This window comes from Nansenia antarctica (genome assembly GCF_963989245.1).
Source record: "Nansenia antarctica genome assembly, chromosome: 6".
Classification (NCBI taxonomy): domain Eukaryota; kingdom Metazoa; phylum Chordata; class Actinopteri; order Argentiniformes; family Microstomatidae; genus Nansenia; species Nansenia antarctica.
This window is the reverse complement of record NC_137676.1, coordinates 29,744,507-29,816,595: the sequence shown is the minus strand read 5'-3', so window position 1 is coordinate 29,816,595 and position 72,089 is coordinate 29,744,507. Positions and strand designations below refer to the sequence as shown.

The 72,089-nt window shown below is 44.6% G+C and overlaps 1 protein-coding gene across 1 annotated transcript; it reads right to left on the bottom strand.

Annotated features, from left to right (window-relative positions):
- Positions 1–17,732: 17,732 nt before the first annotated feature.
- Positions 17,733–67,541, bottom strand: sema3gb (sema domain, immunoglobulin domain (Ig), short basic domain, secreted, (semaphorin) 3Gb; the record flags this gene model as incomplete). Its single annotated transcript, XM_080534339.1, has 17 exons — positions 67,421–67,541; positions 37,731–37,891; positions 35,432–35,494; positions 35,160–35,279; positions 32,468–32,561; positions 32,128–32,247; positions 31,226–31,371; positions 30,356–30,470; positions 29,592–29,661; positions 29,283–29,427; positions 25,621–25,843; positions 25,109–25,197; positions 22,155–22,196; positions 21,085–21,242; positions 20,344–20,411; positions 18,695–18,822; positions 17,733–18,158 (listed from the first exon to the last, which is right to left on the bottom strand). Exons 1-17 carry the CDS (start codon positions 67,518–67,520, stop codon positions 17,733–17,735), a joined length of 2,268 nt encoding a protein of 755 aa, XP_080390465.1. The 5' UTR covers positions 67,521–67,541.
- Between the last annotated feature and the right edge of the window lie 4,548 nt (positions 67,542–72,089).

Sequence of the window (72,089 nt, the reverse complement as noted above, 5' to 3'; positions counted from 1 at the left end):
CCTATCCTCTGATCCCTACTGCCCTCAGGAGCCTTGTGGTGGAGCTGGCTACAAAGCCTCTGCAGCCCACCTCCACTGGCCACACCTTCACGTTCCAGCCCCGCCCCTCTGCTTCGACTGCTAAGTTGGCATACCGCAGCCTCTTCCGTTCGAATGCCTCATCGATGGCCTCCTCCCATGGGACCGTCAGTTCTACGATGAAGACACGCCGGCAGGACTTGGACCAGAGGACTAGGTCTGGGCGCAGGTTGGTCGCTGCAATTTCGGGTGGGAAGGTGAGCCTCTGGCTGAGGTCTACCCGCATTTCCCAATCCCGGGCTGCGTTCAGTGGGCCTGAGTCTGGAGGTGATGGCTTGGTCCCGCTGTTTCTCCCCTTCCCGGATGAAGATTGTTTTCCGTGGAAAGGTAGTCTGGGCATTTAGAGGCATGGCGTTGGTGGTTACCCTCTTGTGCTCAAGTTCGGCAGCCAAGCACTTTAGCACTTGGTTGTGGCGCCAGGTGTATCTTCCTTGAGTTAGACTGGTCTTGCAACCCACCAAGATGTGTTTGAGGCTTGCTGGGGCTGCACACTGGAGACAGGCTGGGTCCTCTCCATACCAGAGATGTAGGTTGGTAGGAGAGGGCAGGACATCATATGTGGCTCTGATGATGAAACTTAGCCTATTAGACTCCATGCTCCACAGCTCGTTCCATGTGATTTTCCTCCTCTCCACGCTCTCCCACTTCATCCAGCGGCCTTGCTGGGCTTGGGAGACCGCCTTGGCGCACCTGGCTGCTTCCTCCTGGTGGCGCACCTCCTCAACCACCATCTTCCGCCGTTCGGTTGGAGTAGCCTTTTGCCATGTGGGTGTTGTTGTTTCCAAACCAAGGCCCCCTCTGCCATGTTGGACATGCCCCACTATATCCCGGTGTCTGAGGGCGGTCTTTGCCACCGCAACTGCTGCAGATGGCTTCCATTTCCTCCCCGTTGCTAGGATCGGAGCAGCACCTCTGACGAATGGATCCCGGGATTCTGTGAGAGTCATTTCCAGCCTTGATTTGGCACATTTGTACTCCTCCACCAGGCTTGAGATTGGTAGGGAGAGGGCTCCGTTGCCATACAGGCCTATGCTGCTAAGGCCTCTCGGCAGTCCAAGCCACTTCCTCACTTGTGCATTCACCAGTCTCTCCAGCCGGTTGGCATGGGATAGTGTGACCTCGTAGATGGAAATTGGCCACATGAGACGGGGCAGCAGCCCAAACTGAAAGCACCACAGCTTCAGCTTCCCAGGGAGAGCAGTGTTGTTGATCTGCTTGAGGCCACTGATTGTATCCTGCCTGAGTTGTTCCACCTGCTTCGAGTCTTTGAGTTCTGCGCTATACCAGCGGCCAAGGCTTTTGATAGGCTTCTCCAGAACTGTTGGTATTGGCTCGTTGTTGACGTGGAACCTCTCATTGGCGAGCTTGCCTTTGACAATGGAGATACTGCGGGACTTGCTGGGTTTAATCTCCATTCGTGCCCATTTGATGTTTCCCTGGAGTTTATCCAGCAGGCGTTTGGTGCATGCGTTTGTTGTTGTTATTGTCGTCATGTCATCCATGTACGCCCTGATTGGAGGAAGACGCAGCCCGCTCTTCAACCGTTCCCCTCCAACGACCCATCGGGATGCTCGAATAATGAGCTCCATTGCCATGGTAAACGCCAGTGGAGAGATGGTGCAGCCCGCCATTATGCCTATCTCGAGGTGCTGCCATGTAGTTGTACTGGCTTGTGCTGTAACACAAAACTGGAGGTCCTGGAAGTAGGCTTTGACCAGCCTTGTGATGCCCTCTGGGACTTGGAAGAAGTTGAACGCTGTCCACAAAATCTCATGAGGCACTGACCCGAAGGCATTGGCAAGATCTAAGAAAACCACATGCAGGTCTTTTTTCTCCTTCTTGGCCGTTTGTACCTGGTGCCAGATAACATTTGTGTGTTCCAGGCATCCTGAGAATACACTTATCCCTGCCTTCTGCACTGAGGTGTCGACAAAGTTGTTCTTCTGCAAGAATACTGAGAGCCTCTGGGCCACAACACTGAAGAAAATCTTTCCTTCCACATTCAGTAGACTGATCTGGCGGAACTGGTCGATGGTTGAGGAATTCTTCTCTTTGGGAATCAGGATCCCTCCTGCCCTTCGCCATGCCTTTGGTATGATTCCCTTTTCCCATGCCACTTTCATTAGCTTCCAGAGGTATTTCAAGACGCCTGGACTGTTCTTATAGCCTGTATGGAACGCCGTTGGGCCCAGGGGCTGAGGCTGTTCTTGCCCGTTTTACTGTGCTCTCAACTTCGCTCCATGTAGGGAGCCTTGTTTCCATCTGGTGCTCAGGTGGTTGGATTGGTGGCATGTCATCCGGAATGCTGGCTGGCACATGCCTCTGGTTGTCGGAGTAGGTCTTCCTCAGGTGCTCCTCTAGTTCCCTTATGGGTATTTTGAGGGTACCCGTTTTCTCCTTGACAAAGAGGTCTTTGACGAACTTGTAGGGATCTCTGTAGAAGGCAGTCCTCGTTCGCTCTTTCTTCTTGTGTTGCTTTCTCAAGCATTCTGCTCTTCGCAGTGTTGCAAGACGCTGCTTGATGTCGGCCTGTAGTGCCTCAAGTCCTTTCCTTTCCACTTCTGTGGCCTTCTTCCACTGTTTTCTCAGGCACCTTCTTTCTTTCACAAGTCTTTCAATCTCTTGTTGTCTCCTGGACTTGAGATGGGCTGATGGTTCCTTCTGTGTCCCATGGTTCTTACTTTTCACCCCAAATCTCTCTGCTCCATAGCTGTAAATGATCTCTCCAATCTTGTCCAGCTTTCTTTCCACGCCCCCTTTCAGACCTTCTAGAAGATGGACAAGGTCTGTGTCAGTGTTTTCCCACTCCTTTTTCTGGCAGGCTTTAGGCCACAAGATTTGAGGCTTCCGTCCATTCATCTTCCTCTCTACTGCTGTCTGTGGCTGGATAGGCTCTGGACTCATGTCCGTTGATGGATCTGTGCTTGGTTGAGCTTCGTCTGGGGTTCTGATACCCTGTGGACTGTGGTGAATATCCTGCCACTGGGCTTCACTCGACTGATTTGCCCTACCTCTGAGGAAGTAGTGGTCAATGCGAGGCACCTCGCTAAGCTCTCTTAGGCACTTTTTCCTGCCCTGGTGGATCTTGAGACCCTTCTCTGATGTTATCTTTTTCCAGCCACAGATGCAGCTTTGTAGCTTGTGTCCTGCCAGTAGATTAAAGTGTGTAAAATGTGTGTAAAATGTGTTTGCACAAAATAAAACACTACTCACAAGAATCAGAGTTAACAGTTAACTAACTATAATTCTTCTTGTCCTTTTCTAATTTCTTATCAATACTCATTTATTGTTTCTATTAACACACAAAACAAATTGAAGCCTCCTGGTCTTATTGAAATAACTAGCCTAATGCACTTCTATCAAACTCTGGGATTATCTAAAATCACTGCATTATACCTATCAAACGCTGGGATTATTGTTGGCAGTAGCTCTTCCCAAAACTGCGCCAGAAGTCGATTGAAGACCCCGTTGACTGCTGCCTGGTCTGACATCAAGCACTTGATGCTCGACACAAGTGATGCCACGATTACTGACTTCTCCTCCTCAGCTGATGTGATTGCTGCTGCTAGACTGTCTATGCTCTCCTTGAAAGCGGTCAGATAGGTCTCAGCATCTCCTCCTACTACCTGCCTCAGCCCTAATGTCAGGTGTTTCCCTGACTTCAGTGACACCTAAAACATACACCGTAACCGCTTTTAAACCTCAATCATGTTTGCCTTAAAGCAAATTCACAATAACAATAAATACATTTTGTATACTTAAATATATTATATATTTTATGTAAATCCAGAATTGCAATCAATGTATAAATTAGTATAATAATTTACTGCCTGATTTAATTGGAAACAAGTACATGTTGTTTACACACACACACACACACACACACACACACACACACACACACACACACACACACACACACACACACACTTTAGAGGATTATGGTTATTGTTAGAGGGCTCAATGGCAGTACATACCTGCATGCCTTGGTAATGGCTGTGATTAAATGTGGTGGCATCCTGGTGTAGTGTTGTGCCTGCACCACTCTCCGGATCAAAGTCCTTCAGCATTTCCTCAGCAACCTTACCAATGGACACAATTGATTTTATTATGAATTTGCCATAAACATAATTGTGTTTAAATGGGCAAAACATTTTCAAGAAGTTGAGCAATAGAACAATATCATGTTCAGATATATTTTTACCTGCTTACTCGCCACTATTCTGGCCTCCATCATAATACGACTGCTGAGAAGTGTCTTGCTGGGAAGCCTCTGTGGTACCTTGCCCGTCAGGGGAGGACCTTTGGCAGCTTTCGGATGCTCACATTCCCCTCTGTCAGTAGTGTCATGCAGACCTCCCGGATTTCATTTGTGTATCTGCCATTTTCAAATGTGGCAACCTCCTCCCTCTCAGTGCAGTCTATCACAGACTGAAGCTCTCGCTCTCTCCTTTCCAGCTGCTTTACCTCAGCTTCCAGGTGTTGAATGGAGGCCTCTGCCATATCTTCAGCCTCATCCCTCTCCCGCCTGGCTGTCGCCACATTCCCTCTCATCACACTCAGCCTCTTCTGAAGGGCCACCTTCTCCTGCTTCCACTTGTCCTTGAGGCTCAACTTCTCAGTGAGCACCTGTATTACTCCCTCTTTCTCCTCAAGATCCTCCTCGGATAGCTTAATGGTAGTTTTTAGCCGTTTAATTGTTTTGTCTTTCATGTCCAATGCTCTTTTTCTTGGTAAAGTTGCTTTTACTCTAATTAATTGTTGTAGGCAGAGGTCATACTGTTTGGTCAGATTAGAGTTCTCAAGTTCAAATTGTTCCAATTGTAATTTCAATGATTTTCTGTCCAATGTGGCATCTATGCTGGCTTGCTGATACTGTAATATACTGGTCTGGAATTTGGTCTGACTATCAGCTGCGTTTTCCTCCATGGCTGTGAGCTGTGTTTGTATTTGAGAGACCTGCTCTTCTGATGACTGAAGCTTTCTGCTTAGGGGTAAAAATCAAATATGTAACTTATCAAAACAAAGAACCGAAATTAGGCTAGTCAGTACTGTGTGTTACATGGATTACATTTTATGTGGACATAAAACAACATATACACTTATCTAGCGATCTACCTATATATTCCAGTTGATTATTTACTATTTACTATTAACCCTTCGAAACCGGAGGGACCATTCACACAAATAGCGTCTAGCGGGCTAGAGTTACTCTAAGAGTAGGCTCTCGAAATTACAACCGGAGCGGAGTAGACTATATTTCTAATCAAAAGCCGCTGGATACAAGACAAACATGTAGCTATATGTATATATTTTTAGATAGAAAACAAGTTGAATTGAACAGAAAACCTACCGCGAAGACGATCAGATGTCAATAATGATGAAGATCTTTCAAGTGTCTCCTTAAATTTACCACAGGAAAACATCCTCCAATGAGTGGAGACTTGCGGGACCAATAGGAAGTCAAGATGCCTTAGATACAGGTGACACGTCCATTAAAAGGATTACTATTGGTCAGAGCCGCGGAAATGGCAAGAAAGAGAGCTTGTAAATAGCCGAAAATCACTGGAGATAGGGATTAGAACGGCGCCGCTGAACGTGCTAGTGAGTAGCAACGGTAACATTGAAATTACATTCTTAAAACAATAAGTACATCGAAAACAAGTACACAGAGCTAAAACTATAATGCATATGGACATGTATGTTGACACATGTAAGACAATATCTTCCAAAAATGTATTTTTAATGGTGATTGTAATAAATCACGGAGGACTCAACTCAAGGGTTCGTTAACTTTATATATTCAATACTCCCGGCTCACAGTCACATGGCATACAGACACAGCATCACTTATATACCCTCTACTGTCGTAACTCAAGCATATCTGTTTACGTCGGTGTCGTGCATAGATTACGTATTGTAGTCACGTCAATACTATGACATCTCCCCCTTTTCGTTTCTTTCCTTGAAGTAAACAACAGATGAACATTCTGTAAAACAATGTTATTCTATAGCAATCAATAAACGATAATACACAATAATATCAATCAACATTTGGATTAACAAATAATTATCAAATGAACGGTTCACATTCTGGAACTCTTTTGACATTCAGTATTGTGGTTTTACCACCAGGAACTCTTTTCCCTTCACTTCCCCCCCCCCAAAAAAAAAAAGAAAGTCATGAGAGGACTTGTTAACTCACAAGTCCAGTCTGACAACCGGTCTGGAGATCCGCCCAGACCTGGTCTGTGACAGTCCTTCGGCACCAGCAGGTATGCTGATACTGGCGTTACCTGGCTCCTGACTGGTGTCCTCACGAACAGGTGAGGTAGGTGCTGTGTCCCCAGCTGGCTGTGGAGCAGGAACTGCCTGGAGGTGGCGTCGGTTGCGGCGGTGTGACACCCCCTGCTGTGTCTTGATGAGATAAGAGCATGGCGTGACACTCTCGCTGGTCACGACTGCAGGAGCTGTCCAGGTTTTCTGGTGGTCCAGTTTGGTGAGGACCTTACCACCAGGCTGTAGTGGAGGTAGGGGTCTCGCCCCATGTCGTCGGTTGTAGTAGAAGGCTTGCTTCCTCTTTTCAGCCTCGTCCTTCTGCTTGATCTGCTGTTTGTCAGGCCATGAGGGTTGCAGGTTCCCCTCGATAGTCGGTAGAGTCGTCCGGATCTTCCGGCCCATTAGAAGTTCAGCTGGGCTGGCCCCCGTTGTACTGCAGGGCGTCGACCTGTAGCACATGAGTGCGATGAGAGGGTCTTTCTGTTTCAGGATTCGCTTAGCAACCTCGACCGCCCTTTCTGCATGACCGTTCCCCTGTGCGTTGTGTGGGCTCGAAGTAATGTGTTCGAAGTCGAGCTTACGTGCCAGGTTTCGAAACTCAGCGCTCGAGAATTGAGGTCCATTGTCGCTGACAACCACATCTGGGATGCCGTAGCGGGCGCATGTTCCTTTGAGCTTCAAAGCAACTTGAGTACTGGTTGTCGTCGTCATGTGCAGTATCTCAATATACCTTGAGTAGTAGTCTGAGATGACTAGGTAGTTCTGCTTGTTGTGCTCACAGAGGTCTAGAGCTATACGCTGCCATGGTCTGTCGGGGAGCGGAGTAGATATCAACGGCTCCTTCTGCTGTGCTCTTCTCAACTCACAACAGGACTGTCACGAATAGACAATGTTCTTGAGCTGTGTGGAAATGCCGGGCCACCAGACCGAGGCGTTCGCCCTGTCCCTACACTTTGAGAGTCCTTGATGTCCATCGTGGATTCTATCGAGGATGTCTGCTCTCATTGTCGCTGGTATCACTATGCGGCTTCCTCTGACGACGAGCCTGTCGTACTCTGAAAGTTCATCTCGTGTAGCGAAGTACTCACGTATGTCACTTGGTACTTGGTATGCGTGCTCAGGCCATCCTGACCTGATGTACCTGATCACCGTTTGCAGCCTCTCGTCGGCCGCAGTAGCTGCTCGTATGCTGTCCATCTTTCGTGGGCTAGCTGGCACACTGTCCATGACAGCTGCAATGTAACACTCCACCTCAGAGTGTGTGTCTCTCCCGTTCTCAGCGTGGCTCAGAGGGCTCCTTGACAGTGTGTCTGCCACTACAAGGGTCTTCCTAGGCGCATAACTAGCTACTGGCTTAAAGCGCATGAGCCGCATGAGAAGTCTCTGGCACCTTAGTGGGACGTTGTCCAAGTCCTTACTGTTCATTAGTGGGACCAGGGGCTTGTGGTCGGTCACTAGATCGAAGGTCTCGAGGCCGTAGAGGTATTTCTCAAACCTCTCACAGGCCCAGACACTCGCCAGACATTCTTTCTCGATCTGAGCGTATCTGGTTTCCGCATCCGTCAGCCTCCTGGAACAGTATGCGACTGGCTTCCAATCCTTTCCATGGAGCTGCAGCAGCACGCCGCCGAGCCCGTAGCTGCTTGCATCAGCTGAGACTGCAGTGGGTCGGTTGGCGTCGTAGAATACCAATACTGGTGATGTCATCAGGAGCTCTTTCACCTTCTCAAAGGCTGTGTGTTGTGCTGGGCCCCAGGTCCAGGCTGTCTTTGACTTGAGCAGCTCGTACAGTGGCTGGCCCACTGTGGACAGGTTCGGCACATATTTACCGAGATAGTTTACCATGCCAAGGACACGTTTGAGCTCATGCACGTTCTCTGGTGCTGCGAGCTCCCGGATGGCTTGCACTTTTGCTGGATCAGGCCGCACACCTGTGGCGTCGACCACCTGTCCCAGAAAGCTGAGCTGTGTCTGCCTTAGCTTACACTTCTCCTTGTTGAGCTTGAGCCCAGAAGATTCGACTCTCTCCAGGACCTTCTGGAGATGGAGATCATGTTCTTCCAAGTCCTTTCCGTACACGACTATATCGTCCATATAGACTGCGACGCCTAGCAGGCCTTGGAGTGTCTCAGTCATCTTCCTTTGGAATATCTCCGGGGCGCTCGTTATTCCGAACGGCAGGCACCGGAAACAGTACCTTGCGAATGGAGTGATGAATGTGGTGAGCCGGCTACTCTCGCTGTGCAGAGGTATCTGGAAAAACCCCGAGGCTGCATCCAGGCTGGAGAACACCGTTGCTCCACTCAGCTCGGCTATGATCTCTTCTGGTGTAGGTAGGATGAATCTCTCTCTCTTGACCTGTTCGTTCAGTTTCTTGAGATCAACACATATACGCACCTTTCCATTCTTCTTGAGCACAGGCACCATAGGGGCACACCAGTCAGTTGGCTCGGTCACCTCCTCTATGATACCGTTCTACGACTTCACCCCCGTCCACCCCAGCAACTCCATCGTAAAGTTTGCAGACGACACCACTGTGGTGGGATGCATCTCGGGGGGGGGGGCGAGGCGGCGTACAGGGATGAGGTAGAGCAACTGAGCACGCTGTGCAAGGTTAACAACCTGCTGCTGAACAAGTCAAAGACCCAGGAAATCATCGTAGACTTCAGGAGGAAAAAGTCAGAGATCCAGCCCCTGCTCATCGACGGAGAGAGCGTGGAGAGAGTCTCAACCCTCCGATTCCTGGGGATGCACATGCGGGATGACCTGACCTGGAAAAACAACACAAAAGCCACCATCAAGAAGGCACAACAGCGGCTATACATCCTGAGAGTCCTCAGGAAGGAACACAGCAAGCAGGAGATACTGGTGACCTTCTACCGCGGCGCAGTGGAGAGCATCCTCACCTACGGCTTCTGCGACTGGTTCTCCAGCTGCACAACCGCGGAGAGAAATGCGCTACAGAGAGTCGTGAGAACAGCACAGAAGATCACCGGCGCCCCCCTCCCCTCTCTGGAAGAGCTGTACAACACACGCTGTCTCAGGAAGGCCTCCAAGATCTCCAGGGACCCAACCCACCCTGGGTACGAACACTTTACCCGGCTGCCCTCGAAAAGGCGGTTCAGGACCTTGGCCGCAAGGACAAACAGACTGAAGGACAGCTTCTACCACAGGGCCGTCCAGGCCCTGAACACAGCAAAGACCTAGGTTCTGGGCCCTGGACAGTCTGGACGGATTGTATGGCAGCTGCTGGACTGAAAAAATCAGGTGTAGTGCTGAGGCACAAATATGTACATTTCAAGCCTGCAAACTGCGACACTTTAAATAAATGTGCAATAACACTATTGCGCAATATGACAACCCTAGTCGTCTATCTGTACAGTATAGTATAGTGGATAGTGTACATAGCCTTTATTTATGTAAACCAGCTCCTTCCCTTCTTGTGATTTTTTTAAAAGTGTTTTTTTTTTTCTTTCCTAACACCAGGGGAGCCACCCCTCCTAAATTTCGTTGTTTGGTACCTGTACTGTAGCAATGACAATAAAGACCATTCATTCATTCATTCATTCATTCTCCTCCATGCGGCGTAGCTCCTCTCTGACCTTGGGCCTCAGCGGTATTGGGACCCTGCGCGCTGTGTGCACCGCATATGGAGTGGCGTTGTCCTTGAGCTGTATCTTCACAGGCTCCGTCTTGAGTGTGCCATGCTCACCGAAGGCACTATGGACCTCCTCGATGCGTTTCACAAGGCCCATCTCTGCTGCTGTGGACCTGCTGAGTAAGTTGTTGACAGACTGTCCTCTGATGACGAACACTGGGAACGAGTATGACTTGCTCTTGTATGTAGTGCTAGCTTGGAATTGTCCTTGACAGTCTAATTGACCCCCTGGGCTGGTGAGTGATACACTGGTCTGTTTCAGTTCCCTCTCTGGAATAAGCATGTTAAAAGTCTCTTCACACATAACACTGGCATCAGCTCCTGTATCAATTTTAAACTTCACTGATGTTGCACCAATGAGAAGCTGCACATTCCACTGCTCAACACTCGTTTTTGCATTCACTGATCCCATGTAGTGTTCTTCCTGCTCATCTGTCTCATCCTTTACTTCACTCACCGCTTTGGTTTTGCACTGGCTCTGCCAGTGTCCTGTCCTGTTGCATTTATTGCATGTCGTATTTCGAGCTGGGCACCTCTCTGGGTCAATGTGCTCCGTTTTCCGACACCGGCCGCACTTCCCTCCACGCTCCGCGGCTCTTCCTCCTCTCTGGTAATTTCGCCGCCATTTTTGATTTTTATTTCGCGCTCCCCGCACTTCTTGTACGGCTGCGGTGGCTACATTAGCCTCCTCCTGTGCATTGACTTGCATGTTAACGGTCTCCGACTGCCGAACAGACTGTATGGTTAGCGCCAAAGTGAGACCTGACATGAGCTGCAATTTACGAGACTGCTCCTTATCCACAATCCCCACTACGATCCGGTCCCGAATGTTCTCATCCCTTACTTGGCCGAACTCACAGTGTTCTGATAGGTCATAAAGAGCTCTGATAAATGTCTCTGCCTGCTCACCACGCCGCTGCACTCTCTGGTAAAAGACGGCGCGCTCGTGGATAATGTTCCGTCTTGGGAAAAAGTACTCATCAAATTTGTTCATCACAACGTTGTAACTATTCGCATGACTTGCTTCGGTAAACGTGAACGATTTGAAGATATTATCCGCTTCACTCCCCATTGCATATATCAAGGAACATACTTGTATTTCTCCCGTCTTCTTGTTGAGCCCGGTAGCTACTCGAAATCTCTCAAAGCGCCTTTTCCAGTCGGTCCACTCCGTCGGTTTATCAAAAGAAAAACTATCCGGTGGGTTAAATTTCGCCATGATTTACTGACTTTAGCAATAATGGCCCGCTGCTGACACCATGTAATAAATCACGGAGGACTCAACTCAAGGGTTCGTTAACTTTATATATTCAATACTCCCGGCTCACAGTCACATGGCATACAGACACAGTAGCATCACTTATATACCCTCTACTGTCGTAACTCAAGCATATCTGTTTACGTCGGTGTCGTGCATAGATTACGTATTGTAGTCACGTCAATACTATGACAGTGATTAAGTAGCGCAACCCTGGCAAAACCCAGTTTTCGCACGTTCTACGACCAGTGGGTGGACTCCCTACATCTTAAGACCCATGTCAAACTCTCATGCAGTACCACATAACGACACCGGGGGTCGCACGTCAAACTCTCATGCAGTACCACATAACGACACCTGGGGTCGCTTGACACAACGGCAGGCGGGGAACATAGGACCCTTTTTCGGAAGCGGGGAACATAGGACCCTTTGTCGGAAGCGGGGAACATAGGACCCTTTTTCTGAAGCGGGGAACCGGGGAACATAGGACCCGGGGAATATAGGACCCGGGGAACATAGGACCCGGGGAATATAGGACCCGGGGAATATAGGTACGCTCCCCTAGGAGCAGGGTGAGCTAGCTAGGGGCAGGGTGAGCTAGCTAGGGGAAGGGTGAGCTAGCTAGGGGCAGTGTGAGCTAGCTAGGGCAGGGTGAGCTAGCTAGGGGCAGGGTGGGCGAGCTAGGGGCAGGGTGAGCTAGCTAAGCAAGGGTGAGCTAGCTAGGGGCAGGGTGAGCTAGCTAGGGGCAGGGTGAGCTTAGGGTGAGCTAGCTAGGGGCAGGGTGAGCTAGCTAAGGAAGGGTGAGCTAGCTAGGGGCAGGGTGGGCGAGCTAGGGGCAGGGTGAGCTAGCTAGAGGCAGGGTGAGCTAACTAGGGGCAGGGTGAGCTAGCTAGGAGCAGGGTGAGCTAGCTAGAGGCAGGGTGAGCTAGCTAGGGGAAGGGTGAGCTAGCTAGGGTCAGGGTGAGCTAGCTAGGGGCAGGGTGGGCGAGCTAGGGGCAGGGTGAGCTAGCTAGAGGCAGGGTGGGCTAGCTAGGGGCAGGGTGAGCTAGCTAGGGGCAGGGTGAGCTAGCTAGGGGCAGGGGTGCATCAACGGACACGCACCTCCCTATCTGCAAGAACTCATCACTCCACAAACCTCCACCCGCACCCTCAGGTCTTCAAACAGTTTGCTCCTCCAGGTCCCCAATACCAGGCTCCGCACCATGGGGGACCGAGCCTTCTGCTTGGCAGCGTGTGTGGAACAGCCTTCCTAGCCAGTTAAGGGCAGTACAGAGCCTGGACTCTTTTAAGACAGGCCTAAAAACCTTTTTATTCAAAAAGGCTTTTGACTGCTGAACCTGTGTTCATTCTTGTGATTTTTTGTTTTTGTTTTTTACTATGTTTTAACTTTTGTTTTTAACTTAGGGTTAGGGTTAGGGTTTTACGGTTGTTGTTTTTTTCTCTCTGTAGCACTCTGAGATTCTTTTGAATGAAAAGTGCAATACAAATAAAACGCATTATTATTATTATTATTATTATTTAGGGGTGAGCTCAGCCCACCCAATGTGCGTCTTGTCCACCCGATCCAAAGTTAAGACATTTTTTTTTCTGAATTGTTGATATTCCCAGGGCGTGTTTGAATGTTTCATGTATTTACTGTAGGTGTATATAATATGTCCATCGATGTAGCACTGCCCATCTCTCAATTTAGCGCAGTTTGGTCGTTTCAGGCGAACAAGCGGGCGTCTGTAGAGGGATTTTGGGCATCACACTTGATTTCTTGTGTATAACTACCGGTATGTGCAGCTGAATGAGTCTGGTGCCAGGGCTCCTGGGTGCTAGGGCCTCTGGGATGATAGGATGTTAGGTTACTATGTTTGATTTGTCTTTTTGTATTTCACAAAATGTAAACTTGATAAAACAGTACATTGACCTCAATTGAAGTTCCAAGACCAAAACATATAATAATAAAATAATATTTATTAAAAACAGCCATATCAATTTATGCTAAGACAAACAAAACTACAAATACAAAGGAAAAAAACAATCACCACTGATATAGCTTGACGACAAACACACAAGCCCCAAAAAACAGAGACAACGAAAAGCGAAGTACACAGTATTCCTTCTGAGAGGGGCTGGGACTTGTCCACAATGCCATTTCCAGCTGGAGTCAACCATTACAGTTTGGATGTATGCCACTCGGTATGCCACTCTGACTGGTGATGGAGTGTAAAATAATGTTTTTGTGAAAGGCCAAAATGGCTGACACCGATTAACGTTTTTATAAATGAATAATTTAATCGAATAAAGTAGCAACCTTACATTTTGGTGGAAGTTCAATTTGCAGGGACCTAACTTTCACAGTTGACAAATTGTCTCACTGTGGGCAAAAATAGATATTAAAGAGTGCTGGTTTAAGGAGTGAAATAGCTTCGTATGTTCTCTGTGACTCTCATACACTAATAATGTTAATACACTCATGTCACTTTTGTAACCTGAAACTGCGGAAATACCAACCTCCTCTGGGAATATGGCACCAAGCGTTTCATTGTTTTGTTTGAGTGATTTCTGTTTAGGTACAAATTATATTATTCCACACAGAAACAGCCCAGAGAGATAAAACTTTCTGGATTATAGCTTCTATAGCTAAGAAGCAATATGCATTATTGTATATCTTTTGTGACATTCTAATAACGCTCATAATTAAACACAAAAACTAACACCAGATTCTGTTGTTGACAGTACATACTAACAAACTGCCATACAAACTGAACATCTGTATTTAAAAATGTGAAAAGTGTGAACAAATCAAACAGTGTCATCACAAAGGAGGATCCTTCACCTTCAGCATGTCTCTGTCATAGCTTTACTATTTTGGATATCTATCCATACAGATTATATATGTCTGCATTATTGTATTTTCAGTTTCCAGAAAGGTCTACTTCTCTTCTCAGACCCTCGTTCTGTCAATACTGGTCCTGTTAATGAACACACATGATAATATCCCCTCCATCCCAACCCAGCCCTCACACCCCCACCACCACAGTGACAAACTTGACAGGAATATGTACAGTCTCAAAATAAATATATGTTTCATGAGGTGGGTGAGAGAGAGCAGTGGGTTCCAAAAACAAACAAAAAACCTAATTAAAACCTCAAATAGATCTGGGAGATCAAGAGTCCATTAAATGCACATTAATAAATGCATACCATATGAATATACACTGTACAGGCATGGTATCCAACCAAAACACATGACAAAAGGTTGAAATGACCACAGGTTACAAACAAGGTCAACAAATGTGTATAAAGCAACATGGTTTGTAGTGCCAGGTGAGTGCCTAGAAAAAGTAAGTAATCCTTGAGAACTGATGGTTCTCGAGCCTAATGGCCCTTAGGGGGCAGCCTATCTCCTGTTTCCGTAGCGTTAGGCGGCTTAATGTACAAGTACAACCCCCTGGACATGACGCTGGTCTGCCAAGCAGGGAGGCATCGGGTACCATTTTTATAGTCTTTGGCATGACTCAGCCGGGGATCGAACTCACAACCTCCCAATCTCAGGGAGAAAACTCTAACTGCAAGGCCACTGAGCTGGTTGAGTGTCTATTAATCAGTAGTTTTTTGGGGAGAGGGGATGATGCTTACTAAATATGTATCTGAAATGGTTGGTAATATTTGAAAAGGTTGAGTTGTGCTTGATTTAGCTTGCTTTGCATGCATTCTTTGCTCTTCTGAGAATATTCTATTACTTCCATTGTATAGTGACATGTTCTACTTTTAGTACACAGGCCTTGATAAATATCACCCACATAGTCATGACCACGACTATAAATTAGGGTTGGGCCTTTTTGTACAGTTAGAAAGTGGTTACTGTTGGAACTGTTTCTTGGATGCTGTCAGGATGTTTCCTTAATTAAGAGGAAATAAATAGAATATTACAATTCTAAGCAAAAAATAAAATAATAATCTAACACTTGTTAGATTGTCTCGTGTAAAAAATGTAAAAGAAGAAATCTCACTGCAATAAATAACAATTACTGGATCTATTTGTCTGAGAATAGTACCAAAATAATACCAAATGTGCTCTTCATCCATTCAATCCCTTTATTATTTTGGCTGGAAAAAGGTGTTTGGTCCAAAAATGTATCTATCGCTTAACACACTACTGCTGAGAAGAAAGAAGCACATGGTGAACGGTCTGAGAAGTGTCAGTAGTGAATGTTTACTGTTCTGGATGGTTCCATAATGGGTTTAAACCAGTCAGTTGCCCTCAGCACTTCAAGGCATAACCCCAAGTGTTCAACAACTAAAAAGAAGCAAAGACTCATTTGGTCAGTTCCTGCTAAAAAAACAATACGTTTGGTCAAATAAAGCAGGAGCATCTCTCCATGTTTTTCCATGGCGCGACATTATTCGAAACAGTGAAAACCATGCAGATTTTCAATAACTATTCGTAAGATTTTGATAATAGAATCTTGGCATTGGCAGGATCATACTGTTATACTATTGACAGTGGAACACACTACACAGTGAATCACACAGTCACTGTGCTCCATTGTCTTACGACAGATAACGCAACTCCGTCCACACTGATCTGTCTGATGACTCGCTAGAAATTATGGGAAGAATAAAAAGTAGCACGGCTAAAATATGTGCTCAAATACGTTACCATGGGGCTTTATCAGGGCGTTGTGCAAATGTCCCATAGTGAGAAGTGGAAACAAGCCAACTGGATTACAACATTGGGTTACAGTATGTATCCCTGGATGACAACGTTGGGTTACAGTATGTATCCCTGGATGACAACGTTGGGTTACAGTATGTATCCCTGGATGACAACGTTGGGTTACAGTATGTAAGTATACAGTATCCCTGCTTCTCAGAAGGAGATGAGGGAGACATCTCACCAGATTGCTTCGCTTTCACAGGCTGGTGAAGATGTGGTTTGCAGAATGAAATAGGCATTGCAGTAGCCTTTCTAGGCTGGGCTGAGGCGGGTCAGCCATGCAATGAGCTCCCGACCTGTTCCAGGCTTGATTGCTGTATTAACTGCTGTATTTTTGCCGTAAGTTTGACAATTAGGACCAAAACTAGCACCCAAATTACAAAATCATGTTATATTTGGTGCCTTATCTTGAAAGGAGTCTATGGATAAGGACAGACTTCAATCCACACAATTGTTTTACCAAGACCCAATAGGAGTCAATGGACCGGACCCTAAATTAGCATGGTTGAAATTTCATGCCTGAAACATCTCAAAGTAATTTCAATAACATTTTATTTTTGAGACATGCTTATTTAGTCCATTGACTTTGATTGTTTTCTGGTTGAAAATGCCAACTGTTAGCAGACATGGCTCAGAAACACAGAACCAAAGTGTGGATTCAAGTTTGTCCTTGTCGATAGACTCCTTTGAAGGTAAGGAACCAAATATGTGATTTTGTAACTTGGGTGAACTATCCTTTTTATACAGTATCTCCATATTATATCCCACATTTAACTACTATGAAAGTGGTAGGCACCTTCTGTGTACACTAATACAATCCCCTAAAGCTGACCAATACTGATCATGAAGATAAAATGTCACATAACAAACCGAGTGATCCAATTCCCAATCCCCAGTCTTAATGCAGCACTCAATCTCTGTCTCCAACCTCAACGAGGCCCTAACATTGCCCCAAACTAAAGATGAGGGGGCAGTTTTGTGGGAAATTAAAACATAATTTAATGAACTCAGTCAGATTTAAGTGGCAGTCAGATTTGTCAAGTCAGATTTGTCAAGTCCAACCCCTGGTTTACAAACCGTGGGTGGAAACAGAGATTGAGGAGTACCGTTTCAAGGGACTAGGAGTTCTTTTCAATCAATCCTTCTAACCGTGTTTACAAGAGAAATATAAAAAAATGCTGTTCTTGCACTGCAAGAAAGTATGTCTGCATTCATGTGTTGTATAACAAAAACCAGAACAATCGCAGTGTAAAACAAAAAGGAATTCAAATGCATTTTCATTGAAATATGTTTTCTTGCTGTTGTTTTTGACTTCTTCCAGAAACCCAGTAAACAGTTCGGCTTGAATAAGATAAAGGTGCTAATTCCATGAATTAATTTGAGATTAAGGTTTATACAGGAGGAACCAGCCCTGGGGCCTCACTTGTGGGACCTTTGTATGCACACAGGTACGCTAATTATTTAACTGGCAAACTTAGTTCACTTTGGACAAAACAGTGCACATATTTACCATTCATTAACTAATCAGTCGAACTTACTTTTGTAAGTAACATTTCCAATTGAAATCAAATAAAGGTTTGCGCAAAATAACATCTCTTGATTGATTCCAATGCAACATTTGAGTGAAAGGCAGAGCAATTATAGGTCACTGGTCATTAGGAAGGATAAATATCAATGATAACAAATCTGCCGGTTTCTGGTGTGGAGGGGGCCACAGAAGGTGATGGTGGGGTCTAGGGGGTGAGGTGGGTCTAGGGGCCAGCAGGGGGCACCTGAGAGTCTGGTTGCTTCTCAGCGTGCCGCCGGTTGGTGCGTTTGGTAGGTGGGTTGGGGTTGAGCTGCTGCCAGTACGACTGACAGTACTGGTTGATGAGGCGGATCTCTGGCTGGGAGGAGAACTGCGGAGGGAGGGAGTGAGGCGGCGGTGGGGGAGGCGGGGGGTGGTGGTGGCGGGGGTGGTGGTGGTAGAGACGGGGGGGCTCCTCGTCGGGCGTAGCGTCCGGGGAGGTGAGGGCCTCCACGATCTCCCTGTCCAGGATGCGGAGGGACACGCGGGCCACCGTGTGCTTGAAGTTGTTCTCCGTGGCCACGCAGTGGTAGAGGCCGTCGTCGGAGAGGGTCAGGGACTTGAGGAGGATCCCGTGGCCAGTCTTCAGCACCTCTCTGTCTCGGCTCAGCTGGGGGTGGGGCAGTCGAGGAACACAAGCAATGAGAGAAAAGACAACTATTAAAAAAAAAAAAAATGTGAAATGTTTCAATCACAGATTGGAGCGCCAGCCTAGACCTATTACTACCACGACAAACCTCCCATCTGGGCGATGCCGTGGCAACTGTTTTGTGCCACAAAGCTCACCACACATCACCTTACCTGAACTGTTGTAAACGGTCAGAAAGTCAACCTCGATAAGATTACTTTATGCATCCCTTGTGGATGTTAGTTCAGAGCTATGGGGGCATTCGATATAGCCTAATGCTTGTTTATTTATTTAATTTTATTTAACTCCAGTCATTTATATATACATATACGTATATATTATTTTTTTTTTATTTTTTTTTCATTGGCAATAGGTTTGGTTGATGGGTGGGGGGGTGGGTGGATACATAGGGAAAAAGAACAAATAGAACGACCTTCACAGTGTTGTACTGTGTTCTACTTCCTTCTAATAAAATTGTTTAAAAAAAAGAAAAAAGAAAGTCAACCTCGTCCTCTTACCAGTTTTCTCCGGCCGTCTTTCTGGTAGAGCCACTTGACTGAGGCCTGGGGAGACCTGGGGTGACACTCCAGGAACGTGCTGCTCCCCTCCACCCCAAACTGCACTGTCTCACTCAGACGCTTCTCTCCTGGGAGGGACGGAGGGAGGGAGGGGGAGACCTGTGTCAGCTCCTCCGACCGGACCAGAGGTCCTCCATTGATTTATTTTTGGTGAAAAGTAGAGGTCTACCCTATGTTTGAAAATCAGGTCTTTATCAGGTCAAAGTATCAGGTTAAAATCAGGTCTTTATTCCTGAAATCAGATATTTTCGAAACATTGATGTAGAGTATGTATACAGTTATAGGTATTCCCCTTTTTTATTGCGATAATACAATGTGACTCTACCCTCAACAGTCATACAATTACGTATGCTCTGCTTGGGGATCTATATTATATTATAGCTGAATATTAATTGTTTTACCATTTATGAAATACAGTCTTTTGGTCTTCACTTTTTCCTATAATTGTATGATTGTAGGAGGCAGGATGGAGGCAAAAGCTACCGGTATGTTAAGAGCACAAAGGCTATGTTTTGAGCACAAAGCATATGACATCAGATATGTAAGCATCGGAGTAACGTGCATTATAAAGCCTTCATTGATGTGTTTGGTGCTCCTCGGATAGAACAAAGAACGCTCGGTTCTCAGAGGAATTTCAAAGTCCGTAATTCTGTCCAAGGGCTTATGAGAAAAAAAAACTCTTAGAAAATACTATTATATACAGTGTATGGAGCAGAAATGTTCAATGCATACTGTTAATATAGAAGGACATTGTGTTTAAAGTAAACTTTTTTCTTTTTCGTAAATGTGCCATCATCACATGTCTCTATAATAATTGGATTATACTTATTAGTACGACTAACTGCACAATTGATCTAAGGAACCTATTTTTTATGCAGTTGACATTGAGCCAATGTGAGGGAAAGTGCAATTTCTTCTAAGCCATGGGAACTCTTTAGTCCATGTATACTGTATATGCATTACATGGTTTACAACCTATATGAAACAGGAGGTATTTAGACTGCAAAATATAGAGGTGAACCTAACACAGATTACTCAAAAGAACACATTCAGTAACTACTTCAAAGTGAAGCAGTGCTATAGCTTGTGTAATGTTATAACTACTGTATATAGAGGCATAAACTGTATGTAAAAAAGTAAGTAAGCCTTGAGAACCGATGGTTCTCGAGCCTAATGGCCCTTAAGGGGCAGGAGCCTATCTCCTGTTTCAGTAGCGTGAGACGGCTTGATATACAAGTACACCCCCTGGACAAGACGCTGGTATGTCACAGGGCATCGGGTGCCATTTGTATAGTCTTTGGTATGACTCGGCCAGGGATCGAACTCACAACCTCCCAATCTCAGGGCGGGCGGACATTCAAAGCCACTGAGCCGGTTTTTGATTGATTGATTGAAAACTTTATTAGAAGATTTGCAGGAGTAGGTACATGAAAGTACATATTACATACAAGGTCATCTAACAGGATAAAAACCCAAGAAAGCCACTGGCTTATTTCAATTGGGGTCCTTGATTCTCAATTCATCGTTCAAAAACTGTATGTAGATGCATAACATGTTTGAACTCTAACCCATAATGAGACATGACATACCTTTTGCATTGAACCCTCTGCATTGACGCAACGGGTCTCCGTGTTTGATGTCCTGCCGTCTACTCCTCCTGGGGAACACACACAAGAGCAACCCACACACAGTCTAAAATGTCAAGTTTTCTCTCTTTTTCTTTGGTCAACGTTTATTATCACTGAGAGCGACCAAACTAGAGAACACAATATAATAAAACGCTACACAAAATGATCTACAGTATTCAAGTATTAAGACTGCTATGTAGTATGATTTCACATTGTTTTGTTGAGTACCTAAATCCAGTATCCAGAGTATTTTTGGAGTGTAAAATGAATGTTGTTTACAGTAAGTCTTCTCTTGATTACTCTGATTGACTGGGCTTATAGGTAAAGCTCTGTGGTGCCAAGGTCTTATAGGTGAAGCTCTCTTTGGTGCCAAGGTCTTATAGGTGAAGCTCTCTTTTGGTGCCAAGGTCTTATAGGTGAAGCTCTCTGTGGTGCCAATGTCTTATAGGTGAAGCTCTCTGTGGTGCCAAGGTCTTATAGGTAAAGCTCACTTTGGTGCCAAGGTCTTATAGGTAAAGCTCTGTGGTACCAAGGTATTATAGGTGAAGCTCTCTTTGGTGCCAAGGTCTTATAGGTGAAGCTCTCTTTGGTGCCAAGGTCTTATAGGTGAAGCTCTCTTTGGTGCCAAGGTCTTATAGGTGAAGCTCTCTGTGGTGCCAAGGTCTTATAGGTGAAGCTCTCTGTGGTGCCAGGCTCTCTCACCTCTTGGTGGAGGCAGTGAAGGGGGCACAGTTCTCGCCGTCCCAGGCACAGTAAGGGTCCCGGGCCAGGCAGCAGTCGGAGCAGGCCTTCCCATAGACCTCACATCTGTGCAGGGACACCTGGGTAAGGCCACTCTCAGAGGACACATACAGCTGTTGCTGTGAGTCAAAAGGGGGCAGAAAGAAAAACATCAAAAACATAATAATAACAATCACATATGTATTGTATGTGTACTGTATGTATATATGTGTGTGTATATACAGCATGGGCTAATTCAACTACAATATCGGAGAGCCATAACACTTCTGGTATTAACTGATTCCCTCTAATCAGGGACCGATTCAGACATAGAACACGAGGGGGGTATTCCATCAACGTCGCTAAAGGATCGTGAAATCGATCAAAATAAAGCCCGATTTTCTTTTGATAAGTCTTGCGAAATGTATCAAAATAAGCCTGGATTTTTCTTTAGAGACGTTTTGAATTAGTAAAAGAGGAGCTGTCTGATATAAACACTGATTTCCTTTTGCTCCATGGTGGCCTACTGAACAGCTCTCTGACTAATCAATGATATTAATTGATCAATGGTTGATACCCAGGTAGAAAAGAAAACCAGCAGTACTGTATGTATGGGGTTAACTTATTGAAACTAGAAATGAGTGGTTTATTTTAAGTTATTGTTAATTATAGTCATTCATTGTTAATTACATGCCATGTCCAATTAACCATAATGGTGCAAATGATTACTGATTATTTAGGCAAGGCAAGGCAAGGCAAGTTTATTAGTATAACACATTTCATACAACAGGGGCAATTCAAAGTGCTTTACATACATTATTTAAAAATACAGCAAGAGGAGCATAGTAAGAACATTTAAATTACATTGAATAAAAGCAAATAAAAAGATTTTTTTTTAAAGGCAAATAAAAAGACAATAGTTAATGGAAAAAATACATTGATAGAAGTGTTTGTGTTTAATCATAACTGGTGCAAAACATGAAGGTTTTTTTTACCCATTGAATGTTATTTCATGAAATAAAAGAAGACGATACCATGGTAATTGGGCCTACCCTTTTTGACGATATCTTCATAGTCTTTATAGGAGCTGAAGTCTGCAAGTGGAGAGGTCACAAAGAGCCAGAACACAAAAGCCAAACATGTCATTTGTGTATACCTTCAAAGAGGGTCAAATGTAATGGAAAAAGCACTTGATTTCTATGATGAGAGCAGCGTTACATTTTCAAAACATGTTTTGGAGCTGCATATATTATTAGTTTGAACAAAAACATAATTTATACCTTACAGGATGAGTTTCAAATGGGTGCAAGCAGATTATGCAAGCGTAATCTGAGATTTTAGCCTGATTTGCACTCTTGGATAATTTTCTAAGGTGAGGATTTGGTGCAACTGTAACGTCCCGTCCTAATGCATCAGCATTGTTTGTCTTTGTTTTTGTTCTTTTTTAATTTCCTGTTTAACTCACTTTTCACTTTTCAAGTGTTTTCAAGTGTTCACCAGTTCCTGACCACCATTCCCTGTGTATATAGTAGTCTGTGTATATAGTAGTCTGTGTATATAGTCTGTGTATATACAGTAGTCTGTGTATATAGTCTGTGTATACAGTAGTCTGTGTATATAGTCTGTGTATATACAGTAGTCTGTGTATATAGTCTGTGTATACAGTAGTCTGTGTATATAGTCTGTGTATATAGTAGTCTGTGTATATAGTAGTCTGTGTATATACAGTAGTCTGTGTATATAGTCTGTGTATATACAGTAGTCTGTGTATATAGTCTGTGTATATACAGTAGTCTGTGTATATAGTCTGTGTATACAGTAGTCTGTGTATATAGTCTGTGTATATAGTAGTCTGTGTATATAGTCTGTGTATATAGTCTGTGTATATACAGTAGTCTGTGTATATAGTCTGTGTATATACAGTAGTCTGTGTATATAGTCTGTGTACAGTAGTCTGTGTATATAGTCTGAGTGTTCTTTTTGTCTCATTGCCAGTTTGTTTATTGTGCCACAGTGTCAATAGGTCCCAGCAATTACTCTAGTGTCTTGTTTTCTTGTTTTTTGATCTTTGAGTATTTTTTTACTTCGCATTTTTGCCTTCTCCCTGTTGGACTATCTGCCTTTATCTTGGATTTGACTACCCGTGTACTGAACTCTGTTTTGCCTAGCCCTTTCTGGATATACACTACCTATTGACCTTTTTTCTAGTCAACTTTTCTTTTGGTTCAAGCTTGTGTCCTGAGTCATGCAATTGAGTCCTCTTCCCAAGTACAAGTTGTTATAACACTGACACCTCTGTACAAGTTGTTATAACACTGACACCTCTGTACAAGTTGTTATAACACTGACACCTCTGTACAAGTTGTTATAACACTGACCCCTCTGTTGTTATAGCACTGACCCCTCTGTTGTTATAGCACTGACCCCTCTGTTGTTCTAGCACTGACCTCTCTGTTGTTCTAGCACTGACACCTCTGTTGTTCTAGCACTGACACCTCTGTACAAGTTGTTCTAGCACTGATCCCTCTGTTGTTATAACACTGACACCTCTGTTGTTCTAGCACTGACACCTCTGTACAAGTTGTTCTAGCACTGACCCCTCTGTTGTTATAGCACTGACCCCTCTGTTGTTCTAGCACTGACACCTCTGTTGTTCTAGCACTGACACCTCTGTTGTTCTAGCACTGACACCTCTGTTGTTCTAGCACTGACACCTCTGTTGTTATAACACTGATCCCTCTGTTGTTATAGCACTGACCCCTCTGTTGTTATAGCACTGACCCCTCTGTTGTTAACACTGACCCCTCTGTTGTTCTAGCACTGACACCTCTGTACAAGTTGTTCTAGCACTGACCCCTCTGTTGTTATAGCACTGACCCCTCTGTTGTTCTAGCACTGACACCTCTGTTGTTATAGCACTGACACCTCTGTTGTTCTAGCACTGACACCTCTGTTGTTCTAGCACTGACCCCTCTGTTGTTCTAGCGCTGACCCCTCTGTTGTTATAGCACTGACCCCTCTGTTGTTCTAGCACTGACACCTCTGTTGTTATAGCACTGACACCTCTGTTGTTCTAGCACTGACACCTCTGTTGTTATAACACTGACCCCTCTGTTGTTAACACTGACCCCTCTGTTGTTCTAGCACTGACCCCTTTGTTGTTATAGCACTGACCCCTCTGTTGTTATAGCACTGACCCCTCTGTTGTTATAGCACTAACCCCTCTGCGCTCCACCTGCACCTGGCTTGCAGAGAGGGGTGTGTCGTCTTCACAAAATATGCTAAAACGATATTCACACCAGAATAGGATGTTACGCATTATACTTGGGAATAAATTGGCATTCCAATTACTTTATTGCTAGACAAAGACGCTATCCAGAAAATAGAATATATAAGACTTGTACAGTTTTTTTTATTTTTATTTTATTTTATTTAACCTTTATTTATACAGGTAAGAAACACATTGAGCCCCAAGGGCTCATTTTCAAGTGTGACCTGTTCACAGGCATACAACATCCACCACAAACAAATAGTAGCTGCTTTAGATGCAGCCAAGGAAATATAGATTTGACAATCACACTCAGTAGATGGTGAAGGTTCATCTTAAAAACAAAATTAAGCCTATAATCAACTAAAGGGTATACGAACAGTCCAAAACATATGATGTTAAATGAAAATAACCAACATATTATAGGTGGCTCTTAAGTACTATCCATCTGGATTTTGAGTGACCCCTCCATACCCAGGCTCGCCACCAGTGAAGTGCAGCGAAGGGAGGTCTTTGAAAATAGCTTCTCAATACATAGGCGCAGCATGGGCACAGGCAAATGTGCAGGTACTGCAGTTTTTAGGTTTCTTTGAAAATCAACCCTGTCTGTGTGATTATGATCAAGTAAGACCGTTTTACTCTCTAATCTGTCATGAACTCATTAGGTACCTGTTGGTCGCTGCTGCCTTCACATATGATTATTGATAATGAAATATTTGAAATATGAATTGCCATTACCTTGAACACCTCCACCTCTTCTAGGGTGAGCTCCTCTGTGGTGCTGGTGTCTTTAGGGAGTACTATCACCTTCTGGACTGTTCCACGATCTACAAAAAAGAGGGGAGAGTGATTTAGTACGAATTATCCTCTTAGTAACCTGAATAAAAAGTACAGTGTATAGCTCAGAAGATAATGATCCTCATTCATTAACCCAGCATGATATAGTGTACACACAACATTGACCGTACCAATTTTAAGAACATTTTGACATTCGTTAAAGTTTTCTTATTAGGCTACATATTTGTTTTGGTTTATGTTTGTATAACTCTACACATTGGTTTGTTACTGATGGACAGCTTTTGCACAATATGTAGTACTGTATGTTATGTCTTATTATGAAGGAATTTGCACAGTGGTTTAATTAATTGATTATGTTTATTTTAGAAGCAGATTATAGAAGCTTCAATTCTCAATTTTGGGTCAACGAGTGCAGTCTAAGGGGTCAATTTGGGATTCAGCACGTGACTCACCTGTGCCAAGGAAGAGCACCTCATACCTCCCATCTACAGCGTCCACCAGGTCCACTACTATGGAGGTGAACCGGTAGTCTACCCCTGTACGAACCACCAGGGGGCACTTGTGCATGGGGTAGACTGGGTGGTACATGAGGGGATGGGCTCGAACAAAGTTCACCGCCTCATCTGAGAACTCCTTGGTGGAGCGAAGCCCCGGGGTGAACGTCCCACCTGGACACTGTGAGCAGAGGGGAGGAGAGGACGGGTCAGACAGACCCTGGACACTGTGAGCAGAGGGGAGGAGAGGACGGGTCAGACAGACCTCTGCTTTCACCAGTTGAGTACAACATCCTAGTTGGCCAGACATTGTCAGAGCTAAAAAATAAAAACTTGACCACTGTTGGAGAAAGGTGTACCATGTCGGCGAATTAAGAAAAAAAGGTTATTTTTTTCATGTGTTATTTTTTTTTAATGTAGTTATTTTGTAGTTATTTTTTTCATATTACAAAAGTTAAAGTGCCCACTCAATATAACAAACAACAGTTTTAGGATCACTAAATACTTATAATTGGTCAGCAAATTAAGCTTGTTTTCGAGTGGGTTTGGGGGACATGGAACCACTCCCCTAAATAAAGTTGCATGGCCGTGTTGGTGTTCTGAGCAGTAGGATGATGGCACTGTGGCTGGAGGCATCGAAAAGGTTTTAAGATCAGTTGATACTGTAACAGTGAACACAGATTGTGTAAAAGAAATGGACAAGATGAGAAACTCTGATTGCCAACAGAGACGAAAAGAGAGTTCAGAACCACAGGCTGTCTCTTGCAGGGGGTCATCCCTATGATGCCACAGACCTATGTTCCCAATTCTTTCTTTTTTTGAAGACTTTTCCCCCCAAAATTAGGCCCTATGTTCCCACATTTCTAAGTAATCATACTGTAAAAGCAGGAATCTCTGTAGGCCTACTGTATGGGGTTAGGGTTAGTATTATTATGTTAAGTCTGTTATGGCTGTATTGATTTAAAAACCCAATAATGCGCAGGGTCCACCAGACCAGGAACATTGACTGAATAACAAAAACACGAACAGCACACAAGGGTTAAACTGAGGAAACATAGGGCTGAGGGAACATAGGGAACATAGGGCTGAGGGAACATAGGGAACATAGGGCTGAGGGAACATAAGGAACGTAGGGCTGAGGGAACATAGACACGCTTCCTCTTGAACAACATAGCCTACATGACTATACAGCACTATATCATCTGCCATAACACGTTCTGCTTTGTACTCGGGTAAGTTTGCTAATGCATGTCTTGTTTATGTTTGGGGACTGTGTGATAATCTAGTTCTGTGTACTTATGTGTTTTTACACACTTATGTGTGTTTTTAGCATGTTCATGTTACATCAGCATGTTGTGATAAAGAAACAGCAGCTATCTAGCTTCTAGGAAATCATGTTGATTTCACAGAGCATGAAGTGAGACGCGTACTGAAGGCGGTGGACCCCAGGAAAGCCTCGGGGCCGGATGGCGTCCTGGGACGGGCGCTGAGAGACTGCGCCGACCAGCTGGCCGGGGTTTTCACCAACATCTTTAACCAGTCCCTGTCCCAGGCCACCGTCCCACCCTGCCTGAAAACCTCAACTATCATCCCAGTCCCGAAGAAAAGCACGGTGAGCTGCCTAAACGACTACCGCCCGGTGGCACTCACACCAATCATCATGAAGTGCTTCGAGAAACTAGTCCGGGCCCACATACTCACACGCCTCCCGCCCAACCTGGATCCATACCAGTTCGCCTACAGAGCCCACAGGTCCACAGAGGACGCCATCGCGACGACTCTCCACGCCACTCTATCCCACCTGGAGAGGGGAAACAGCTACGCGAGACTGCTCTTCGTGGACTTCAGCTCCGCCTTCAACACCATCCTTCCAGACAGGCTAGTGACCAAACTACTAGACCTGGGTCTATCACACTCTATATGTGCGTGGATCAAGGACTTCCTGACCGACCGCCCCCAGAGGGTGCGGGTGGGCCCCCACACCTCCACAGCCCTCAGCCTCAGCACTGGGTCCCCCCAGGGCTGCGTGCTAAGCCCCATCCTCTACAACCTCTACACCCACGACTTCACCCCCGTCCACCCCAGCAACTACATCGTAAAGTTTGCAGACGACACCACCGTGGTGGGATGTATCTCGGGGGGGGACGAGGCGGCGTACAGGGATGAGGTAGAGCAACTGAGCAAGCTGTGCAAGGTTAACAACCTGCTGCTAAACAAGTCAAAGACCCAGGAATTCATCGTAGACTTCAGGAGGAAAAAGTCCGAGATCCAGCCCCTGCTCATCGACGGAGAGAGCGTGGAGAGAGTCTCAACCCTCCGATTCCTGGGACATCACATGCGGGATGACCTGACCTGGAAGGACAACACAAAAGGCACCATCAAGAGGGCACAACAGCGGCTATACACCCTGAGATGCCTCAGGAAAGAACACAACAAGCAGGAGATACTGGTGGCCTTCTACCGCGGCGCAGTGGAGAGCATCCTCACCTACGGCATCTGCAACTGGTTCTACAGCTGCACAACAGCGGAGAGAAATGCGCTACAGAGAGTCGTGAGAACAGCACAGAAGATCACCGGCGCCCCCCTCCCCTCTCTGGAAGAGCTGTACAACACACGCTGTCTCAGGAAGGCCTCCAAGATCTCCAGGGACCCGACCCACCCTGGGCACGTACACTTTATCAGGCTGCCCTCGAAAAGGAGGTACAGGACCCCGGCCGCTAAGACAAACAGACTGAAGAACTGCTTCTACCACAGGGCCGTCCAGGCCCTGAACACAGCAAAGACCTAAGTTCTGGGCCCTGGACAGTCTGGACGGATTGTATGGCAGCTGCTGGACTGAAAAAATCAGGTGTAGTGCTGAGGCACAAACATGTACATTTCAAGCCTGCAAACTGTGACACTTTAAATAACGTGAAAAAATACTATTGTGCAATATGACAACCCTAGTTGACTATCTGTGCAGTATAGTACAGTGGATTGTGTACATAGCCTTTATTTATGTAAACCAGCTCCTTACCTTCTTGTGATTTTATTCTTTTTCTAAAAGTTTTTTTTTTTCCCTTTCCTAACACCAGGGGAGCCACCCCTCCTAAATTTCGTTGTTTGGTACCTGTACTGTAGCAATGACAATAAAGTCCATTCATTCATGTTCATTAGCCTACTCAGCTAATGTTATTGTTGCTAACTAGCTAGCACGATGGAGTAGTTAGCGGTGTTTGTTTGTTTGTTTATTTCGATATTTGTTTATTAACCCACTAGGCTAGCCACAGTTGTTCTTTGTTGTTAGCTAGCTAGCACAATGTTCTGTGTTGTTAGCTAGCTAGCGTGATGGAGCACAGTCTGAAACCAGGGGGGGTATTCCATCAACATCGCTAAAGGAAATTCCAGGCTTCTTTTTTTTCTCGTGATAGATCTGGTCATGTGGTGGCACATAGTATGGATCATCATAGAAATGTTTTCAGAGCAGTGTATCTTAAGTTCTACTCCAAAGTGTTTCCTTATAAGTAATTACCATTATAATAATAATTTACATAAAAGTATGATGATACTGCATGTTATTACATTGAAATGTTCCATTCAAATAGAGATGTGTGTTTTCAAGAAACAGTATATGTACGAACCGTCCCGGGGCGAGGGTAGGGGATCTTGCCGGTGTAGGGGGTCCACTGGTAGTTGTGTCCATGCTTGTGTGAGAAGGGGCCGTTGAATACATTTCGGATGTCCGCCATCGAGTACACACAGACGGCTGAGCCCTTGAACACAGATCTGAGAGGGGATAGAAAGTGACATAAGCAAAGTGTTAGAGAACGAGGCCATGCATTTTGGTCAAAGAGAGATTCCGATGAAAATGTGGGTTTTCAAATGTAGGATTTCACCCATAGGATGTAAACTCCTAATGGACACAATTCTGACACCAACGGTCTACTTACCCAGCAGTGGAGAAGACAGCGTACACAACTGGATTGCGTTCGTCTTGCGTTGGCTGAATGAAGACATCCCCTGGAGACCAGAAGGAAGCAGGTTAATTTAGATGTGACCATGACGGAAGCAGGTTAATTTAGATGACCATGACGGAAGCAGGTTAATTTAGATGACCATGACGGAAGCAGTGATTACTGTGATGACGCTGCAGCTGTTTTTGTTACAGTATAGTCAAATCCAGATAAGTCACAACTGTAAAAACCTCTAGGTGCTACTGGCACCAGGTAGACTATCCTCACAGATATAGATGCGTTCAGCGGTAAGAATAAGGAGTATGTGCTCAGGCAAAGAAAGGCTTTTAGTCTTTTGTAAACAAAGAGACTTAAACATTGCTGCGGTGAGTTTCCTTGAATTCCAGACAGGGTTTCAATACATATTTTTATTTTGAAAGATACGCTTGAAACTCACCTTTTTAGCCTGGCCTTTACCTAGTGTCTTCGTCAACTTGCACTTTTACCCCTATTTCTTATCTCCTCATTTTTAGTTTTATTCCTGGTCTTATTACTATGTCTATATCTCTCTACTATGTATATTTCTTATCTCCTACCTCTCGTTGTATTGTATTGTGGTTTATTTACTATTGTTCAGCACTTGGAGTTGCATTCAATGCATGACCTCAAGTGCTATATAAATAAAGTTTGATTGACTGATTGATTGATTGAATAGAAACTAAGTGCGAAATGAATCTACATCAGTAGATCAGCAGTCTCACTCAGCTCGTCGAAATAGGTTTCTACGCCGTCCCTCCCGATGACTGAGCACACCAGCCGAGCCTTCAGGAATGTGGTCCACTTGTTCACCAACGACCTCTGACCCCCGTCATCATTCTGAGAGGGGAAGAAATGCACAGGTTAAGGATTTACAAGCCAAGGGGGTGAATACATATGCAAACAGGTGAAGTGAAACTGGTAGAAAACTCAAGGCCTCTTACCAGACAGACTCTGCCCATCCTGGACTGTCTGACTGTATGACTGTCTGTCTGACTGACTGACTGACTGACTGACTGACTGACTGTCTGACTGACTAACTGTCTGACTGACTGACTGACTGACTGACTGACTGAATGACTGTCTGACTGTCTGATTGACTGACTGACTGACTGTCTGACTGTCTGTCTGACTGACTGTCTGATTGACTGACTGTCTGACTGTCTGACTGTCTGACTGTCTGACTGACTGACTGACTGTCTGACTGTCTGACTGTCTGACTGTCTGACTGAATGACTGACTGTCTGACTGTCTGACTGTCTGACTGACTGTCTGACTGACTGACTGTCTGACTGATGCACTGACTGTCTGACCGACTGACTGACTGTCTGACTGACTGACTGACTGACTGTCTGACTGACTGACTGTCTGACTGACTGACTGTCTGACTGTCTGACTGTCTGACTGTCTGACTGTCTGACTGTCTGACTGTCTGACTGTCTGACTGACTGACTGACTGTCTGACTGTCTGACTGTCTGACTGACTGAATGACTGTCTGACTGACTGACAGACTGACTGACTGTCTGACTGACTGACTGACTGTCTGACTGTCTGACTGTCTGACTGTCTGACTGTCTGACTACAGTACACTCACCAGACAGACTCGGCCCACCCTGGCCAGGACACTGGGGCTGCTCCCCCCTGCAGTGTCCAGACTTTTCTCCCGGAAGAAGAAGTACAGCTTATCATCGTTCCTCTCCGAACTGTCCGGGATCTGTTGGATCTTGACAAACACCGGCTCTGGAGACATAATGAGAGATATGAGTGAGTTTGAGAAAGAGGTAGGCTAGAGAGAGTGTGTTGGACACTGAGAGGGAGGTCAAGAGAGTGTGTGAAGGACCAGATGAAAGATGACTATAGGCAGTCCAGCCTCTGATGTTCCACTATCTTATATAGAATCTTAACTAGAATGTTGTTCTAGTCTATAACAGCACTAGCTGAAATTCATCTCTAAAATACTTGTAACATCATACATGTACATTTTGGCCATTTAAGATTTAAAATAAAGTTCTCTGTTCTGTTTTAAACACACTAAATACATGGGACTAAGGAAATCGCAAAGGAATTAAATGATTTTAATGACCAGAGATTAATGAGCTGTAATTTTATACAGCAAAACCTTTGTCATGAAAACATTTGTCATGGGCATTTAGAGCTTTTTTAAAGCTAAAAAATCATACATTCTGTTCGTTTAAGGTAAAGACATCCAGTTTTGCCAACCTTATTCAGAGATAGAAAATAGTTTTTTGACCATTAATGTAAGTATATTTTCGATTTGTGTTTCTGTGTGTGTGTGTGTGTGTGTGTGTGTGTGTGTGTGTGTGTGTGTGTGTGTGTGTGTAGGGTGGGGTGGGTGTTCAAATTGATAACACTGGACACTTCCAACTATGAGTGTCATATAGTTATATAGTCATATAGTCATATAGTCATATAGTCATATAGACACATAGACATATAGTCATATAGTGGTATGACGTGTGTGTTCTCCAGACGCACCGTTCAGCCACCTGGAGTCGTACTGCTCCGTCCTGACGGCCGGCCGGTCTCCCAGGGTTCTGAACAGAGCCGGGTCGGTACCCATGAAGTCCACATGGACACCTGCATACAGGTTCCCATCTGGCAGAGACACAACAAGACAGCACAAAGATGATGATGATGATGATGATGATGATGGGTAAAACCGGCCCCAACTCTCCTCTAAAGCTTTCCTTTCCTTCACTCTGTCCAATAAAGAAAACTTGAATGACAGATAATGACAGAAACAGTGTAACGAGACTCTGTTCTCCTTTAACATAGTGAATGACTGAGGGTGAATGACTGAGGGTGAGGGTCTCACTGATAAGGGCGACAGCGTTCTCCTGCCGGGGGTCATAGGAGCACTTCCCCTTCCCTGAGTCCACGTAGCTGGAGACCAGTCTGAAGAGGTACTCCTGCTCACAGAGAAGACAGGAGAGAGAGAGGCCATGAGTACAGTGTGTGAGTGTGTGAGTGTGTGTGTGTCTAGAAATACAGTACAATACCTTTGGATACTCTATAATTACAGTTAGTTAAGTTTAACCAGTGGCGGGCGGTGCATTTCACACCTAGGCCTTCAGTGATGTCCGACACATTCCTACCTGAATTATTCTACCTCTTAATACCATCGTTATGACGCCATGGCTCTAGAAACTAGACAGAAACACAGTATAACCGGGCGTTGCATCACCTTAACATAGTCAGACAAGTACAACAGAGTTATATTAATATTTCCGAAGCATTTTTAATCAATAAATCCGCATTTACAATGAAGAGTGTTAAACTAACATCTTTAAGATCGCTACATTACCCACGTCTGTCGTCTCGTCCACCATAATAGCGACAAAGGGTGCCTTTTTAATCTCCATTTTGATCTCTTCTTCCATCACTTCAGTAATAGCAAAAATCAGGTCGTTTTGTATTTTGCCTGACGTCCCAGTAAACACTTTGTTTGTGGACAGGTGGTAATGTAAATCTGGGTTGTTTTCAGCCAGAAAAGAAAGAAGCTCAACGTAGTTTCCTCTGTTTGTGGACTTGGCGCTTTCATTGTGTCCCCTAAATGAAAGTTATTGTTTACCCAAAAACAGGACACAATCGATCAGTATTATCGATCAGTCAACGAAAGCTTTCGTTGTGAGGCTCCGTTTCCCTGCGCACTTTCAAACGTTTCACATCTACCGGCATAGTTCCGCATCTCAATAGTGAATATCAATAGTGCGTATCAATAGTGCGTAGCAATAGTGCGTATCCAATCAAAAGACGTGCTGGGTGCTGACATCATTGAGCCTTACAGCAGGCGCCGTTGTTGCTTTTGCTCGCATCTACGTAGGTTTACTAGGTACGCCACAGGTTTTCTCGTTCCAATGTTAAGTTACAGGTCGAATCCGCAGCACCGTTTAATGTGAAGGCGGGCAGATTTTTGAGCCCCCTAGCAACACATTTTGATTGGATAAAAGCTCTAACATAAAGGCCAGCCCTCCAAATCTCAATCGGAGACTGGAAGCAGCGCAACCAAGAGGAAAGCTATGAAATGAAGAGAATAGACTATGGGGAATCATTAATACATATTTGTGGAAAATATATATTAAAATAAAATGTATATTCTGATGATGTTTAGGCCAGCAGAGAAGGCCTTGCTGGCCCTGACGGCACACCACTGAGTTTAACATTCTGTGTGTGCGTGTGTGTGCATCTAGAAATACAGTACAATACCTTTGGATACTCTATAGTTACAGTTAGTTAAGTTTAACAGTGTGTGTGTGTGTGCAGGGTTCTCCCCAGGATCTTAAAACAGTCATACTGTACTGTACTGTACACGGTACTGTAGTGGTACTGTAGTGGTACTGTAGTGGTACTGTAGTGGTACTGTAGTGGTACTGGTAGTGTAGTGGTACTGTAGTGGTACTGTAGTGGTAGTGGTACTGTAGTGGTAGTGGTACTGTAGTGGTACTGTAGTGGTAGTGGTACTGTAGTGGTACTGTAGTGGCACTGTAGTGGTAATGGTACTGTAGTGGTAGTGGTACTGTAGTGGTAGTGGTACTGTAGTGGTACTGTAGTGGTACTGTAGTGGTACTGTAGTGGTACTGTAGTGGTAGTGGTACTGTAGTGGTACTGTAGTGGTAGTGGTACTGTAGTGGTACTGTAGTGGCACTGTAGTGGTACTGTAGTGGTAGTGGTACTGTAGTGGTACTGTAGTGGTACTGTAGTGGTAGTGGTACTGTAGTGGTACTGTAGTGGTAGTGGTACTGTAGTGGTACTGTAGTGGTAGTGGTACTGTAGTGGTACTGTAGTGGTACTGTAGTGGTAGTGGTACTGTAGTGGTACTGTAGTGGTACTGTAGTGGTAGTGGTACTGTAGTGGTAGTGGTACTGTAGTGGTAGTGTAGTGGTACTGTAGTGGTAGTGGTACTGTAGTGGTAGTGGTACTGTAGTGGTACTGTAGTGGTACTGTAGTGGTAGTGGTACTGTAGTGGTAGTGGTACTGTAGTGGTACTGTAGTGGTACTGTAGTGGTAGTGGTACTGTAGTGGTACTGTAGTGGTAGTGGTACTGTAGTGGTACTGTAGTGGCACTGTAGTGGTAGTGGTACTGTAGTGGTAGTGGTACTGTAGTGGTACTGTAGTGGTAGTGGTACTGTAGTGGTACTGTAGTGGTACTGTAGTGGTAGTGGTACTGTAGTGGTACTGTAGTGGTACTGTAGTGGTACTGTAGTGGTAGTGGTACTGTAGTGGTACTGTAGTGGTGGTCGCCAAGTCCACCGCCTGGTGCGGTGCTACTCTTACATTCTATGGGGAGAACGCTAGTATGTGTGTGTGTGTGTGTGTCTGTAACTTTTTATAGCGCAGTAAATGTGGGTATGTTAACTGGGCATGTTAACTGTGTGTGTGTGTGTGTGTGTGTGTGTGTGTGTGTGTGTGTGTGTGTGTGTGTGTGTGTGTGTGTGTGTGTGTGTGTGTGTGTGTGTGTGTGTGTGTGTGTGTGTGTGTGTGTGTGTGTGTGTAGAGCGGTATTCTACCTCTGCTCTCCAGCCTCTGTTGAGGTAGGTACAGACAGGCTTGTAGGCTCCGGTGCCGCAGGTGTAGAGGTGTGTTCGGTTCCAGGGTTCAATCAGACGCACAAAGTTTGCACATTCCCCCTGATAAGAAGAATTGACCGGAAGCTTTTGGTCAGTCAGGTGGTAGGCCACAGGCTTGATGGAACGCTGAACTCAGATCATCTGTAATCTCTTTATATCACAATCCCCTCTCTGTTCTTTCCGTGTTAAACCAGGAAGTAAAGACTACTCACCTGTCCACCTTTCCCAGTCATTCTACACTCTCCTTTTCTCTGGTCAGTAGCCGGCCAGTGAATCTGAGGCAACAAAGGGGACGGAAAATATATAACATAATATATATAAGTGGAGGCTCCTCCATAGAGGTGGAGGAGGCCTGGCCTCCCCAATAATTTGAGAGAAGAGAGAGAGATTTAAAAAAGCAATAATTATATTTTTTATTTTTTATTTATTTAACAAAAAACATATTTTAATTTTTTTATATTAATATTATTTCCGTTTTGTTCGTAAATCTGAATTTTTCCATGGCTAAAACCCAATATTGCAATTGTAAAGCACCTACAGGCCAGAATCCCTATCCGTTTGTATTGAGGGAGGCCAGGCCTCCCCCAGGAAAGTGGTTTCTCATAGAAGTCAATGTAATGCAATTTTCTTCATGGCAATATGTGATTGGCCAAATCACTGAAAATGGGTGGGCAGAGGAGGCCTGGCCTCACCATGCATTGAGTCCAGGGCTGAAAGATTGACATTTTGTTCGTCCAATCACATTTTGAGAATTCGCCAGTCATTTCAGTCAAAGAAACACTCGCCATAGTGGCTACGAGTGTCCTGTCAACTTGTCCTTTGCAGGACATGTCTAGAACACCCATGGCTATTAAAAATAATAGCTCATTTGGCCAAATACTTTTGCTTAAAATGACCTCGGAAGTCGGCGAGATTCTGGCGCTATTTATACATCGAATAGGTAGACAACATTTAGGATTTATTGAACAGTTTTATTTTTAATGTAGTCGATTTCGAGGAGGCCAATTTGTTTCCGCTTGCTCGATTCACTCGCGATGGAATGTTCCCTGTTCTTCTTATCTGTCTTTGTGCTGGCCCTATTATGCACACTATTTGGAGTGTAAGCTACTATCAGAAAGTTCTGATTGATGGAATTCATTGTGCAGAGCTTAGCCTACTGTATGTGCCTGCCTGAAGAAATGACATTGCTGTAAGTCTATGAGCCTGCCTGATAATTAAGTTGAGAAATGACATTTGGATGTAATATAAATGCCCAGTGAATATGTGTAAAAGGCAGGAATTATGTGGTTACATTTTTTTGTTTAGCCTACATTTTTCATTCTTCTTCTTCTTCTTCTACAGCTTCAACATGTAATCATCAATTCAATCAAGTTTAGCATATAAAAAAGATAAGTAACAGTTTCTTTATCAAATGTAGTTTTATTAAATATATTTAATATAAATATATATTTTTAAAAGTTTAGTTAATTATCAGGCAGGCTCATAGACTTACAGCAATGTCATTTCTTCAGAGATAAGAAGAACAGGGAACATTCCATCGCGAGTGAAGCGAGCAAGCAGAACAGAATTGGCCTCCTCAATTCTGGAAGTCACCAGCCTCCACTGATATATATATATATATATATATATATATATATATATATATATATATTATAGATAACATATACAATGACCAAATGTATAATCCTGAAGAAGGAAATGGGTGCCAAAAATTTGGGTCATTAAATATGTAACTAGGAGCAACGGGTATGTGACTACGAGGGGTGGCAGTGGCGCAGGAGGTAGAGCTGGGGTCTGTTGATTTATATTAGGGGGTTATTTTGGTTATGAAGGACTGACTGAATAATAGATGAATTTATCTCATACAGAAATGGTATGGGTGTATTTTATTTATTTATTGTTTTTCATTTATTTTATTTGAATCATAACACAACTAAAGCTACAGTAAACATGTACCGGTACTTGTATGAATATGTATAGCTATGATTGTAATTAAAATATTTCTTTTTTTAAATAGCTGGCATCTAATGATCACAAGGTTGGCAGGTCGAACCCTGGCTGGCCACGTGCCGAGGTGTCCTTGAGCAAGGCACTGAAGCCCTAATTGCTCCAGGGTCGCCGTCTATGGCCGAACCCTTGCCTAGAGCATAAAATTCCAACGATTGACTGACAAATTGATTGCATGGCAATAAAACAATAATTTTTAAAAATCCACTCATATTTTTCTTTTTATTAATAGAGACAGTAGAGATTTTGACAGGAAAGATGGGTGAGAGACAGAAGGGATGACATGCAGGATATGTCCGCTGCCGGGATCGAACCGGGATCCTTGCGGTTACGTGGTTGGCGCTTAACCCGCTACGCCACCTTAGCGCCCCTACAATTACAATTTGATTATCTTTTAAACGAATTAGGGAGGCAGGGAGTGTGTTGTGTGCGTGTTGTGTGAGTGTTGTGTGAGTGTTGTGTGAGTGTTGTGTGAGTGTTGTGTGCGTGTTGTGTGGCTCTCACAATGAGGGGTTCCTTATTGATGTTCCTCATGTCCAGGGCCACCAGGTACTCCCGGGTGCCGAGGTAGAGCCGGCCCTGGTCCTGGTCCATGTGGAGGATGCGGTAGTCGCTGGTGTTGAAGGAGAAGGAGAAGGGCCGCGCCGTCCTCGTCTCCATGAGCTCTGCACTCCAACAAGACGGACGGACGGACGGACGAAAGGACGGACCAGTAGAAAAGTGGACAGAGAGGTAAGGAGAGAAGCGGGGGGGGGAGGGAGACAGAGAGAGGGACAGGGTGAGCTTCAGGTACCTGAGAGTATTTCCTGGTTTAGTCTCAGGGAAAGTGCATGTCAATTCAACATTCACCATATTTTTCATACAATATCATTCCTTTTTTTATGCTGTAGTGGTAAACAATGCAGTTTTAGCCAGAAAACAGTTGTTTGGGATTGGTTATGATAATGTCAGGAAGGACTTGTAGGGATTTCTATGCAGTAGAAATGTAAACAAAATGGTCAATAACATGAAAGAGACGGGGCCTTTGCTGTACTGTGACTCATCCGACATTAGAGGTCGCCCAAGCCTGCTCTCAGGAAGAGGGAGGCATGCCAACACCTCCGGCAAGTGGAGAGATGAAAGATGGTTTCACCTGTTTCTCAACCAAGGACCACAACACATGTGTGTGTGTGTGTGTGTGTGTGTGTGTGTGTGTGTGTGTGTGTGCGTGCATATGTGTGTGCATGCGTGTGTGTGTGTGTGTGTGTGTGTGTGAGACCATAATAACAAAGAATGTGTGTAAGGGTTATACGTCTAATGTACCACAGGTTAATGGACACTTCACTATGGTACACAACATGTCAAGCCTCACATTCGTGTGACGTGCAGAGGGATGGGAAAGGGAGAGCAGGCTAGTTGACTTTAGCCATAAATCTGGGGTTCTGAGGACGTGAAGACAACACCCAACATATGAGAGCGGGGCGCTAGCTTGGCGATGGGGAGACGCAGGGTAGCAGTGACACAGACCCAACCTATAAATTACTCACGTTAGACTCATGCCAGCACCACTTTGATCTCCGAAAGGTATTGCTGCACGTCGTTCCAAATGCTAACCTGTCTAGGCTAGGCCCGAAACTTTACTGAATGAATAAAAATAGCATTAGCCATGGTGATGAGAAGGTCATAGAGGCATAACTAGCCAGGGTTCTGGGAATAGGTTTTGGACAATGCTTCATGCCGGTGGCTCATTTGACCTCAATCTTTTAATCTGAATGGTTACTAAGCATAGAAACAGAACGATTTTATTTGCTTCCCACTATTTTCCACAAACTTGTGCCACAAAAAAATATTCATTTAATAACCAAATGCTTCCGCACAGGATGTCAGAAACAAACAAAATAAAGTTATCCTAAAACAAACTTAAAACAATCCAAACTCTGTCTGTCTGTCTAAAATAATGTATTTATTTGCATAACATGGATAATTGTCAGCGACAGGCCTGTAAAATAACTATATGGGGACATACTGTACGTGTGGGACATACGTATGTCAACTCATATCTTAATGAATGACGATCATACATGTGAACATGCAACCCATGGCTGAGAGTTCAGTATAGTATGCGTACCTTATAGTATGTCTTTGTGTGTGTGTCCACATACAAGTCTATGTATGTGTGTGTGTGTGCGTGTGTGAGAGAGAGGGCTAGAGGCAGATATGTTGGGTGTTTTATCTGGGGCTCTAACTAGGTGGCGAAGTGTGGCCGCCTGTCTGTCTCTCGCAACTGTGTGGCTGATCCGCAAACAATCTGTAGCATTCCAGCCGTCACCGTTCTGTCGAGGGCATGGGATTCCGGCTGCTTGGTTGCAGGGAGGAGGGGGGTGGGGAGGAGAGGGTGGGAGAGGCGGATTCTATTCTCAGGGCTCCTCTCATCCCATTCCAAGTGGCTTTATCCCCAAAATCCACTATCTTTCGCCAAGGATGGCACAGAGGGGACACCTGCTGTCAGAAAGGTCAGGAGAAACAGCCTATGGTCTGAACCGTTGGCGAGGTGACGTCATACCTGATAAGATAGGCACAGTCAGGTGCAACTCAGCCGTGTGTCTTGAGCCTGGTCGGGAGTACCTGATGTGGGGCAAGCTACCCAAGTCCACTATTGTGTCTCCTGGTAGCGCTGTGATGACAGAGCCCACATCGTGTCGCTCAGCTCCAAGAGGGGTTCTGGTGGCCAGAGTTGTTACTCCTTTGTGGGGAGACGGATGGGTTCCATTGAAGCTGATCAACTCGTCAGACAGGCCCGTCTTGGTAAGACACAATGCTAAATTGGCCGACGTCTTCTCCTGCATTGCGCTCGAGGACATGGATGAGACCGGACCTGCTGAGGTCCCACTACTCAGTTGCTGTCAAGTAACCCCGTCCAGTGAAAATGCGGCCCGCACTGTTGATGAGGAACTGAAGTACATGGGATTGAGTGGGCTCGACATACACTCCTGTGACGTGTCTGAACAGTGTAGAAGCAAGATGGCTGACCTGGTTGTGCGCTACGAGGACATCTTCTCACGCCATCACCTGGATTGTGGAGAGGCAAAGGGCTTCATACATCGCATTCACCTCTCAGATCACAGGCCATTCCGGCTCCCATTCAGACGAGTGCCCCCCAGTCAGTATCAGAAGTTGCGCCAAGTACTGAGTGAGATGGAGGAGAAAGATATAATCAGGAAGTCAACCAGTGAATATGCATCTCCGTTGGTTCTTGTATGGAAAAAGAACGGAGATCTCCGTATCTGTACAGACTTTCGCTGGCTGAACAAGAGGACCCTGAAGGATGCTCACCCTCTCCCTCACCAGGCCGACTGCTTAGCTGCACTTGGAGGTAACTCCTTGTTTAGTACTATGGATCTAACCTCAGGGTTTTATAACATGCCACTACACGAGGATGACAGAAAGTACTCTGCCTTTACAACACCTATGGGCTTGTATGAGTATAATCGCCTCCCGCAGGGCCTCTGTAATAGTCCTGGGAGCTTCATGCGTATGATGACTAGCATTTTCGGAGACCAGAACTATCTGAGCTTACTGGTTTATCTGGATGATTTATTGGTGTATGCCCCTGATGAGAGGACAGCTCTGGAACGCTTGGAGATCGTGTTCAGTAGACTGCGTGGTCATAACCTGAAATTGGCCCCCAAGAAGTGTTTTTTTCTCCGGAAATCCGTCAAATTCCTCGGCCACATAATTAATGACAACGGTGTGTTGACTGATCCCAGCAAAGTTGAGAGCATCGCAAAGATGACAAGTGCTGACCTGATGGAAGCGGACGGTGTAACCCCCTCACAGAAACGAATCAGATCTTTCTTGGGGATGATCAATTATTACCAGCACTTTGTGCCTAGCTTCTCCGCTATTGCAAAGCCTCTCTTCTCTCTGTTGACGGGCCAGAAGAGAAAAGGGAAGGTGAAACAGTCCAAACAAAGGTCACAAAGCAGGAAGTTGAATGTTACTGACTGGACCCCCGAAACGGAGCAGGCTTTCCAGAAGCTGAAAACGGCGCTGGTTGAGACGGCTGTCCTGGCTCACCCTGACTTCAGCCGTCCCTTCATGCTGTCAACGGACGCGTCCCTTGATGGCATCGGTGCTGTCCTGTCGCAGATCCAAGAGGGTGAAGACCGAGCGAGGCCAATCGCATTCGCCAGCAAGTCCCTCTCTCAGTCTCAGAGAAACTACCCAGCCCATCGGTTGGAATTCCTAGCCTTGAAGTGGAGTGTCTGTGACAAGTTCAGCCATTGGTTGAAGGGGCATGATTTCACTGTTTGGACGGACAATAATCCATTGACTCATATCATGACGAAGCCCAAGCTGGACTGCTGCGAGCAACGATGGGTGGCTAAGTTAGCGAGCTATAACTTCGACATCAAGTACGTGCCAGGCCCACAGAATGTTGTCGCTGATGCCTTGAGTTGTGTGCCTTTCGTCAAGCAGAGAGTCAGTCACAGATTACTTGAAGAGCCCTACAAGAATCTCCTCTCCGAAGTCCAGGATGTGTCGAGTGCTTATGTACAGGACGCCTTCCGGTCGTCCAATGATAGTGGTGACACTCCACGCCAGGCAGAGAGTTACGCTCAAAGTGTCCCATCACCTCTGCATGTCCACGCTCAGTCTATGGAGATGGATGAAGTGTCTGTTGTTCTACAGTCATATGACGATCTGTGGGAGGTCGGAGCAAGAACGCGCGCTGTAGCAGTCTTGCACCATTTGCCTCAGTTAGTCCCAGGTGGTCAGGACTCACTTCCTGCTTACAGTGAGAAGGAACTCCGGGATGAACAGCTCAGAGACAGGACTCTCTCTCGAGTCTTGTACTATGTGGAGAGACATCGGAGACCCTCCAGGAGAGAGAGAGATAAGGAATCAGTCACAGTCATGAAGTACCTGAAGCACTGGGAGAAACTTGTTGTGAGCAATGGGATACTCTACAGAGTCTCGAGGGATCAAGTCGTGAAGTCAAAACGCCGCCAGTATGTGGTTCATGAGTCTAAGAAAGTTGAAGTTCTGAGAGGTGTTCATGACCATGCCGGCCATCAAGGTCAGTTCAGGAGTCTTGGCTTGGCCAGACAGAGGTTCTTCTGGCTCAACCTCGACAGAGACGTAAGAGACTACGTCCGTAACTGCCAGCGGTGTATTGTCAGTAAGACTGTTGAACCTGCTGCGAGGGCGCCTTTGCAGAGTATCACATCAACCAGGCCACTTCAGCTGGTTTGCATTGATTTCTGGTCAGCGGAGGACTCAAGGAACAAGTCAGTTGATGTGTTAGTTGTTACTGACCATTTTACAAGAATGGCCCAGGCATTCCCCTGCAAAGATCAGTCAGCCAAACAGGTGGCGAGAGTTCTATGGGACAAGTTCTTCTGCGTCTTTGGGTTCCCAGAACGTATCCATAGCGACCAGGGAGCTAGCTTCGAGAGTCAACTAGTGAGTGAGCTGCTCAGAGTCTCCGGTGTCAGAAAGTCGCACACAACCCTGTATCACCTGATGGGTAACGGTAGTGTGGAACGTTTCAATAGAACTCTCGGTAACATGATCCGAGCGCTTGAACCAGAGGCAAAAATCAACTGGCCGAGGCGTTTGCAAACTCTGACGTTCATGTACAATAGCACAGCGCATGAGTCAACTGGCTATGCACCTTTCTATCTGATGTTCGGGCGTACTCCTCGTCTCCCTGTCGATATACTCTTCCGGACAGTCCTGAATGATCCAGCTGTGGTCAGCTACGACAAGTATGTGATGTCTCTCACGAAGGATCTGAACGAAGCTATGGTCATAGCCCAGGAACATGTCATAAAAGAACAGCACCGTCACACAGAGCTCTACAACAGACGAGTGAAAGGGCCCACCATTGATGTCGGAGACCGTGTGCTGTTGGCGAACAAGAGAGAGAGAGGAAAGAGAAAGGTGGCTGACCGTTGGGAGTCTACTGTATACACTGTGGTGGATAGGAACTCTGAGACTCACACATATAGGATACAAGACACTGTCACTGGACGAGAGAAGGTAGTCCACCGTAATCTATTGATGTTGGTGAACTTTCTGCCGGTGTATGATACGAGTGTGATCTCTGACCCAGTTTCATCCCTGTCTGCTGTTCATACATCAAATGAGCCAAGTGACATGTCCGTGTCGGAAGTGGAACAGGATTCCTTGCCTGGGGAAGTGAGTAGAGGAATCGCGTTCGAGTCGGAGAGAGTGGATTCCTGTCCTGGGAGTGAGGGAGGGGAGGTTGAAGACATGGAGTATGGGGGAAGAGCTGTTCGGGAGAGGGATGTTCCCTTGACTGTTCCAGAGCCCACGGATCTCAAGGGAAGAACCCTAGAGTGGGTCACCCAGTTACCATTCCCTGACCACTCACGGACAGAGGCTACTAACACTGTAGTGTCTTCAGTCTCGTTTGCCCCTCAGAGGGTCCCCGAGCAGATGGCTGAGGAGCAAATGGTAGATCAGTCCATTAACTCTGATTCTAGATTTGTGGTTAGCGCTGATGATTGTACTGATGTTTCTGGTAACACAAATCAGACAGATGATGCTAGTGACACACAGCGTACTGACACTCTAGCTTCTGTCACACAGTGTGAACATCCTAGTACAGTCACACAGGTCAAGTCCAAGTTTGGTCGCCTTATCAAACCAGTTGACAGATTGATTTATACTATGTCAGGACAAGACATTATCCAAGACACTAAGTCAAACATTCGAGCTGTTTGTAGGTCAGTGTTCCAGGCTTTCCACAGTTAGATAAGCCGAAGCTCAGTTCAGTGCATGTATACACTGTGCACACTGACATCCTATGACATATAGGTTTGTTCGTTATTCTGATTGTTTCATAAGAGGTTGTGGCCTCTTGAAGGCTAGTAATACACAGTGAAAAAAGGGTCTTGTGGGGTGTAGAACGCATCCTACCGCCAGTAGTTGGTTGGAGAGATAGTTTACCTCTCTTTCCACTTCATCCTTATAGGATACTTTTCAAGTTGGCTGTCCTGTCCTTTGGCGGCCCTATGTAATAGTGTAAAAAGTAAAAAGTAGTATTTAAATGTATAGTTGCTGCTCAAGGTTGGCGAAATTCAGGGGAGGTGGGTGTAACAGAGTTGGGAATGTATGTTTAGTTGTGGTGAATGTAGATGAGTTTCGCCGTGCTTGAGCAGCCCTGGTTGTTGTTGGAGCCCCCTTTGGAGTTTGGGTGTACTGCAGGTCTGCACGTTCTTTTGTCCTTCTGTTGTTGCCGTACTTACGGTGGTACCAGAATATGGCTGCCATCTTAATGGGTATGTGCGCGATGTAAAATGCTCCTCGTGTTTTGTTGTTTGTGTGGAGAATCTTGTAATGTAGGGTGAAAATGTTGGTGTAGTACTGTGCTGTTTGTTTTTACATGTATTGTGATGATGTGATGTATTGTGATGATGTGAAACAGAACATTTATTGTATGTTATTTTGAATGCGCAGATTCACAAGAGTTGCAGACCAGAGAAGAATTGTGTTTTATATGTCTTCTATGCAGGTATGTTGCTCCACATGTTGTTTGTAATTGTTATTTGTAATGTTTGAGGGAAATTTGTGTTCTTTCTGTAAACAAATTATCCTGATGTGAAATATACATACACGGTGGTACCAGAATATGGCTGCCATCTTAATGGATTCACAAGAGTTGCAGACCAGAGAAGAATTGTGTTTTATATGTCTTCTATGCAGGTCAATAAAAAGAATTGGTTGAAAGAAGTTTGCCTGTTTGACCATCGTTACACACACACAAACACAAGAACAATTTCTTCTTCATCGCTCTATAGGTCGGGACGAGCATTGACGCGTTCCTCAGCAAAGTTGGATGAACACAGCCCTTTCTCCTCGCGGTCGGAGAAAAGCAGAGCAGTATCCAGAAGTTTTACATCGTCCTGGACCAGAAGGCCATTCCGTGCATGGTACAAACATCTGTCGCTGCCTTTGACGAACTGTTTAAGGCACACTTTGTGTTTGCTGTGTCCTACGACGAGGCCTTGACCAGCTTCTTCACCTTCCTTCAAACTACCGTGTATGGCATTGATGTGGGAACTGCCAAGGAGAGTCCAAGAGTCAAAGAAATCAGGGTGCGACTTCACAACATTGAGGTTTAGGGAGAACATTGAAAGATGTTTACATGCTACATTTGTAAGTTAGAGCACAGCACTAGTTCAGCTTTGTTCCAACATTTGAAGTTTACTCATGCTTTGTACCCAGGCCGTACGTTGCGTTTAAAATGCGGTGAACATGGGTGTTCATCTGTTTTTTACACTTATTGTGGATTCAAGAAACATTTATTGAGAGTACATGGAGACTGTGTAGCCTCTGGATCTACTGATCATTTTGACTCTGTTGATACTCCTGCTGTTACTACTCCTACTGATACCACTACAAATGTTGACGTAGTTGGTCATTCACTGCCAAATGCAGCTCCTATTGAAAAAAGGCACTTATTGGATATGTGTAGCTCTATTATGGCTCAAGTACAAGCATCTGGAGTCCCTGAAAGTACTGTGCAATGTTTAGCTAGTTCAATGGAGGAGCTTGTCAAAGATGTCCATGTTCAAGCACAGGAGGCCGTTCTTAAGTGCCTTTCATCTGAAGTAACTGAACACGCCCTAGATAAAGTTAGAAACTGTTTTGAGCAGCTTGAAAATCCATTCTCACTCCTCAATACTGAAACTAAGAGGCAAAGATATTTTGAAAATAAATGGAAAATTGTTGAGCCCAAGGAACATGTTCTCGGTGTGCGTTATGATGTCCGCAAAGATAGAACAGGTCTATACAGTCAAATTCCAGTCAATGACAAATTTATGTATGTACCCATTTTGGGAACTCTTGAGTCAATGTTTACCAACCAGGAACTCTGCAACTGTTTTCAGGAAGTAAAGCTTCATCAAGATGGCATTTTCAAAGACATTAATGATGGTTCATATTTCCGAAATCATTCATTATTTGCACAGCAAGAACATGCGCTTCAGATTCAGCTATATTACGATGATTTCGAAACAGCCAATCCGCTCGGATCTAAAAAAGGAATACACAAACTCGGTTGTATTTATTTCATTTTAAGAAATTTACCACCCAAGCTAAATTCTGTTTTGATGAACATTCACCTTGTGGCACTTTTCCATTCAGAGGACTTGAAGAAGTATGGGTTTGGTCCAATCCTACAGCCTCTTGTGAGAGACTTAAAAGTTTTAGAGACACAGGGACTCCAGACGCCCTTTTCAGATACACCGTTGAAGGGGTCTGTTATTCAGGTTACTGGTGATAATTTGGCTATACATGGCCTTTTTGGCATGGTTGAGTCGTTCAGTGCAACTTACTGTTGCCGATTTTGTTTAACCGACAAAGCAAGCTTGCAGTCAGTCTTTATTGAGGATGACCCAGATTTAATTCTTCGCACAAGGGAGCTCTATTCAGAACATTGTGAAGCTATGGCACAAAACCCTTCTCTAGTCCACTCATTTGGCGTTAAGAAAACCTGTCCTCTCAATGAACTGCAGTTTTTCCATTGCTCTGACAATTTTGCAGTGGATATTATGCATGACCTACTAGAAGGTGTTGTACAGTATGAGTTGAAGCTGGTTTTTCAGTACTTAGTGAAGGATTCTGTTTGTACTGTACATTCAATTTCAGAAAGGATTCAGAGCTTTAACTATGGATACAGTGAGAGAAAGAACAGACCTAGTACACTCAAAGTTGACGATGGTAGCAACGACCTTGGTCTCAATGCCATTCAGTCATGGTGCCTCCTGCGTAATACTCCCTTGATTTTTGGAGATCTAGTTGACCAGGAAAGCAGTTTTTGGAACGTGATTCTACTTTTGATTCAGATCGTTAACATTGTATTTTCACCTATCATAACAAAAGGAATGACTTATTTTTTGAAGCACTTAATTTCTGACCATCACAAACTGTTCAAATCTGTATTTACAGATAAGAGGCTGATCCCAAAGCATCATCTGATGATTCATTATCCCAGATGTATCAGGAAAATAGGTCCACTTATACACATGTGGTGTATGAGGTTCGAGGGGAAACACAATTTCTTTAAGAGGTCTGTGAAGAACTTTAAAAACATAACCAAAACACTAGTAAAGAAACATCAGAATCAATTGGCTTTTCATTGGGAGAATTTTTATTTCCAAAGATTTACATTTGGTCCCCTTAAGTATGTATTAATTAGTGAGCTAGAGGGCGGTGAGGTCTTGGAGGCTTGTGTAACTTTGAATGCATCTAGTGTCCCCACTACTTCCTGGGTGAAAAATTATGGAACAGAGTACCACATTGGAATGTATGTTTGCACTCATGTTGAAAATGAAATGCCTATTTTCAATAAGATTGTCAATGTCATTATTAAGGATGAAGAAGCATTGTTTTTGACCACTAAGGTCATTACGATGTATTTTGACGATCACTTGAATGCTTTCAGTATTGGTGAGGTGGATGATGTGTTCACTGTCATTAGTGTGTCTCAGTTGGTGTATTATAGACCGTATGACAGGCAGTTTTCAACTGAGAATGATGAGAGGACATACATTGTGCCCTATTGCAGTTTTGTCTGATCCCAAGTGCAGAACTTTTATTTTTATGGAATGTGCCATTTTATTATTTCATGTACAAAGTACATGGCTGGGTCAATAAAGATGACTTAACAACCATTTCTGCAATTTGTCTTGTATGTATTTAGGCTAAGTGGGAAAACTGTTTTGTTGTATCCACACTACACAGGGTTGTTCTTAACACTGTATTTTAACACCCAACACCAGTGTAGTGTGAATACAACATTTTTGGTGTTAATTGTTACATTGTGGAGTGTTGAATCACTGCAAATTTGGTGTTAAATCAACAAAAAATTGGTGTTGAATCAACACAAATTTGGTGTTTAATCAACAAAAATTTGGTGTTGAATCAACACAAATTTGGTGTTGAATCAACAAAGATTTGGTGTTTAATCAACACAAATTTGGTGTTTAATCAACACAAATTTGGTGTTGAATCAACACAAATTTGGTGTTGGATCAACACAAATTTGGTGTTGGATCAACATAAATTTGGTGTTGAATCAACACAAATTTGGTGTTGAATCAACACAAATTTGGTGTTGAATCAACACAGATTTGGTGTTGAATCAACACAAATTTGGTGTTTAATCAACACAAATTTGGTGTTTATTCAACAAAAATGTGGTGTTGAATCGACACAAATTTGGTGTTGAATCAACAAAAATTTGGTGTAAAATTTTTAACACCATCAAAAGTGTTACTTTAACACTCAATAAAGTGGATGCATATACACACTTTGCTGGAGTTAAAATTAACACTGTGGGTGTTAATTTAACACTAGTGATTTTGCAGTGTACTGATGGTATCTGGCCAGTGGACGTTCAGGATCCGCCTCAGGCATCTGTTGATGAATGACTGCACTCTAGTCATTGTGATCTTGGTTGTCCTCCACGTCTCTGATCCGTATAGGAGTACTGTCTTGATGTTGGATTTGAAGTCTGATCTTTGTCCGCTGACTGATTACCTTGGAGCTCCAGATGTTCTTTAGTTGGATGTATGAGGCCCTTGCCTTGCTGATTCTTGCTCTGACGTCTGCCTCCGTGCCACCCTTCTTGTCTATGATGCTACCTAGGTAGGTGAAGGATTCTACTTCCTCGAGTGCTGTTCCCTCCAGGTTTACTGGGTCTTCGTTGTTTGTGTTGATCTTTAGTATTTTGGTCTTTGCTTGGTGGATGTTGAGGCCTAGTTGTGTTGAGGTGTCTGCCAGTATGTTCGTCTTCTCCTGCATCTGTTGTCGACTGTGGGATAGTAGGGCAAGGTCGTCTGCGAAGTTTAGGTCGTCCAGTTGTGTTGTGAGTGTCCACTGGATCCCGTTTCTCCTCTGTGCCGTTGTGGTCTTCAATATCCAGTCGATGGCCAGGAGGAAGAGGAAGGGGGACAGTATACTTTGCCTTGCCTTACTCCGGTCTTCACTTGGAAGCTTCGTGTGAGCTGCCCGCTGTGTATGACTCTGCAGGTCATTCCTTCATAGGAGTTCCTCATGATGTTGACAAGCTTTTCTGGTATGCCGTAGTGTCGAAGCAATTTCCAGAGGGTGTTTCTGTGGAGACTGTCAAATGCCTTCTCGTAGTCTACAAAGTTGATGTATAATGGAGAGTTCCATTCCAATGATTGCTCAACTATGATTCGGAGGGTTGCAATCTGGTCTACACATGATCTATTGGGTCGGAAGCCTGCCTGCTGGTCTCTTAGCTGCGGATCCACCACTTTCTTTATTCGCTCGAGGAGGATTCTGTTGAAGATTTTTCCTGGCACTGAAAAAAGCATGATTCCTCTGTCGTTGTGGCATTGGCTGAGGTCTCCTTTCTTAGGTATTTTGACCAAGTAGCCTTCTTTCCAATCTGTTGGCCCTTCCTCTTCCTCCCATATCTTCTCGAACAGGGGGTGTAGCATCTCTACCGAGGTGTCTATGTCTGCCTTCAGTGCCTCGGCAGGGATGTTGTCTGGTCCTTCTGCCTTACTATTCTTTAGTTGTGCAATGGCCTGTTGGATTTCCTGCTTGCTGGGCTTTCCACAGTTGATGACTATGTCAGTCTCCGCAGGTTGAATGTCCGGGGGGTTATGTGGTGTCGGTCTATTCAGGAGTTCTTCAAAATACTCTGCCCATCCCTCTTGCTGTTAGTCCAGTCTTGTGATGGTCTTTCCTTCCTTGTTTTTGATTGGTCGTTCTGGTCTGCTGAACTTTCCGGACAGTTTCTTGGTGGTGTCATACAGTTCCTTCATGTTTCCTTTTGCTGCTGCCTCTTCTGCTTCTTTAGCCAGGTTGTCGATGTAGTTTCGCTTGTCCTTCTTGGCATTTCTTTTGACCTTTCTGTTTGCCTCAGTGTACTCGCTTTGGGCTTTTACCTTGGTTGCCCTTGTTCGGCTGTTGTTAACTTCTGTCTTTTTCTGTCTCCTTTCTTCTATGTTGCGTAGTGTTTCTGCTGATATCCACTCTTTATGGTTTCTCTTCTTTATTCCAATCACTTCCTTACATGTTGTTATGAGGGTTTCCCTTATCCTTTCCCATTGGTCTTGCTGGTCTCCTTCGTCACTGCTTAGATCTTGCAAGGCTTGATATCCGTTCTTCTTCCTGTTTTGATAGAAATTTGGCCGATTTTCAGACACAGGTTAGTTATAACGCTTTCCATTTTGGCAGCCACTGGAAGTTTTTTGCTATAGCTAGCTAACGAGGGACAGGGAGCGTCAATTACGTGGGCTCAATACACGCCCCCAAGTGAGCAGGTCTGGTGATTGACTCGGCCAGGGTTTCCGTTAGAAAAAATTGGTGCCGGTCAACGTGTCCGGGAAGATTTCAATGTGTCGGACAAACGGGAGAAATTCCGGTCATCATATTAGAATATAATATAGGTGTTTGTCGCGGTGATTAGCTGTTGTGTAGCCTATATAGGCCTTTGCCATTTAATGTCTATTTCTCATCCGATACGATTAGATAGCGAACTATATAGGCTTTCATGATTCGCATGCGCTACTATGGCATAATATGTCCAGGGCTGCACGCGCGCCACACTGGGCAGCCTAGTCACCTTTGCTACATTGAATTACGACTGTAGGCTACTTTAAGATGTTTATTTCAATTGCATTAATGGGATTTGAGTATGTAATTGGTAATTTTAAGTATGCCTAGTTTAGCTTTTGATGGCTATTTGAACGGACTGCATCGATCGATCAATGAACGGACTCCACATTACGTTAACTGAAGTGTGTTAAATAGTTTCACGACAGCAATGTAAGTTTTTTATATTCTCTTTCCAGTTTTACCCTTTTTATCAATAAAACAACGTCAATTCTATAACCACGTCTCGCTGATTGGGAAGGCATTAAGTCTAGCTGCCTGTCAAATCATACTTACTCGGACTCGGGAGTATGAGAATGAGGAGGATGTATCGGGGGGATACACACCCGTGGACTATTTCACCTTAGTGGCACAAATTAAACTCTAACACTATATAGATAGACTAAATCGAACTTAAATGATGGACACCGACTGAATAACTGAGTGGGGGGAAGACAGGTCTCAAATGTGGAACAATTATAACATTTAATACATAAAGATAAAACATACACAAATATATAACATTGATATCCCTAAACTCAAATGTAGTGTGGTATTGTCAAACTAATCTAATCAATCCTAATTAATGGTACCAGTAGCCCAGGTTGTCGATAGTAGCGCACTACTCCCGTAGTACTTCTCCCGACTCAGGGCTGGAACGGGCACGGCAGGCTCAATCAATGAACGGGGTTGAGATGGCTAGCGTCCTTTACTAGCCGCATCTCACGGCCCTCTGTGGTCATTCACTGTGCTCTAGCACATCCAAAACACGCAGAACAATAACCTTGACTCCGGTCACTGCAGTGGTTTTATTTAGACTAGATCAAACTAAATTAACTGACTAAACTACTCGCGCCGTTGAGAGACAGGGTTGCCAGATGGGGCGGGTTACCGCCGAATGGGCTACTGGGTTTAGCGGTTATTTTCACCGGACATTATGACCGAAGAGGTTATAATATGTCGGACTTCAACAGATTTTATCGGACAAAGACCGGTAATTACCGGTTAACGGAAACCCAGGACTCGGCCAGTCCAACAACTTTATTTTCTTCTTTTTGAACCAATCGAGTCTCCTTTGCAGTATGTTTTCGATCGTTGTCCTGCTGGAAGAGCTACCCGCGTCTCATCCTCATCAGCCTGGTGGATTGCCACAGATTCTTCTCGAGAATTTCCCATTCATCTTTCCTTCGATAATTTGGATTCCACCAGTATCATGTGAAGACATTTTTGGCATTTAGCAGACGCCTTATTCCAAAGCGACTTACAATCAATACATTTGAATACTAAGCATGTGAATCAGCAATCCACCATTCGTTGCAGGAAGAGTAATCTAGCTCGGGCCCGGGGCCACTGATAGAAGGAAAAACCTTCTCCCTATTATCTCCCTCGCCTTCTACTAAAACCTTCTTTTTTTTTTTTTACTGGAGAAACTGAGAAACAGTACAAGGGGGGCAATAGAAGTTCTTAGGGACACAGTAGAGGGGAAAGCGGGTGTCTTTAGGAGACGTAGTGGTGAGGGTCAGAAGATGTCTCAGGAGGAGCAGTTAAGATGTAACCTGAAGAGATGGGTCTTCAGTCTACGACGGAAGATGGGTAGTGACTCTGCCGTTCTGACAGCCGTGGGGAGCTCATTCCACCAGCGGGGAGCCAGTGTTGTGAAGAGACGTGATCGGGCAGCCCGACTGCTGTGTAGAGGAGGTGGGGCCAGTCGGCCAGCCGAGGTGGAGGAGCGGAGTGAGCGGGCAGGGGTTTGGGGGGTTACCATTTCCTTCAGGTAGGCAGGGGCTGTCCCTTTAGCTGCCTGGTATGCAAGCACCAGGGTCTTGAATCTGATGCGAGCTGCTATCGGGAGCCAGTGCAGGGTGCGAAGGAGAGGGGTGACATGCGAGTATTTGGGGAGGTTGAATACCAGCCGGGCAGCAGCATTCTGGATGAGCTGCAGAGGTCTAATGGCTGAAGCGGGGAGCCCAGCCAGGAGTACATTGCAGTAATCCAGGCGGGAGATGACCAGTGCCTGGGTCAAGAGTTGCGCTGCCTCTCTGGTAAGGAATGGTCGTATCCTTCTGATGTTGTAGAGGAAGAATCTGCAGGAGCGAGCCGTTGCTGCAATGTTCTCCGCACAGGAAAGTCGGTTATCCAGGATCACTCCAAGGTTCTTGGCTGTCAGGGAGGGGGTTACAGTAGAGTTCTCCACTGTGATGGAGAAGTCTTGGAGAGGGCAGGCTTTCCCGGGAATGAAGAGGAGCTCGGTCTTGTTAAGATTGAGCTTGAGATGGTGGTCAACCATCCAAGTTGAAATGTCAGCGAGACATGCTGAGATACGGGTTGCCACGTGTACATCAGACGGGGGGAAGGACAGGAAGAGTTGAGTGTCGTCTGCGTAGCTGTGGTAGGAGAGCCCATGTGAAGAGATTACCGAGCCAAGAGACTTGGTGTAGAGGGAGAAGAGTAGGGGCCCTAGGACAGAACCCTGGGGTACTCCAGTGGAGAGGGTTCGTGGAGTAGATAGCGATTCTCTCCAGGTCACCTGGTAGGAGTGGCCCGCCAGGTAGGAAGAAAACCAGGAGTGTGCGGTGCCAGAGATGCCCAGGTCTGAGAGGATGGAGAGAAGGATCTGGTGATTGACTGTGTCGAAGGCAGCAGGTCAAGGAGAATGAGAACAGAGGAGAGGGAGGAAGCTTGGGCAGAGTGGAGGGCTTCCGTGACAGCAAGGAGCGCAGTCTCAGTGGAATGCCCAGCCTTGAAGCCGGATTGGTGGGGGTGAGTGATCCATCTTCCGGAGATAGTCAGTCAGTTGTTTAGATGCCGCGCGTTCAAGGGTTTTGGGAGGGAAGGAGAGAAGGGATACAGGTCTGTAATTGTGGACAGATGATGGGTCAAGGGTAGGTTTCTTGAGGAGAGGCTTGACTCTGGCTATTTTGAAGGCCGCTGGGACAGATCCTGTGGATAGGGAGGAGTTGATTAGGGTGGTAAGGTAAGGAAGGATGTCGGCGGAAATGGATTGGAGAAGGGGGGAGGGGATGGGGTCAAGAGGGCATGTGGTTGCCCGCTTTGATGTGATAAGTGTGAGAATCTCATCGGGGGAGAGGGGGGAAAAAGATGACAATCCAGAGATCGAGTGTCGAGGAGAGAGTTTGGAAGGGGTGTTAGCATTGTTAGTGGGAGGAGGGAGCGGTGGGGGGGAAAAGGTGCTGCTGATGTCGTCCACCTTTTTTTCAAAGTAGGTGACAAAGTCATGAAGAGAAACAACCCCATACCATGATGCTTCCACCTCCGAACTTCACTGTAGATATGGTATTTTTAGGATCATATGCAGAGCCATTTCTCCTCTTAATATGGCGCGTCATATTGTTGCTAAAAGGTTAGTGTAGTCTGACCAGACAACATTCTCCCAGTAATCTAAAATAATTCTCAAAATCTTCTCTAGCAAACTTCAAACAAGCTTCAACATGCCTTTTCTTCAGTAATGGAGACTTCCATTACTCTGGGAGTCACGAATGGGAACCGTGGCAGTGGAGTGCATTGACTGTTGTTTTCTTTGTGACAACTGTACCCGCTGCTTCCAGCTCTGCTCGAGTGGTCCTTGGCTCTTGGGCTAATCTTGCGAGGAGGTCCTGTGTGTGGCCTGTTGAGGGTCGAGTGATGTTCCTTCCACTTGCGAACAAAGGAACATTTAGGAGCTGAGAAATCTGTTTGTAAGCAGTGCCATTACTATGCTGCTCAACAATCTTGTTGCGAAGGTCTTTGGAGAGCTTTATGCCTCTACCCATCATGAGATGCTTCTTGCAGGAAAGCTTAGTGACAGATGATTTGTTTACTTGCATTCAGATGTGGGAAACCCTTTTTCAAAGAGTGGAAGTACTTACTGAGTACCACTAGAGTTCACAGTAGAGGACCACTAGAGCTCACAGTAGAGCACCACTAGAGCTCACTGTAGAGGACCACTAGAGCTCACAGTAGCGGAGCACTAGAGCTCACAGTAGAGGACCACTAGAGCTCACAGTAGAGCACCACTAAAGCTCACAGTAGAGCACCACTAGAGCTCACAGTAGAGGACCACTAGAGCTCACAGTAGAGGAGCACTAGAGCTCACAGTAGAGCACCACTAGAGCTCACAGTAGTGGACTACATTAGAGCTCACAGTAGTGGAGGACCACTAGAGCTCCACACTAGCAGCACTAGCTAGCTAGGGAGCTCCCCACCCAAGGACAAAAGTGTTTCCTTCCTCCTCAGTGATGCCTGAAGAAGACAGCAGAGGACTGAAGAAGGGCGGTTGAAACATGTTCCACCATGCATAGCTTTGTATAATATCCATGCTATGATCTGTACTTCTGAAATCAAGTGAAAAGAAATGTCCAGGTTCATCATACACCAATAAGTATAAGCACCACCCAAGCAATGTCATCTTCAGTTCAAAACTCCTTCAAACGATCCCTCAAAACCCATCTTTTTAAACTTGCTATTCATCTGGAACTAGTTTTATTGTTGTTTTCAGTGATTGTGCTTTTGTTTCACATTTTTATTTATAGAAGGTGTTATTATTATTATTATTATTATTATTATTATTATTATTATTATAACTCAAGTATTATTACTCAACTAAAGCAAAGCAGTCTTGGTCTAACATCAACAGAACTATGAACATGGCTGGGTTGATTAGTGATGAGGGTGTTTGGGGTATATCTCAGAATACATTGAATCAAGTCTAACAAAGAATGTCAGTAAAAACAAACAGCTCTGTTCCCTGTCTCCTCCATGTCATAACTGTGTTCCCTGTCTCCTCCATGTCATAACTGCACCTACTGTCCTCTACTGTCTCCCCCATGTCATAACTGTGTTCCCTGTCTCCTCCATGTCATAACTGTGTTCCCTGTCTCCTCCATGTCATAACTGTGTTCCCTGTCTCCTCCATGTCATAACTGTGTTCCCTGTCTCCCCCATGTCATAACTGTGTTCCCTGTCTCCCCCATGTCAGCACTGAGGAGAGACCAAGGTTTTGGGGAGTCCCATTACCACAGTGGAATCTAGTTTTGTTTGCCAATTGGTCATGACCATGGCTGTGATTGTGTGTGTGTGTGTGTGTGTGTGTGTGTGTGTGTGAGAGAGTGTGTGTGTGTGTGTGTGTGTGTGTGTGTGTATACATTGTGCCAAAAAGGCTGCCAGATTGTCTTGTAATAGAATTTATTAGTGAGGCACAAAAGTGGTCACATTTTCCACTGGCAATATAAACAATCGGGGTGTACAAGGAATCAGGTCTGCACACATCATGTTCATGAGACCAGGGGCCTCATTTATAAAACTGTAGGGAGGATTCACATGAAAAGGTGGCATATGCACCAAACACAGAATGTGCTTACACACAAGAATATATTCGCGCACGCATGTCCCACGCCAGTTTCCCTTTATAAATCACAATCAACTTGAAATTTTGCGCACGTGAGCGAGCGTCTTGTCCCACCCTTTTAACACCCATAGTTAATGGTCAGTGAAACGGCCCTAATTAATATTAATCCATACTGACTGCATGACGACAATGAAGGCAAAAAACAGAAAGACAAAAAAAAAATATGTCACCCAGTGTGAATTCAATGTGATAACAATATGTGACAGTCTGGTGAAAAGGGCTGCATGTCGGCAATTCTCAAGTCGTGCAAATTAGCAAAAAGCTTCTTTAAAAAAAAAGAAAAGAAAGTGTTTCCCGTTGTATTGCATATTACGGAAGTTGAAGTGTTGAAGAGCCCACTCATTATATAAAACAACAGTTTTAGGATCACTAAATACTTATAATTTGTGAATTGGATTCACTGTCTGCCTCGTCTACAGTCGTCTGCCCTAGGCTACTGGGTAAGTGATACATGGCTTGTAAACAAACGTATGTTTTAGGACAGCAAGGACTGTGTGATCTAATTATGTGTAGTTATGTATTTTTCGCATGTTGATGTTCTATCAGCATGTTGTGATGTGCTAAACATGCAGTTAGATGTTCATAGCGATGTCCTTTCTTAGCGTTAGCCTGCTAGCAGGAGTTTTGCCTGTGTTTTGATTCAGAGCGCGTTTCCCTGCTATTTGGTTTGAGGTGCACCAACATTAAAATAAGCATATCTTCTTCAACTATTTTCAGATTTCAATGTATGACACATGATTTGAAATCTGTACTTTCATAATCTGGAAAAAACTGAAGAATTACCATGCACTAACCTTTTAACCAGTATTAACAGCATCAGTTTAAATGTAATTTGTCCTACTGTTCACCTTATTATTTATGAGAATACATTTCATAACATAAGTATTGGTTAATAATTACAGATCCAATTAAATATGATCCTGATTAAACTGTACATACATTAAACACATTTGAAGGGTTCTTTTTCAAAAACAGATATCTCTGTTTGTATTTAAAGTCCTAAATCATGTTTTTTTTGTGTGCACTCCAGGGAACTCTTCATATATAATACGTGAGAGGTAATATTTCGATCTATTTTACACAATGGTATCAATTTCAAAGCGTTTCTTGAGTTTCATCACGCAGTTGCTCATTTCTCCAGTCTACGCATCGGTCTGAGTGACCCTGGGGGACTGCACATTCTCCCATCTCTTTTCTCTTTATAAATCCCAAAGTTTGCTTAGAAAGTAGTGTACACCTTCTTTTGTACCTACTCAACAGTTCTAAATGAGCCCCCGGGGCTCTCTGCATTGACTTGGTGGTGACTGGGCAAAATATGTAACCTTTATTGCAACCCATCTTCAGAATAGACATCTCTGACTACCGACCGGAGGTGAGCTTACAGGGAAACAACGTCATTGTCATAACATACTGTGCATTGCTAGTTCTCAAAAACGTCTCACAAAGGTAGGTGGGGGGCCGAACAACTGATCTGTCCGCTCTGACGGAAGAATACGGGTCAAGGCGGTACTGACAGCATGTGACCTGTGACTACAGGATGGGTGTAGAAAGTGACTGGTCCTGCTCTCCGTGGCAACAACAGGATGCCAGCTGATCCACCAGGCACAGATACAGTAACTGCCACTGCGTCATCTGAGGTCTACGGTAACACGGGCGTGGGCTTTACTGAGTGACATGTCCTCCCAAACTTTTTAGAATCACACACACACACACACACACAGATCGTATTTGCTTTAATGTCAAAGGAAAAAAGAAACGCAAAGCAGGCTATTCACATGCCACATGAGTGTGCATATTCTTACATTTGTGCAAGTGTACGACATACATTTGGCTATATCAAATCCTAATTATACAAACAGTGCGGCTAAACCAGACAGGTAAACCAGACAGATCAAATTCACATTCGTGAGACGGGCATGACACAGAGTGGACACACTCCTACTGTAGTCAATGTAAACTACTACTAACCGCCGTCGGCCGCACGCATCAAGCACAGGTGTTGTGAGGCTATTTTTCCTCAGATCCACGTGTGTAAGTAAGCGCCACACAAAGTGTCTGAAATGATAGATATGTTATGCTTCTTGGAATGCGTAAAAACATATTCACTCAGCTTCATCGAATGACAATGTAATAGAAACATTAATAATACCAACACGCACGGACTGGATTTATGTTGTCACTACATGTAAACTAAATGAGATATTTCTTTTTCTTTTAAGTTATTTTTGCTGAGTGGGGCAGTCCCACTCATATTTTTCTTTTTATTGATAGAGACAGTAGAGATTTTGACAGGAAGGGTGGGTGAGTGAGAGAGAGAGAGAGAGAGAGAGAGAGAGAGAGAGAGAGAGAGAGAGAGAGAGAGAGAGAGAGAGAGAGAGAGAGAGCGAGAGAGAGAAGGGATGACATGCAGGATCATACCTGTCAACATTGGGATTTGAAAATAAGGGATATTCCCCCAAAATAAGGGAAAATAAGGGATATCCCCCCTGCGCACCCCCGGGTAATCCTCTCCCCCCCCCACCATCCACAAACCATACCCCTTACATTTAGACTGTACACACAGTCAATCCTAACATCACCACTAGACAACCATAGGAGACCCCTTACATTTAGACAAGGGTAGACAGTCAATCCTAACATCACCACTAGACAACCATAGGATACCCCTTACATTTAGACCAGGGTACACACAGTCAATCCTAACATCACCACTAGACAACCATAGGATACCCCTTACATTTAGACAAAGCTATACACTGTCAATCAACCACCTGCTTCAGTGCAACAAGAATTAAGTAGTTCGTACATTAAGTAAGTGATTACAGGTGGTCAGAATCAGATACCTGGTTGAAAGTAAAATACTTTGAACATCCCTGCATGAAAACACAAAAGGGCATCTAAATTCAGCACATTTATTTATACATTACTTGACACCATGATGTAAATGGGAAAAGAGCGGTGCAAAGCTACCAGCGATCATTTCAAAACAGCGATAATCGAGGCTGTGTTCGTAAAAAACGCTCTGGAAATCTGATCACCACTCATGGAATGCCTCTTATCCGATCAAATTACTTGGTCCCTTTATGACGTTGCACCTAGTGTGCGTTCCGGCACTCTCAGAGCAAAATTACGAACGCAGCCCAAGAAACGAGAGGAGACAAGTCAACTCTGACATGGATATAGCGATCGTGCGCATGCGTCTAACGTCTAACAATTAAGTGTTCAATTATATTTTATTATAGGTTAAAAATACGGGAGATTTACGGGAAAATATTTAAACGGGAGCACAGCGGGAAAGAAAGGTAAAATACGGGAGAATCCCGGGAAAAACGGGAGGGTTGACAGGTATGTGCAGGATATGTCCGCGGCCGGAATCGAGCCGGGGAATCCTGTGGTTACACGGTCGACGCGTAACCGGCTACGCCACCTAAGCGCCCCGACCATGTGACATTTCTGATGACACAAATGTAGCATGGGGATCAGTTTCTCAGAGGGCCCCCGACTGTAATACATCAGAAAAAGTGTGTCTGGAAACACATCTCCAGCTGCTCCTTCCAGCTCCTGCCCCCCTCCTGCAGCCTGCCACTCCAGCCCTGGAGGCCACCTCCCCCCCTGGTGACCAGCGTCCAGCCTCAACAATCACCAACGGTCCATCGTGCTCCAGGGTCTACTCAGCTCTACTCGGGCCCCGTGCAGGGTTCCCACGGGTCCTTGAAATCCTTGAAAGTTTGTGAATTTGAGAAAAAGAAATCAAGGTCTTAAAAGGTTTTTGAAAATAGACATGGGTCATTGAAAGTGCTTGAATTCTCCTCTCTCTCTCTCTCTTTTTAATTGTTGTCTGTGAGCGGATAGTTCCTATTATATAAATTCTCATCTAGATCTGGCTCAAACTATGCCGTGTTGGGACCTTGCATTTGAGGGAATTTAGTCTTGAAAGGTGCTTGAAAGGTGCTTGAATTTGATGTTTCAGAAGGTGTGGGAACCCTGTGTAATACATCAGAAAAAGTGTGTCTGGAAACGCATCTCCAGCTGCTCCTCCCAGCTCCTGCCCCCCTCTGCAGCCTGCCACTCCTGCCCCCCCCCCCCCCCCCCGGTGACCAGCGTCCAGCCTCAACAATCCATCATGCTCCAGGGCGTCTCAGCTCTACTCAGGCCCCGTGGAGAGGCCTAGTAGTACTGGGCAGAGATCTCCTTCTGAAACCCCAGAGGCGGTCGTCATTGGAAGTTCCATACAGCTGCCTGATCTGTTGTGGTGAATCAGACATGAATAATGGTAAATGGTAAATGGACTGCACTTATATATATGCCTTATTCCAAAGCGCTTTACAATAACCACTCATTCACCCATTCACACACACACACACACACACACCAATGGCGGCAAGCTACCATGCAAGGCGCCGGCCCACTCAATGGGAGCAATTTGGGCTTCAGTGTCTTGCCCAAGGACACCTTAACATGTGGCCAGCCGGGGTTCGAACCGCTGACCTTGCGATCATTAGACGCCGGCTCTACCTCCTGAGCCACAGCCGCCCCATAATGTTCATTGCACGGTGCTTTTTATTTCTGGGCCAATACCAACATACAACTGTGGCATGGAAATGTAGCCCCATTTTGCACCTTTGCACCATACCTTCTGCCCTTCCAAAAATGTCGATTATATTGACAACTTTGAAGTTGTTTGATGGGATGGGCCATTCCCTAATGTATGTTCTGTCTGATAACATCAAAGACGACATCAACAAGTAAAGGGGTGAAGATACTGGCCATAAAAAAAATCTCCCATTCTCTCTTACCATAATTCTGATACAGTTCGAGACACAGACAAAATGGTGTGTGAAAAATGGTCTGTAAAAAACCTTGTATGGGTATATACAAGTATACAAGTATTCCTGTGATGCTCGTAAATGACAATTACGTCTCCATGGAAACCTGGCATAAGGCGAAGGCTTTTTCCACAATGTAATCACACGTTTTATGCAACAGCATGAATGATTTGGAATGTGTCCATGGTAAGTCATACCCCTGTAATAAACACATGACAGCCACTCAACCTCCTAACCAATCCTAGGTCATATTCAGTAGAAGACTAGAAAGAAGAAACTGGAGTAGCACTTTAAAATGTAGAACACAGCTACTTGTTGTAGGCACTAGACAGTACCCCTGTGACTGTCAGGTTAAAACTACATCCAACACAGCTTGGCTCACATGGGGGGGTCCTCATGGAAACTCAGTTTCATCTGATTTCTGGACTGTGGCCTAACAACTTAACCATGTAGTCAAAAGTATGTGGACACAATTATGTTCTGGGGCTGTTTTCATGGTCTGGGCTAGGCCCCTTAGTTGCCGTGAAGGGAAATCTTAATGCTACAGCACACAAGAGAGATTCTAGAGAAATGTATGTTTCCAACGTTGTGGCCACAGTTTGGGGGAAGGCCCTTTCCAGTTTCAGCATGACAATGCCCCCATGCACAAAGTGAAATGCACCATGCTCAATAACGCTCTTGTCGCTGAATGGGAGTGAATCCCCGCAACCATGTTAAAAAATCTAATGGAAGCCTTCCCAGAAGAGTTGGAAGCTGTTATAGCAGCAAAGGTGGGACCAACTCCATATTAATGCCCATGGTTTTGGAATGAGATGTTCAACAAACACATACTCTGGGTGTGATGTTCGGGTGTCCACATACCTTTGGCCATGTAGTGTAGCTCTCAGAAATGAGCAAGACGTAACAGTGTACAATAGGACATTGACACCACCCTTTCCTTTTCAAACATCAGAACTACTTTCAGGGTTTATCCTGGCTCAAAATAGGGCTGAGATGGTAGATGGTTCTTTTGCACATGCACACTTTTTTTCTCTCACAAATTAATCTTCCACAGGTACTGCATATACAGTATAACGTAACGATAGTCTAGCAGCACCTGCTGTTGGGATGCACGAATTGCAGCAATATGGACATCAACAAGTAAAGGGGTAAAGATACTGGCCATAAAAACGTATCTCCCATTCTCTCTTACCATAATTCTGATACAGTTCGAGACACAGACAAAAATGTTGTGTCTGTAAAAAACCTTGTATGGGTATATACAAGTATACAAGTATTACTGTGATGCTCGTAAATGACATTGAAGCATTAGAGGCAGCCAAACAATTACGTCTCCATGGAAACCTGGCATAAGGCGAAGGCTTTTTCACAATGTAATTGTGACCATTTTTAACCTTTTTTCTTGCACGATTTGTTCCTAGAAGGCACAATGCGACGAAAAAAAAGCCTTAGGCGGGTCGCCTAAGCCTTTTCAATTCAGGAAAAACTCTGACTTCGGACTGAATTAGTGGCTGGTAGCAATCCAGACCTTTGGAATAGAGACTGACATTGCTTCAAACGTCTGATTTTAACTGCATTCCGCAAACATTCTCAAGAGAGAATTGTAATCAAGCAGTGCTTATTCTTCAGCCCCTGGGGCTTGACTGTCTATTCTCCTCCTTATTATCCTCATACGCTACTCTTCACGCAATTCATCAGGCAGCGATGTTTGTAAACACACTATAACACATTGTAAGTGTATCCATTAGAATTGCTCAAACAATGCCCGCTGGTGCCGAGGTGAATGACCTGAAATAAAACAAGGCAAATAATCCAGCTGATTCCAGGAGGACGCCATAACAAAGCATACCAAACTGGAAGTCACGGTGGTGGATCTCTGTTTGGAGCGGTGGGGAAAGTGGTTGCCTAAAGAACAAATGATCAGTGTTCAAGCCCCATCATTGCAGATTGTTATACTGTTATTACATTGACAGATATTGACAGATCTATACCCATAGATGCATGTAGTTGACAGATCTCTACACATACATGTATGTAGTTGACAGATCTCTACACATACATGTATGTAGTTGACAGATCTCTACACATACATGTATGTAGTTGACAGATCTCTACACATACATGTATGTAGTTAACAGATCTATACACATACATGTATGTAATTGACAGATCTCTACACATACATGTATGTAGTTAACAGATCTATACACATACATGTATGTAGTTGACAGATCTATACACATACATGTATGTAGTTGACAGATCTATACACATACATGTCTGTAGTTGACAGAATGCAATTTTATGTCAGATATCTGATGATCTGTTTTTTGACACAGACTTTGATTCTATGATATGACAAACTCTTACAGAATGTAGTGGAATTAGCAGACACTGCACAATTTTGTGTTTGGGACCTACTTAATACTTGAACTAAAAACTACATAATACAATCTAATTCTCAGTTTGAAAGTTTTTAATTTAAGAAAAACTTGTAGAGCTCTGGCAGGACCAAAGCTGCTTTTTTGATATAATGAAAATGTTCATGATGTTACAAATTCCAAATCCTCTGCACCTGGATATATTCTGTCCAAATTCTACTGTTGTTTAGGTTTTTTCTGAGCATAAGACTATGACTACAGCTAAAATGTCTTACAGTGCCCTCCATGAGTATTGGAAAGAGGGATAGTTTTGTCTTCTTTCATCTCTATACTCAACAACAGTTTAGATGTGAAATCAGACAACTGCTATGGTATTAAAGTATAGATTATCATCTTTAATTCTATGTTTTCTTTTTTCAGATTGGTTTCACCGTTTAGAAATTATTTCCTATTTCAGGAAACCGGTAGTAGGCCTATTGGAAAATTGTCTTGACTGGTGTTTCTGGTTCATCAGGTGTGTTCCGTCACATCTTTCACGCAGGCATCAGAGAGCTGGTAGTATTGTCAACATGAATACCATGAATACCAAAGAGTTGTCAATGCAAGGAGGAAGCCTTTATTGGGTTGAGAAATCATAATAAAAACGATCATAAACATATCCAAAGACATACCTTAGACTTGCCAAGAACAATAGTTTGGAACATCATCCAAAAGAAGAAAAACATTGGCGAGCTCAGAAAAAATGTGCAAATGGCCTGGTACGCCAGGTTTTATCCCTTTATTTGGGGTCCAGGGTTATGTCAAGTTTTAGACCCCAAGAACAGACGGTTTGCTTCCCACAGAGTTATTTTAATCCTCTTCCCAGATATCCAAACATTTCCCCTAATTGATGCAGAGCAGAAACACGTCATTGTTGTCACTGAGGTACATGGAGGTCTCCGGGAAAGAAGCCCAGTTAGTCCCGGTAGTCTGGTCTGTGTCTCAGGGACTCTGAGGAGGAAAAACCTCAACGCTCTTCCAGGGTTGAAGAGGAGACAGTCAAAGTGCTGTTTCGTGGTAAAATGGCAAGACAGTGAGGGAAAAAAGTTGTATTGAGGTAAAACGGTGTAAGAAGAAAGGGATGGGGGTGAATATTCACGTAACAATATTGCATACAAGCAACCTTTTTTGGATGTCAAATGGATGGTTGCACTTTAACACTAGGGTCATTCAAGGTCTGTAGTATTCTATTCTACTATATATATTTTTTAGATTTGTGTCTATTGTACCTGTATTATTTGGTTGCACAAGTTGTAGATGACTGAGACGTGTGAATACTACACATTGTAATTCCCAGGAAACCCCAGGACCCAGGAAATCATCGTGGACTTCAGGAGGAAAAAATCGGAGGTCCAGCCCCTGCTCATCGACGGAGAGAGCGTGGAGAGAGTCTCAGCCCTCCGATTCCTGGGGGTGCACATACAGGATGACCTGTCCTGGAAGAACAACACAGCAGCCACCATCAAGAAGGCACAACAGCGGCTCTACTTCCTGAGAGTCCTCAGGAAGGAACACAACAAGCAGGAGATACTGGTGGCCTTCTACCGCGGCGGAGTGGAGAGCATCCTCACCTACGGCATCTGCAACTGGTTCTCCAGCTGCACAACCGCGGAGAGAAATGCGCTACAGAGAGTCGTGAGAACAGCCCAGAAGATCACCGGCGCCCCCCTCCCCTCTCTGGAAGAGCTGTACAACACACGCTGTCTCAGGAAGGCCTCCAAGATCTCCAGAGACCCAACCCACCCTGGGTACGAACACTTTGCCCGGCTGCCCTCGAAAAGGCGGTACAGGACCATGGCCGCAAGGACAAACAGACTGAAGCCCAGCTTCTACCCCAGGGCCATCCAGGCCCTGAACACAGCAAAGACCTAGGTTCTGGGCCCTGGACAGTCTGGACGGATTGATGGCAGCTGCTGGATTGAAAAAATCAGGTGTAGTGCTGAGGCACAAATATGTAAATTTCAAGCCTGCAAACTGCGACACTTTAAATGAATGTGCAATAACACTATGTGCAATATGACAACCCTAGTCGTCTATCTGTACAGTATAGTATAGTGGATAGTGTACATAGCCTTTATTTATGTAAACCAGCTCCTTTCCCTTCTTTTATTTTTATTTTTTTTATTTTTTTTTCCTAGCACCAGGGGAGCCACCCCTCCCAAATTTCGTTGTTTGGTACCTGTACTATAGCAATGACAATAAAGACCATTCATTCATTCATTCATAATTCAACTGAATGAAATAAATAAGTAGCATTGAGAACCAATGGTTCTCGAGACTAGTGGCCCTTAGAGGGCAGGAGCCTATCTCCTGTTTCCGTAGCGTGAGGCGGCTTGATGTACAAGTACACCCTCCTGGACAAGACGCTGGTATGTCACAGGGTCTTACTCCCCAAATCCAACCCTTAATGCTGAATGCCAAGCAGGGAGGCATCGGGTACCGTATCGTCTTTGGTGGTACGACTCGGCCCGGGGATCGAACTCACGACCTCCCGATCTCAGGGCGGACACTAACAGCCAGGCCGCTGAGCTGGTACTACAGTATAAACGAACATGGAAAGGGTAGAAGCTAACCTCGTCGTCTGCTTCGAGGGCGACCGTCTGGGGGGCGAGAGATGACAGACCACCGCGCCACATAACACACATGTCTGTCTCGAATATTGGAGCAGGTTGTTGGAGCACAGCCCTCGCGTTCTTCGGGGGGGCTTCCCTGTGCGGTTGCTGTGAGGTAAACACAGCAACCGTGGCGAGCTATTTATATCCCGGTAACACCGTTGCCCTATCCTGTTTCTCAGAAGAAGGAATCCGTTTCGCTGTCACCTACGCACACAATAACCCAGGACAACCCTCCCCCTGTAACCTCTCTCTCTTTCTCCCCTCACAGTGTCCTTTACCACACACACACCCACCCAACACACACACACACGCACACCACACATTGTCTCTCTCTCTCTGTCTCTCTCTCTCTCATTCTCTCTCTTTACATGCACTGTCTATCTCCCTCTCTTTCACTTCATCAAACCTCTCCCAGATGTCTCAGCTTCCTTTCTCCCTTCATCACCATCTATCCTCTCCACTCTCTGTTGTTCTAGAGTTACATGCAGATCTCAGATCCCCAGAGACCAGAGCGTCATTAGTGGAAGTGAACATATGGCCATGCTAGAGAGCCAACTACTATCCTCTACTGTCATCCCTGTGTGTGTGTGTGTGTGTGTGTGTGTGTGTGTGTGTGTGAGTGTGAGTGTGATGAGAGTGTGAGTGTGTGTGTGTGTGTGTGTGTGTGTGTGTGTGTGTTTGTGAGTGTGTGTGTGTGTGTGTATGTGTATGTGTGTGAGTGTGTGCTTGCGTGTTTGTGTGTGTTTGTGTGTGGACACAAACATGCAAGCACACACACACACACACACACACACACACACACAGACATAGACTCGCATACACGCGCACACACACACTGACACGCACACACACACTCACACACACACACACACACACAGGCACACTTTCATAGGGTTTTATCAAAGTAGTTTAAGTAACATGTAATTCAGGCATCATAAGAAATGTAAGCTTTTGTTCCCAGTAGACCACAAACGTCTCTCTCAAGAACCCAGCTCTGAAGTTTTCAGAAATCATTCACATAAAACTGAAATTAAAAGATTAAAAAAGCATTAAAAGTTAAAAGCATTGCCTGAAATGATCTCTAGTGTTGGCAAAAAAATTGCTGTTGGATAATTATTAGAAAACCATGAAACTATGGAAAGCAATTAAGGGAACCTACAGATCAGTTTCCATTTTGAAAGAATGTTATGATGTTCTCTGATCTTTCTGACTCAATAGATTGTAGGTAAATCTCCCAACAAAACAATACCTGTCAAAAGCACCCTTCCTGAAAAAAAAGACTCACCTTTGTAAGACAAATGCACTCTGGGGGCAGTCCGAGAGTTGGCATGGCAACTGGAGACACATAAACTCAAGAGAAAGATGAGGGCTTGGGTGGTCTCCATAGCAATGACAGCAGAGTTAACCTTTGGAATCCTACAAAGGAGAGAGGACAAAGAAGTTAAAAAAGGCAAAACAGATTAACTGAACTTCATGTAACACCAATATAACATTTTACATTTTCAGCCATGGCTTTCACATCTACAGGAACATCATTGTCACTGAAACATTGTTTTTAAAGACCGAAGTCATACATGATACACTGGAAAACTAGCTTTCTTTTTTAGATTAAAAAAAATAATAATTAAATGCTCCTAGCCATCTGAAATGTCCCATTAGTCACTAAAATCACCTACTCAAAAGCCTTGACCCTTAAAATAATCTGTTTACAGGTCAGTGAGCAAAGCTCTCATTGTCGAAACTCGAGTTAGGAGTTTAAGTGAATGTTGAATGTTTACTGAAAATAGCATTAGCATGTCAATAGCTACACATTCCAACTCCAACATCAAAGGGAGTAGTGGGACAACAACGCTGTCAATTGTTACGAACTAGCGCAGACTAGGGGGTTGGTTATTTGGCCATCTAAACACTAGGCCTAATCTGGAGTGTAGTATAGGGGAAAAGATGAGGAAAGAACAGAAAAGGTGGTCTGGTTTTCTAAGAAGAATGAGAAATAACAGTATGGGGTTAGTTTACCAAGGCAAGGCAAGTTTATTTGTATAGCACATTTCATACAACAGGGGCAATTCAAAGTGCTTTACATGCATTATTTAAAAATACAGCAAGAGGAGCATAAGAAAATAAAAATTACAATGAATAAAAGCAAATATAAGAAGTAAATAGATAAAACATTTAAAAAGACAATAGTTAATGGAAAAAAGACATTGATAGAAGTGATTGGGCCCTATTATGCACTTCTTAACTTGCCGTCTTAAGTCTTAATTAAGACGCACCGCCAGGTTAAGACCTACCGCCACCCTTATTATGCGCTTCATACGCGCTACTGCTATTATGCAGGTGTCGATAGGCGCCCACACATAAGACGTAATACTCCCGTGCATATATTACTCATTGTGGGAGTGTTCATATGTTAATGAAGTGCACTAGGCGCCCCTGCTATTATGCGATCTGACTTTGCTCCTAGCGCTAAGAAGTGGTTTGAAAAGTTCTTAAGTTTAGACTTCATGCACGTTTTGAAACACGAGCGCGCCTCCGCGGTTTGCGCATGCATGAACACGCACGTGGCTCCACGGCAAGACGTCAATTACGGTCACAGTATAAATGCTTTTGATGATGATTTCAGAAGGGAGAGGCCAGCGCTGTACAGTATGTTGCCTCCGCATACTGTGCACATACAGTACGAGCATGCCGTGCGTAATATAATGACATCAACATCTGTCATTCCTGCAGTCTTCCAGCGACCCCTCTGTAATACTTCTCAACTCACAAGCGGAGGTATTGCCGTGTTTATTCAGAAAATAATCATGCACGAGCTTGTTACTTTCTTCTGCAGAGAAGCGCGCTGACCTCCTTCTTAGGACTTCCATAATAGCATAGCGCTAATGACTCAACGCAGCCGGTTCTTAAAGGGAATGGCACCTGGCACGCTGATTGGGTTGATTGAGAAGACGCCCAAAACACACCCATGACTAATTTCTTTGCTTAGCGCCGGGTTTTAGGCGCCCACTACCGCACGCATAATAGCAAAGTGGCCTTGACCACGCCTCCACGTCTTAAGTTTAGATCTACCGCCTCGTCTTATTGCTTAAGACTTATGAAGTGCATAATAGGGCCCTTTGTGTTTAATCATAACTGGTGCAAAACATGAAGGTTTTTAGCTTAGATTTAAATATTTTAAGGGTTTGGGCCTGTTTGATTTCTTCAGGGAGTTTGTTCCAGGAGCATGCAGCAGCGTGACTGAAAGCTGCTGCACCGTGTTTTGTTTTTACTCTTGGAATTATTAGCTGATTTGTCTCAGCTGACCTTAGGGACCTTGCGGGAATATAGGGTGGGAGGAGATCTGATATGTATTTTGGTCCAAGACCATTTTGTGATTTGTATGTAATTAGGAGGATTTTGAATTCAATTCTCTGAGAGACTGGTAGCCAGTGCAGGGATCTCAGGATTGGTGTAATGTGTTCAAATTTCTTTGTTTTTGTTAGGACCCTAGCAGCGGCGTTTTGGATGAGCTGCAATTTACGAACAGCTCCTTTAGATAGGCCTGTTAGTATTTGGTCAGATACAAAGTTGCCAATGGAGACATAGGGCCCTATTATGCACTTCATCAATAAGACGAGGCGGTAGATCTAAACTTAAGACGTGGAGGCGTGGTCAAGGCCACTTTGCTATTATGCGTGCTGTAGTGGGCGCCTAAAACCCGGCGCTAAGCAAAGAAATTAGTCATGGGTGTGTTTTGGGCGTCTTCTCAATCAACCCAATCAGCGTGCCAGGTGCCATTCCCTTTAAGAACCGGCTGCGTTGAGTCATTAGCGCTATGCTATTATGGAAGTCCTGAGAAGGAGGTCAGCGCGCTTCTCTGCCTCTCCCTTCTGAAATAAAGCATTTATACTGTGACCGTAATTGACGTCTTGCCGTGGAGCCACGTGCGTGTTCATGTGTGCCCACATGCATGCGCAAACCGCGGAGGCGCGCTCGTGTTTCAAAACGTGCATGAAGTCTAAACTTAAGAACTTTTCAAACCACTTCTTAGCGATAGGAGCAAAGTCAGATCGCATAATAGCAGGGGCGCCTAGTGCACTTCATTAACATATGAACACTCCCACAATGAGCAATATATGCACGGGAGTTTTACTTCTTATGTGTGGGCGCCTATCGACACCTGCATAATAGCAGTAGCGCGTATGAAGCGCATATTAAGGGTGGGGGTAGGTCTTAACCTGGCGGTGCGTCTTAATTAACACTTAAGACGGCAAGTTAAGAAGTGCATAATAGGGCCCATAGTAGCTTCTGTCCTGTAGGTAGGATCTACACCAGTTTAGGGCAGTGCCCGAAAGTCCTACCCAGGTTTTTAGTCTATCTATTAGAATGTCATGGTCTACAGTGTCAAAGGCAGCACTAAGATCTAGTAGTACCAAAACTGAGATTTTTCCGGAGTCTGTGTTTACGCGAATGTCATTAAGGACCTTAATAAGGGCCGTTTCAGTGCTATGTAGGGGGCGAAAGCCTGATTGAAAGTCATCAAAGAGATCATTTAGGGTCAAATAATTGCTAAGTTGTTCGTGGGCAACCATTTCAATCATTTTTCCTGTACAGGGAAGGTTTGATATGGGTCTGTAGTTGTTTAGTACAAATGGGTCTAGGCCGTTCTTTTTTAGTAGAGGCTTAATAACTGCAGTTTTCAGGGCTTCAGGGAAGATTCCTGATGAAAGGGAGGTGTTAATTATTTGTATTAGTTCGCCTGCCATGCAGCTAAATATGTTTTTAAAAAAGCTTGTTGGCAGGACATCAAGGGCACAGGTGGATGGTTTAAGACGTGACATGATTTTATCTAGGGTCTTGTAATCAATGGTGTTAAATTGTGACATGGTTGTTATGTCCGCCCTATTTGGGGTTGTTAATGGGGACATGTTTTTCATGCCTGACACAGAAGACCTAATGCCTTGTCTAATGGGTTCTATTTTATTGTTAAAAAAAGATGCAAGCTCATTGCATTTACTAGTTGAGTGAAATTCCTGAGCAATGGGTGTTGGGGGATTTGTTAGTCTGTCAACAGTTCTGAAAAGGATGCGGGCATTATTGATGTTATTGTTTATGATCTTAGAGAAAAATGATTGGCTGGCACTTCTTATTTCTAAGTTATAGTTCTGAAGATTCTCTTTATAGATATCATAGTGGACTTGAAGGTTTGTTTTTCTCCATCTGAGCTCTGCTTTACGACATTCTCTTTTTTGGGTCTTTACGGATGGGGCAGTTCTCCAGGGAGCTTTTTACTTACCAGAGATGCATTTGTAGTACCAAGAGGGTGCACCTTACGATCACTGTCTGGGCCAACTCCGTATGAGCTCCCTTGAGCGGTGTGACTGGGCAGTGGCCAATGTGATAGTTTGTTCAAGTTTTGTGGTTTTTGGTTAGTACATCCGGGAACAGAAACAAAACCGTTTTTCTAACAAATGAGTCCATGGGTTTTCCTGACTTGTGGATTACTGGAGCAGCACAGGTATTCTGCATGTCCTTCACCCATCTCTAGAAGCCCATCTGAACGTTATTGAGATGATTCATTGTCCCTTTCAGCGTACACATGCACACTTGTTCACACACATTTATCAACAGTGCTGAACAGTGCCCATATTTCTCAATGAAAACCAGACCATACAACATGTGAAGAAGGAAAGGAAGGAAATGGAGAAATGGAAACTCTCACTTTTCACTCTTCCTAACACAATATTCAAGAGGAAAACATACAGGTTTATTTCTCATCACAAGGATTTGGCAATACCGAAACAATCAGAGGACTTATAATGTTGGATATGCACACTTATCAACTTATTCAGCCACAGGCATTATATACATACATATTACAAAGGCACTAAAGCCCAATGCACACAGCGTGCGATTTCTGTTGCACGACAACATTCCATTTTGAAGTTTGAATGGAAGTCTATGAGAAAATCGCG